Source organism: Aquarana catesbeiana, linkage group LG01 (genome assembly GCF_042186555.1).
Source record: "Aquarana catesbeiana isolate 2022-GZ linkage group LG01, ASM4218655v1, whole genome shotgun sequence".
NCBI lineage: Eukaryota > Metazoa > Chordata > Amphibia > Anura > Ranidae > Aquarana > Aquarana catesbeiana.
Window position 1 is genome coordinate 743,760,031 of NC_133324.1, and position 72,089 is coordinate 743,832,119.

Genomic DNA, 72,089 nt, shown 5'->3' on the forward strand with positions numbered 1-72,089 from the left:
CCTAATGGGGACAATAGTTAGACTGACCTGTGTGTCCCCAAGGAAAGACATTGGTAGGGTTTTACCCTCACTTCCTGTTTGGCTATGTGACACGAAGTGAAGCCAATTTTAAGAAAAGGGACACAAATTTCAACCTAAAAAAGACAAGCAGGGGTTCTAACACTCGGTTTCCCTCAAATGCCCACAATTAGAATAGGATCGTCTGGAGCTCGATTTTAGCTCCGTGCTCTAAATCAGCGGTTCTCAACCTTGTCCTCCAGTACCCCCAACAGGCAATGATTGCAGTTTTCCATTCATCTTGCACAGGTGATTTAAATCACAGTCAATGGCTTTGTATTTTGGGCAGCTATTTACGCGTCTTACGCGTTACGTCACACCCTCGTGACTTCCTCAGTCTCTGAAGAAGTCACGAGGGTGTGACATAAAGGGTAGGATGCAAGGCATAACCGGAAGCCGTTCGCCGCGAACTGGGAGTTTACTGCGAACCGGATGTGGTCACCGCAGACCGGAAGTGACGTATGAGGTGGCGAAAACATGCTGTTTCTGGTCTTTGTTTGGCTTATCCTTCATTTGTTTGATGTAAGCATAATTTTATCTTTAATAAATTGGTCTTTTGTGGTAATACACTATTGGAGGCTATTCCTTTACATGTGAATCCGGATACCGGGCTGGAGGAGATATTCACCTATTGCATCAAGAATCCATCCCCTATCCAGATTGAGTGTGGGCTTCAACACCAAGATGATTGTCCTAGGAATGGTTCAAGGCATTTGATCCATGCCCTCAAGGTAAGAGCAATGGGAGCACAATGAAGGGATATCATTTGAACCACAGTCAACACATTATTTATTTTTCATCTGCTGGTGAAGACTCTTGAAAGTTTTACACATTGGACTTTTTTATTTGAATTTTTTATTGGAACTTTATTTAGGATTTTCACTGGATACATTGGGTGTTTTGCACTATCATTTTGAACTCTTTTTTTATGAACATTCACTGTATACACCCCTTTTTTGATGTTTATAGCTTGCACATGTATTGTGTTATGTATTGATCATTCTTATTCTGTTACACATGTGAGCACATTTTTTGTAGATGAGTTTATGGGTGGAAAGTTAATATTGGTTGGTGACTTTGCTGCACACATGAAAGATTCTGTGTGTAGGGGGGATAAATATTTGTATCCTGTTAATTCTAGGAACTCAGCCATAGAAACCTTTCAGGCTTTGGTAGAGCAGGATCTTATTAAGCTTGCAGACGGAGCTACGACCGAGCCAACCGGCAGTAGAGATAATCTCACTTTATCTGAAAGAACTGCCATTGACAGTCTCAGGTCACAGACCGATATGGTAATATGGGAGGCTGACAATGGCGGCTCGGTCATGGTACTGAATGCAAGTAAATATGGAGCAGAGGCATTACATCAGCTGCAGGATCAATCCACGTATTGGGTCCTTGGCTCCAATCCCACTCCTGTGTTTAAGCAGCAATTGTCTGATTTGTTGGACACGGGCGTGGAGATAGGAGTCTTAAGTACCAAGGTTGCAGAATTTCTTATGGTTGATTTTCCCAAGGTTCCCATTTTCCATCATATGCCCAAACTACACAAGAATATTACTCCAGTACAAGGGAGACCAATAGTTGCGGGCATTGGCTCCCTTTTTGAAAAATGAGGGCAATGGATAGATCAATACCTGCAACCATTGGTTACAAGGTTACCAGGTTATATTAAAGACACCTCGTCAGTATTAACACATATTCAAGAGGTGAAATGGCAAAGCGGCTATCAGTGGCTTACATTAGATGTTAAATCACTGTATTCCTGTTTTCCCCATTTTTTTCCTCTGGCAATCAAGGCTCTCCATTACCATTTAACACAGTATACCATGTATGACATAATGTAGCTCTTAGGGAGTTCCTGGTGATGACAGTTGAATTTCTTCTTACTTGCACTTATTTTAGTTTTGTCTTCTACTTGCAGTGCAGAGGGGCCTTGATGGGAGTCGTTTTTCATCTTCCCTGGCGAACCTGTACATTGGTTAGTGGGGGGGAGAGGTTCCTCTTCTCTGCTGCCAACCCATGTGCGGATTCTATTGTATGGTCGATACATAGATGACCTGCTCATGGTTTGGGACAGCTCCTCTCTAGATTGTGCTACCTTTGTGTCCTGGGTTAACGATAATCCCCTTAATCTGGAATTCAGCTTTGACAGCCATAATGACGCTATTAACTTTTTGGATATAACATTGATGGGTGATGCTGTTCAGGGTACCGTTACAACCCATACATATCGCAAGGAGTGTGTGGGAAATTCACTACTTCTGGCTTCCAGTTGGCATCCCACACACACCAAGCAATCTATTCCAATAGGGGAGTTTACCAGGGCCAGACGGAACTGCTCTACTGAAGAAGCATTTAACAAAGAATGCAATATTATTGCCTCTAGGCTTTGGTCGCGACATTATGACAAATTAAATATTGCTAGAACAGCTTGTCTGGCCACAGAGAAAAATAGTAAATGGAAAATACCGTATTTATCGGCGTATAACACGCACCGGCGTATAACATGCACCTCAATTTAGGAGGGAATTTTAAGGAAAAAAAACTTTTAGGAGGGAAGTTGAAGGGAAAAAAACTTACATTTAAATGCCCATCATTGCAGCCTTCTCAGTGCAGCCTTGCCCCAGTCCAGCCTTGCCCAGTGCAGCCATGTCAGTGCAGCCTTGTCAGTGCAGCCATGTCAGTGCAGCCTTGCCAGTGCAGCCATGTCAGTGCAGCCTTGCCAGTGCAGCCTTGCCAGTGCAGCCATGTCAGTGCAGCCTTGCTAGTGCAGCCATGTCAGTGCAGCCATGTCAGTGCAGCCTTGCTAGTGCAGCCATGTCAGTGCAGCCATGTCAGTGCAGCCATGTCAGTGCAGCCTTCCCCAGTGTCCAGTCCAGCCTTGCCCCAGTCCAGCCTTGCCCCAGTGCAGTCTTGCTGAAGCCTGTGAGCTTCAAAATCGCCGACCGCGATTTGAAAATGGCGCCGCCGGCGCCGAAATACACAGAGCCGGTCCTCGGCTCTTCTCGGCAGCTCTCGTTTACTTTCGGTTCCACTCGGACGGTGAGCGGAGCTATCCGAAACTAGCCGAGTATACTCGGCTAGGTTCGGGCGGCGCTCGAGTGAAACCGAAAGCCGCCGAGAAGAGCCGAGGACCGGCACTGTGTATTTCGGCGCCGGCAGCGCCATTTTCAAATCGCGGTCAGCGATTTTTTAGTTATGACAGGTCAGGATCGCAGGGGATCGGCGTATAACACGCACCCGCGATTTTCCCCTGATTTTAAGGGGAAAAAAGTGCGTGTTATACGCCGATAAATAAGGTAATACTGCGCTATCTCAAAATAAAAGAAAAGTGAAAAGCTGCCACATAAACAATGTGACAAAGATAATAAACAAAACTCGTCAGGATTGGCTCTCTGCTTCCCACATTGCCCCTTTTCTCTTTTATTCTGTGATCACAATTTTTATCTCATTGATGTATGCCGGTTTTTAGAAATAAAAAAACCTACCTTTTTGACCTACACTATATGGAGGCATTTTTTCTTTTCATAATCTTTTGGATGTGAGTTCCTTTGCGGTCCAGTCCGGTCTTCCACGCCTGAATTACAGCCCTGGTGTTTCCTACATCTGAGGTTCCTTGGAGTTCTGCCGACTTGCCGATCTTGGCACCCTTGCCTTAATGACTCGTTGTTGCTGACATTCGAGTCCACCTGTTCCAGTAAGAGTAGATATACTTTCACTTTTTTTGGCTGAAGATGTACCATCTCTGATGTTCTCCATGTCGGACTGTGCCAGTGTACTCCATCCCTGATTAGCCACTATTTGGTGGTGGACCTACACAGCTTTTTTAGGACCTTTACACCCATTGGACTTTTTCACATTTCCATTTGCTTTTCATTTATGATTGATTCACATATCATTTATGTACATATAGATATATGTGTTAATTCCCCAGCTCTACATTATTTTTCACTCACAGAGAAAAATAGACTTACCCTTTTAGAGAATGCCGTGAGAGAGACAAAACCAGCAAAGCTGGTGTGGGTACCAGGGAGGAGTGTCTGGTTACATTTGTTACCGCCTTCTCTTTGAAATTTAATCAAATTAAAAATATTGTTTATTAATACTTACCCATACTCTCCACATATAATGATTTAACACCAATAATCATGACAGGTTGCACATTCTCAAGCCAAAAGAATAGGTAACATTTTATCCCCCAGTCTTTCTGAATCTAACAGACCTAATAAAACTTGGCTCAATACTGCGGGATCATACATGTGTGGTGCTACCACATGTCGTTTTTGCAGTAGGCACTCTAGGCAACACATGACAGTTGTTTCATGTGCCACTGGATGGGAATTTTCCATCTGTGACTATATTATTTGTGGCACGGACAATGTGGTCTATGCTGTCAAGTGCAATAAATGCAATAAGCAATATGTGGGGTGTAATTCTAGACCTTTAAGAACTAGTGAGTGAGTAAACATTTCCATGGGGCATCTTATAAAAGTGACAAAAACCTAATGTATCAAAACACGTGAGTATGAACACAGTGAAAATATGGCATCTTTTTCCTTTTTAGGTTTGGAAGGGGTCAAATCGTTCTCTCATGGTGGGGATATTCACCGTGCTGTTACGTGAGGTTTGGTGGATATTGAATTTTCAAACGAGAGTGTCCCAGGGATTTAATCACAGCTACGATGTCGATCTATTTCTTAAGTAGTTCTTATCCAGTCATAGTATCTGTGTATATCACATTACATATGTATTTTTAGAACATCTGTATATATATATATATATATATATATATATATATATATATATATATATTTATTTATTTATTTATATATATATATATATATATATATATATATATATAGTTATACCCTTCTCTTTTATTACATACAGTGCCTTTCAAAAGTATTCACCCCCTTGGGTTTTTACCTATTTTGTTATATTACAGCCTTTAGTTCAATGTTTTTTTAATCTGAATTATATGTGATGGATCAGAACACAATAGTCTAAGTTGGTGAAGTAAAATTAGAAAAATATATACATAAAACTATTTTTCAGAAATAAAAAACTGATAATTGGCATGTGCGTATGTATTCACCCCCTTTGTTATGAAGCCAATAAAAAGCTCTGGTGCAACCAATTAACTTCAGAAGTAAGTCACATAATTAGTGAAATGATGTCCACCTGTGTGCAATCTAAGTGTCACATGATCTGTCTTACATCTACACACCTTTCTGAAAGGCCCCAGAGTCAGCAACACCTAGGTAAGAGGCACCACTAACTAAACACTGCCATGAAGACCAAGGAACTCTCCAAATAAGTAAGGGACAATGTTGTTGAGAAGTACAAGTCAGGGTTAGGTTACGCTCCATAGAGCTGGGCTTTATGGCAGAGTGGCCAGAAGAAAGCCATTACTTTTAGCAAAAAACAAAATGGCACGTTTGGAGGTTGCGAAAAGGCATGTGGGAGACTCCCAAAATGTATGGAGGAAGGTGCTCTGGTCTGATGAGTCTAAAATTGAACTTTTTGGTCATCAAAGAAAATGCTATGTCCGGCGCAAACCCAACACATCACATCACCCAAAGAACACCATCCCCACAGTGAAACCTGGTGGTGGCAGCATCATGCTGTGAGGATGTTTTTCAGCAGTCGGGACTGGGAAACTGGTCAGAGTTGAGGGAGTTGAGGGAAAGATAGATGGTGTAAAATAAAGGGATATTCTTGAGCAAAACCTGTACCACTCTGTGTGTGATTTGAGGCTAGGACTGAGGTTCACCTTCCAGCAGGGCAATAACCCCAAACACACTGCTAAAGCAAAACTTGAGTGGTTTAAGGGGAAACATGTAAAGGTGTTGGAATGGCCTAGTCAAAGCCCAAACCACAATCCAATATAAAATCTGTTGTCTGACTTAAAGATTGCTGTTCACAAGCACAAACCATCCAACTTGAAGGAGCTGGAGCAGTTTTGCAAGGAGGAATGGGCAAAAATCCCAGTGGTAAGATATGGCAAGCTCATAGAGACTTATCCAAAATGACTTGGAGTTGTGATAGCCGCAAAAGGTGGCTCTACAAAGTATTGACTTTAGGGGGGTGAATAGTTATGCACATTTACTTTTTCTGTTATTTTGTCCTATTTGTTGTTTGCTTCACAATAAAAAAAAAAAAAATCTTCAAAGTTGTGGGCATGTTCTGTAAATTAAATGATGCAAATCCTCAAACAATCCATGTTAATTCCAGGTTGTGAGGCAACAGAACATGAAAAATGCCAAGGGGGGTGAATACTTTTGCAAGGCACTGTATGTATTGGGATACGACTATTTTGTTCTACTAGGTGTTGTACATAGGTAATACTTCCTATCCTCCTTCTGCCAGCGTCACACCTGCTGATACTTTGTGATTGATTATTGATTGTTTAATTCAATACGTTACTGATTGAAGGAGGGGCAGAACCTATCCTATTTTGATACTTTTGCATATATATATATATATATATATATATATATATATATATATATATATATATATATATAAATTTTTATCTCACATGTGTCCTGTGAACAAGGCTCATCGCCGAAATGCATCTACCACCATCCGTATACTCACTGTATGGCTTAATAAATACTTGAGGATTATGGAATTGCCAGCTTTCTTTTTCCTATGACTGCATATCCTTTTTCTTACTTGTTTAATAACTTGGGCATATTATACCTTATATTACTAACGATTTGTTACTTGTACTATATAAAAAAAAACAATAAAAAATTTGAACCTTAAAATGGGTAAGCACAGCTCGGCTGTGTTGGCCAAACCATAGACAGACTCAGGAACACTACCAGCTTATAGTCATCTTATAGTCATCTAAAATAATTTTTATTCATGCTTTAATAAGTGTAGTGGTAATGAAACTCTACAATGCTATACTACATTATAATATATATATATTATCTCCACTTCCAGCACTGACAGCGGGCTGGAGGACAGGCGAATCGGACTCCCTGAGGACCGGCTGGTGGCACATGCAGTCGGGGACTCCACTGGAAGGAGCAGAGCACTTCACCCAGAAAGAGAATGGACCCTGCCCACTGCTGGCCAGCATGAATGTCCTATGGAAGGTACTGGGTATCTCTCCCACCCCACTCTCTGACCCCTCTCTCTCTCTGACCTCGTGAGTGAGTTCCTGCACCTTTTTTCTGAGAAAAAAAGCCCTGCATATAATATTATATTATAATATATATATATATATATATATATATATATATATATATATATATATATATATATATATATATATATATATATATATAGTTAGGTCCATATATATTTGGACACAGGCACAATTTTAGTTTTTTTCAGGTATTAACCAAAACATATTCAAGCTATAGTTTTATAATGGATATGGGCTGAAAGTGCACACTCTCAGGTTTAATTTGAGAGTATGTGCATCCAAACCAGAGGAATTACAGCTCTTAAGAATAGCCACCACCCCTTTTTCAAGGGACCAAAAGTAATTGGACAATTGAATCAAAAGCTGTTTCATGGCCAGGTGTGGGCTACTCCTTTGATATTTCTTCATCAATTAAGCAGGTAAAAGTTTTGGAGTTGATGCTAAGTATGGTGTTTGCATTTGGAATCTATTGCTGTGAACCTACATAATGTGTTCAAAGGAGCTGTCCATACATGTGAAACAGGCCATTGTAAGGCTTCAAAAATGAAACAAATCCATCAGAGAGATAGCAGCAACATTACAGGATACTCTCTATGGTAAAGAAAAACCCATTCACAACATCCAGACAAGTGACATTCACAACATCCAGACAAGTGACGGACACTCTCCAGGAGGTGGATGTATCATTGTCAAAGTCTACAATCAAGAGAAGACTTCACTAGAGCAAATACAGAGAGTTCACCACAAGGTGCAAACCATTCATAAGCCTGAAGAATAGAAAAGCCAGATTAGACTTTCCTAAAAAAGCCAGATTGGTTCTGGAAAAGCATTCTTTGGACGGATGAAACTAAGATTAAACTGTACCAGAATAACGGGAAGAAAAAATTGTGGAGAGGGCTTGGAACAGCTCATGATCCAAAGCACACAACGTCATCTGTAAAACATTGTGGAAGCAGTGTGATGGCATGGGTCATCTGTGTTTTTTGATGATGCGACAAAAGATGGAAGCAGCCGGATGAATTCTGCAGTGTTTAGAGATAGATTCTGCCAAATGCAGCAAAGTTGATTAGAAGACACTTCACAATACAGATGGACAATGATCCAAAACACACTGCAAAAGCAACTCAGAAGCTTTTGAAGGAAAAGAAGTGGAATATTCTGCAATGGCCGAGTTAATCACATGATCTCAACCCAATTGAGCATGCATTTCACATGCTGAAGGCAAAACTAAAGGCACCCACAAACAATGAACAACTGAAGATAGCTACAGTTAGAGCCTGGCAAAGCATCAGAAAGGAGGAAACCCAGTCTTTGGTAAGGTCCATGGGTTGCAGACTTCAGGCAGTCATTGCCAGTAAAGGATTCTCAAAATATATATAAAAAATTAACATTTATGATTATATTCATTTGTCCAATTACATTTGAGCCCCTGAAAATGGGGGTCTGTGTATAAAAATGGTTGCAGTTCCTAACATTTGTACTTGATATTTATGTTCAACCCCTTGAATTAAAGCTGAAAGTCTGCACTTCAAATTCATTTGGATTGTTTCACTTTGCCCACACTTTATCATATTTACTAGGACAGCCCCTATTCATGTAAGTATCTCTGTACAATGGAAGATTATTATTTACCAATTGTTTCCAATATGAGAGCATAGGGGACAGAGGTTTCTTCCAATGCAGTGCAATAGCTTTTCTTGTGTAAAATAATGTTATATTAGCGAACAATCGCTTGGACACTGTGGGAAGAATAGTCTCTACTAGGCCTAGTAGACAAACAGACATTGAAACCAGTAAGGGAACTGACCTCTGAGAGCCTCTAATGGCAGGATAGAAATTAATATAAGATGAGAATACAATCTCGAGGTGGGCTTATCCAGACATTCAGACCTAAGTACTAGTTCTAAAGTGGATTGTCTAATCATTAAACTATCCTGTGGAAACTGTGCATGAAAGGTATGAAGAAGCTGGAAATATCTAAATAAGTGGGAGCTTGGGACATTAAAAGTCGAAATAGGTATAGAGAAGGTAGATAGTTTCTGATCAGGAATCACTTGAGAAAGTAGTTTAATATTATACTTGGTCCATGCAATAGGCTCTGGCACTTATAAAAATTGAGGAAGAGTAGGATTAAAGCATAAAGGAGCATTTGGAAAAAAAGCACCCTTAGGATATTGCTCACATCTAAGACCAGCCTCCTAAGTTCGAATAGTGATAAGCACTTAAGAACATAACCTTATGTTCTCTTTAAAAAGATTTGTCAGCTTTCTCAACACACCTTGTTAATATAGTTGCTAGAAGCCCACCCTTTTATAGGGTGGGCTTTTTTATAGTGAGGACCTAGCTTATCCATTTCAGATTATTGGCTCTTAGGGACCCACATGACCAGGAACAATGGTTTTGCATTATGGGTTCAGGCGCAATTTTTCAGCTATAAATTTAGAGTTTCTCTGAACCATGAAAGTGTGAAATCCACTACACTTCAAACCCAAGGTGAAACCTGAACCTTATCCCTACTGACAAATTGGCCTTTTCAGGTTTGCTAAAATTTCCCAATTACCCAATTAACATTACAGTTTTCTGTGATCCTGTTGTAGGTATCAGGTCAATTTTTTCAAATGTATTAAATTATTCTGAAAATGTAAAGTTAATCCACAAAGCTCACATAATTAAAAATACATGTCAACAGCGAAAGTTATAGTCACTCTTTTAGGTACAGGATGATTGCTCATAAACATAAGGTTGCAGACTTTTTTGTCTTGGAAGTTTTTTTTTTTTTTTTTTTTAACATTCTGCTTAAAAATTTGTGAATCAGTACTGCTTGAACCTTGAAGAAGGGGACATACCCTGAAAGCTTGTCCTGAAAAATTGTATGTTAGTGCAAGTAAAAAAAGTATCACGGACAGTACTCAATTTTCTTTGTCTCTGAAGTCAAAGAGAAAGATGGGGCAATTAAAGGCCTGCAGAAGACATTGCTTTAAATCCTTGCACTTGAGACTTCTGTAACTGTAGAATGTTTTAATGATTTGAACAGAAATATCCATAAATATCAGGGCTTGACCTGGGTTACAAGATCATAGCAGCTGCAGCAGAATCAAAAGCCAAAGTAATTAACAACAATACAACAGACAAAATCTAGAAAATGTAAAAAACAGATGCTTACATGAGAGAAGGCATTTTCACAGTTGATGAGGGTCAAAGGTTACCCATGGAAACTCTCATTATGATAAAAAGATAGACCACACATGGATAACAAGAGCTGGACTAATGATATAAAAATGAATAGGTTAATAGTTTAACCACTTCAACCCCAGAAGATTTTACTCCCTTTCTGATCAGAGCACTTTTTACAATTTGGCACTGCATTGCTTTAACTCACAATTGCACAATCACTCATGCAATGTTGTACCCAAACAAAATTTGAGTCCTTTTTTCCCCACAAATAGAGCTTTCTTTTGGTGGTATTTTATCACCTCTGTGGTTTTTATTTTTTGCGCTATAAACAAAAAAAGAGTGACAATTTTGAGAAAAACAAAACAATTTTTTTTACTTTTTGCTATAATAAATGTCCTAATTTAAAAAAAAAAATTTTTCTTCATCATTTTAGGCCAATATATATTCTTTTATATATTTTTGGTAAGAAAAAATAGTAATAAGCGTATATTGATTGGTTTGCGCAAAAGTTATAGCGTCTACAAACTATGGGAAAGATTTATGGCATTCTTATGGCATTTTTATTATTATTTTTTTTTATTTACTAGTAATGGCAGTGATCTGCAATTTTTAATGCCAATGAGACATTGCAATGGACAGATCGGAGACTTTTGACACATTTTTGGGACCATTGACATTTATACAGCGATCAGTGCTATAAATATGCACTGATTATGGTGTAAATGTCACTGGTAGGGAAGGGGTTAACACTAGGGGGCGATCAAGAGGTTTAATATGTGTCCCCTAGATGTGTTCTAATTGTATTGGGATAGGACTGACTGGGGGAGGAGACTTATCGTTGTTCCTACTTAGTAGGAACAAACGATATGTCTCCTCTCCCCTGACAGAACAGGGATTGCACCCGCCGGCCACGCGCATCGGGTCCCCTGCCTTGCAGCAGCGCGTGCGCTCTCTGGTGGCTCTTAAAGGGGAAGATGTACCCATACAGGATTTTGCCCAGCGGTGCCATTTTGCAGAAGTATATCTACGTAAGCCAGTCGGGAACCAGTTAATGTCAAATATTTTGGTACTGTTAGCTAAAATGCTAGCATAGAAAAAAAAGTCAATGCGTTAAAACCAAATCAATGTTAGGTTTGTTTTGAATTTTCCCAAGGACAAATCTGAATCAGAGACTGTACAGAGCTTAGTATGTATTTTTTTTCTGTTATCAAGTAATTATCCCACACCGTATGTTTTGGGGCTGCAAACTCTACCTTGCTAACTGACTGGGAACTGGTTGGTTGGAAATAGCTTAAGTATTAAAGCTACCTAATTAGATCCATATACACATGATTTATGACTGTTGTTAATTCCTTATAATGAATTGCTATCACTTAAAAAATACTTTATTAGCCAAATGTAGCCAACATAAAATTAAAACCATTCTAGATAACTAGGCTGCATAATTATCTTAGTAGGAAGTATCCCTTGTAGTAAAACAAAGTGAATGTTCACAATTATATGACTTAGTAATTAATTCATCATACATAAATTAGGGCAAACCATATATAACGATATAAACAGACTTTAATTGGCAGTATCAGTGCCTCCATAGTAGCAATCACTTTAAAAAGCAGAACCCGCAGTTTTAAAGGTTTTAAAGGCTGAAATCATGTGAGTAGGAGTTTAGGGATGGTCATGTTTCATGTACTTGGTGTGTTATTAACACCGCAATATATATATATATTAATGAAAAGTGCAGAGTCAGCTGCTTTGAGTGTTGATAATCTTGGTGTTAGAAGTTCATTTAACTGGGATCTATCTTTTTGCACAGAAGTAGCTTTCTGGTTGTGGTAGCAAAAGATAGGTGGGGTGGGTACTGTGGGGTTGATTTACTAAAGGCAAATAGACTGAGCAATTTGCAATGTGCAGTTGCACTCTGCAAATGCAGTTGCTCCAGAGCTTAGTAAATTAGGTAAATCTTCACTTTGCAAAGAGTACCCAACCACATGCAAAGAAAATAAAAAAAAAACAACATTTTTACTTGCACATGATTGGATGATGGAAATCAGCAGAGCGTCTGCTCATTCACTAAGATCAGGAACAGCTGCACTTGAAGAGTGCAACTTCACTTTGCAAAGTGCACTGCTTATTTGCCTTTAGTAATTTAACCCCTATATGTCCTTGGGAAGCCTCACTGCAAAGGCACAACAGCAGTAGTGGATTAATAATGGCTAGTATTCTGAGGAATCTCAGTGCAGTGAATACTTTAGGCTTCAAATAGAAAAGTTATGGACATTCAAATATTTAATTGTTTTTAACAAGCATTAAAAAAACCTTTAAAATATATCCTCACTGAACTCTTCTTAGGCTTTGTTCACACTGACCCACATTTGGATGCCCTACTTACAAAAATCCGGGTAAAGAAGTCCCTTTTTTCTAAAATCATGGAATTACATGGTGCTGTAGAACCATGCAGTTACACACACATGATATTGTGCAGAGTATTGCAATTAAGCACTGGAAGCTTCTTGTTGCAGAGAATACAGCTTTACTTTCATGGAGAAATACATTACATGCCAGCATACAGTTGTGCTCATAAGTTTACATACCCTGGAATAATTTATGATTTCTTGGCCATTTTTCAGAGAATATGAATGATAACACAAAAACATTTCTTTGATTCATGGTTAGTGTTTGGCTGAAGCCATGTATTATCACTCAACTGTGTTTACTCTTTTTAACCCCCCTGGCGGTATTCCCGAGTCTGGCTCGGGGTGGATTTTACATACCAAAAGCGGTATCCCCGAGCCAGACTCGGGCTTGCATCGCAGGATCCAGGAAGAGCATACTTACCTTGTCCCCTGGTTCCTGCGATGTCTCCCCGCTGTGATCGGCGAGCCGCTGTGTCTCGCTCGATTCACAGTGCCGAGCTCCGTTCCCTGCGAGCGTTGCGACGCACGGGGACGGAGTTCGGCGGTAAATTCAAAAGTGAAACACACAGTATAGATACAGCATACTGTAATCTTACAGATTACAGTACTGTATCAAATAACTGCACATCCCCTTTGTCCCTAGTGGTGTGCCCAGTGTCCTGCATGCAGTTTTATATATATAAAACTGTTCTTTCTGCCTGGAAACTGGAGATTGTCCATAGCAACCAAAACTGTCCCTTTACATCAAAAGTGGTTTTAGACCAGCTAGAAAAAAGCGATAATAAATTATAATCACTTGCAGAATTGAGCGATAGTGATTTGTGGGGAGATCCGTCATCAAACACTAAAAGTAATAAAAGCTAAAATTCTGGAACTGAGCAAATTTCAGTGTTTTTGATTTGATTACATTATTATATAATTTTTATTATTATTATATTATTATGTGTTTTAATTATTTATAGTTATTTATTATATTATAATTTTTTATTTCGTTTTTCAAACTTTATCATACCCGGGATGTCTACTAGACTCTTGTTTGGACAGATTTAAGTGAACTATTCCTAAAATTACAGGCCTACAATATAAAACGCCAAATTTCTGTGCAAAATAATGGTACCGCTTTCAGCACCTAAAATCTGAAATAATCATACCGCCAGGGAGGTTAAATCATAATGGCAACAGAAACTACCCAAATCACCCTGATCAAAGTTTACATACCCTGGTGATTTTGGCCTGATAATATGCACACAAGTTGGCTATTAAAGGTAACCATCCTCACTTGTGATCTGTTTGCTTGTAATTAGCGTGTGTATAAAAGGTCAATGAGTTTCTGGACTCCTGACAGACCCTTGCTTCTTTCATCCAGTGCTGCACTGACGTTTCTGGATTCTGAGTCATGGGGAAAGCAAAAGAATTGTCAAAGGATCTGCAGATAAAGGTAGTCGTACTGTATAAACCAGGAAAGGAATATAAAAAGATATCCAAGGCATTGAGAATGCCAATCAGCGGTGTTCAAACTCTAATCAAGAAGTGGAAAATGAGGGGTTCTGTTGAAACCAAACTGCGTTAGGTAGACCAACTAAAATTTCAGCCACAACTGCCAGGAAAATTGTTTGGGATGCAAAGAAAAACCCACAAATAACTTCAGGTGAAATACAGGACTCTCTGAAAACATGTGGTGTGGCTGTTTCAAGATGCACAATAAGGAGGCACTTGAAGAAAAATGGGCTGCATGGTTGAGTCGCCAGAAGAAAGCCATTGCTAAGCAAATGCCACAAAGTATCCCGATTACAATATACCAAACAGCACAGAGACAAGCCTCAAACCTTCTGGCACAAATTCATTTGGAGTGATGAGACCAAAACTGAGCTTTTTGTCCACAACCATAAACACTACATTTGGAGAGGAGTCAACAAGGCCTATGATGAAAGGTACACCATTTCTACTGTGAAACACAGAGGTTTGGGGATGTGAAAGCTACAATGGCACAGGAAATTTGGTCAAAATGGCAAGATGAACGCAGTATGTTATCAAAAAATACTTTAGGAACATTTGCATTCATCAGCCAGGAAGCTGCGCATGGGACGTACTTGGACATTCCAACATGACAATGATCCAAAACACAAGGCCAAGTCGACCTGTCATTGGCTACAGCAGATTAAAGTGAAGGTTTTGGAGTGGCCATCTCAGTCTCCTGACCTCAATATCATTGAGCCACTCTGGGGAGATCTCAAACGTGCAGTTCATGCAAGACAGCCCAAGAATTTACAGGAACTGGAGGCTTTTTGCCAAGAGGAATGGGCAGCTTTACCATCTGAGAAGATAAAGAGCCTCATCCACAAATACCACAAAAGACTTCAAGTTGTCAGTGATGTTAAAGGGGGCAATACATGATATTAGGAAATGGGGTATGAAAACTCTTGATCAGGGTTATTTGGGTAGTTTTTATTATGATTTAAAAAGAGTAAACACAGTTGATTGATAATAGATGGCTTCAGCCAAACACTAGCCAGGAGTGAAAGAAAAGTTTTTGTGTTATATTTTGTGCTATTTAACTATGTAACTATCATTCATATTCTAAGAAAAATGGCCAAGAAATCATAAAGTCTGCCCGGGGTATGTAAACTTATGAGCACAACTGTATAGCAGCTTACCGATTGCTCTGCGATACATGTCATTGCTGGGTAGCAAGTTTTCTACTTCATTGCTCTTTAGATAGCCTGGTTCCTTTGCATCTTGCGTATGGAATCGTTACAAGATTTTGAGAGATTTTCTAAGAAGATAACTTGAGAAGATAACTTCCATCTCTCTCTATTTGGATTGCCAGATAGGAGCTAATGTTCCCTGGCTTTTAATTTTCAAAATTTTCTTTCAGCTTGTGAACTATCTGATTGTAATCCCCTTCTTGTTCAAAACAAAATCATAATATCATCATCATAGGTAAGAATGTATATCCATCTGTCTTCTTGATTCCTGGAATAGAGACAGGAGTCTGCTTTACTTCTTGACGAGAATCCCTCTCTGGTAAGTACTTTGTTCACTTTCTCATTCCACATCCTTGAAAAATGTTTAAGACCGTAGATGCTCTTTTGAATTTTGCTTCATGTAGAGATCTTCCTTAATGTCTTCACATAGGAAAGCAGTTTTAACGTCTAAATTTTTGACTTGCATGCCCTTCCCGGGTGCAATGCTAAGAAACGCTCTGATGGTGGAGTGTTTTACGATGGGAGCGAATGTTTCATCGTAATCTTCATCGAATTTCTGGGAGTAACTCTTAGCAACTAGTCTGGCTTTGTATTTGTGGATATTCCCTTCTGATTCTGACTTTACTTTGAAAGTTCACTTGCTTCCTATAATTTTCCGGTTAGGAAGGAGCTCTGTGAGTGTCCAGATTTTATTTTCTTGAAGTGACTTTAATTGTTCTTCTGCTGCCTTTCTCCATTTATTGGCTTCACATTTTGGCAGTTTTTCTATGTCTTCCTAGGATGTTGGTTCAAGTATGCTGTGTGTTTTGACAGTGTATGACAGCTTTCGGGGTGGTATCCTCTTTGTAGTCCGAGTGTATCTTCTGACTTCAGGCAGTTCAGCAAGATCTGGTGGGGGACTTGATTTAGGCATTGTGAGTTCCACCTCTTGTTCTGACTCCTGCAGAGGTTCGCTTTGGTCGACCTTTTCCTCTGGTTTGTTTAGTATATTCACTTCACAGCTTTCAGGAATTGGTGTTTCTTGATGATGGGCTCTCATCAAAATAAACACTATTGCTTATTGTCACTTTGTCAGTCTTTGGGTGTAGGATTCTGTAACCCTTAGTTTGCTCAATGTAGCCTAATAGAATGCCCTTCTATGGCTCTGTTCTCCAGCTTGGATCGCTTTTCACCTGGAATATAGGCATATGCTTTACATCCAAACACTCTGATGTGCCCTATGCTAGGCTTTGATCCATGCCACATTTCGAAAGGAGCACTTAATGGCTCTTGAGGGTAGTCTAGTCTGTAGGTAGGTTGCAGTTATGACTGCTTCTCTCCAGTACTTGTAGGTTGGCAACCGACAACATGCACCTGGCCATTTCTATAAGAGTGCAATTTTTCCTTTCTGCTATACCATTTGTTCAGGAGTGTATGGTGTGGTTGTCTCATGTACTATTCCTTGTCTCTTCAGGTATGAGGCCGCTTCTCTGCTTATGTATTCATTGTCACTGCGTATTATTCCTGGTTTCCGTTGGAATTTGTTGCTAGACATGGCAACAAACTCTTGAAGTTTCTCTGATGTTTCATTCTTTTGTTTCATCAGATAAGTAGTTGTGTACCTGGAATAGTCATCAATGAAAGTCAGTAGATATCTGTTCCAGCCTGACGTGGGAGTTTTCATTGGACTGCATACGTCACTGTGCATGAGCTGCAGGGTGTGGGTGTTTTTTCTTTGAGATGCCTGTGGAAGGGGAGCATGTGTGGCTTTTTCTTCAATACAGCACTTGCATTTCATGAGCACTTTGAAAGACGCTATTGTCAAATCTTCTGATAAACCTCTCTTTATAATACCCTGTATAGTTTCTGGACTTCTGTGTCCCAGCCGCCTGTGCCATAAGTGAATACATTTGCTGTGTAGGTCATTAGAGATTATATTGGCTTACTGGTCTGTGGTAATGAGCCTGTATAAGTGATCATCCCATTTTCCTTTTTGCAAGGACTTGCTTATTATTGTGAATTGTGCATTTATTACCCTTAAACTTAACTGTGAGACCGTTGTTTGCAAGACTTTTCACTGATAGAAGGCTACCTTCTAGTTCTGGAACATTCAGTACTTTCTTTACAAGGATACTATGCTTTTTTCCTTGTGGTGTAATGCAACTCAGGAATCCCTGGCCTTTACCTTCTGATGTGATGCTTTTCCCGTTTGCTAGGAAAACTTTGTCTTTTGCGCTAAAAACAATGTTTGTGAAGAAGGTCTCATCGCTAGTCATGTGACTTGTCACTCCTGAGTCCTGGGTCTATGGACCAGCCGCGTGGCTTGCCGCTCTGTGTCACTTTAAAGGTGCCACTCCCTTATGTGTCTTCAGTTTCCTTTGTGGCTGCTTTGACTCTTTCTTTTGTGAATAGCTCTAGCTTTCACTGCTCGACTTTCCAGATAGAACAGTCCTTTTTACAGTGAAAACAGGCTCTGCTTTCCTTGTTGTGCTTTATGCCTTTGTACATATTAAGAGCTTTGTCATCATGTTGCATATTTTCTTTCCTTCTGTCATATTCATCGATTAATTTCCCTTTGACATATTCCAGTGTCAGTTCCTGCTCAGGTATCTAAAGCATTAATAAAAGCAGTATATGTCTCTGGAAGGCTGCAGAGGAGCAGGGCAACAATATGGTTATCTTTGATGTCCTCTCTGATGGCACGCAGCTGCTCTATGATCTCTAGCATAGCATTCCCGTGGTAACACATTTACTTCCTTTCTTCTAGTCTTATCTTGTATAACCTTCATAGCAAAAACAGTTTAGTGTTTAGACTTGAACGCTCATGCAGTTTCTGTAACGGAGTCCACATACCTTTGGCCATTTTCTCTGTTCTTATGTGGATAAGCTAGCCATCTTCCAATAGTAAGCTTATGGTTGCTTTTGCCTGCCTATTTTTCCTGTCCCATTCCTCTGTCTCTCCATCTGTGGGTTTGTCTGTATTCAACACTTGCCACAAATCATCCTTGCCTAGAGTCATTTCTAGTTTAAACTTCCATAGCTGGTAATTGGCATTGTTCAGCTTTGCTATTGCAGACTTCACATCTATACCACTTGCCATCTTTCAGCATCAGCTTGCATACAGTATTCACTGTGGAATTCTTTCCAGTGCCTGGATGCCTGCTGGGTGCTCTGCTGGGTATGCTGGGTGCGTTGGGGTATCCTTTCCAATGCCTGGGTGCCTGAGCCCATAACCTATTGTGCAGAGTATTGCAATTAAGCACTGGAAGCTTCTTGTTGCAGATAATACAGCTTTACCTTCATGGAGAAATACATTGCATGCCTTTTATCATAGAACAGGAAAAGAACACAAATGAGTGCATTGAGCATAGATAGACATTGCATCCTGCTTACCTAAGGCCCTGTTCATACCTGAGTGATTTTCTGCTTGAAGCTTATAGCTCTAAAACACTCAACAAGACAAATCCTATTTATTACAATGACCCTGTTCAAATATGAGCGCTTTGTCATCTGAAGCTCAAAAAAGTACATGAGCTTCTTTTTGGCAGTTTACAAGCGTGTTAAGCCCCATAGTCTTCAGTAGAAATGCCTGACTTGAGTGTTTTATGAGCATTTTTTGCTGAAACAGCAGCTCTCCATCCCCAATTTCCTCTCCCTCTCCTACCCCTAGTGCTTTCTAATGGCTAAACAAAAACACCTGAAGCTGTAAAACATTTGTAATACACTCTAAAACGCTTTAAAAAAGCTTGTAAAAAGCTGCGAAAAAGCTTTTAAAAACACACGAAAAACACCAGTTAATCGACACGCCAAATGAAGCCTTAGATATTAGAAGGCTGGCAGGCTGCCGAGTCTAGGCTGGGTGATGAAGTAGAATAAACTGAGCTCCTGAAAAGAAAGTAAAAACACTTTCTGGTGAAAATTTTTTGAAAGACCTTCTACACAGTGCTTGCAGCTACAGAGGTCAGTGAGAGTTTATTTTAATGCTTTTTTACTGCTTGATACTCAGTCAGTACTGCTTGATTCTCAATTCAGCTTTCAGATTTTTACTCTTGTGATTATGAGCAAATGGTTGCAGAGAGGGCAATCCAGACAAAAAACAAAAAAAAAAGGTACAGAATAATGACCCTTTCTGGACAAAAATTAACCCCATTCCCATATCCCCCTCCCAACGCTATCTAACCCATTCAGATGTTCTTTTTTTTTCTTCTTGCCTTGTATATCAATTTATACTCACCTGTACTTGCCATCTGCGTGCATTGCCAGTGCCTTTTCCAAATGTCTATGATGGTCCCTTTACATTGATGTCACCACAGAAGAAAGACCCCCCATCTCCTGTAAACCAAAGAGAAGAGAAATTTGTGGCCCAGAAAATCATTGGAAAATATGTATTTAGGTGCGTTAAAAGGGGCATAAAGGTAACTTTTTTTAATCTATATCAGTTATTAGTTAGAGGGGAAGGGTGAGGCAGAGGGGGGGGCAGGAGATCAGCTTTAACATTAAAATGACCCTGTGAGAACAAAGAATAAAATTCAGATATTGTTGCGCTACTATAAAAAAGAAATGAAATAACAAATATAGCAGCCAGCATCAACAATGTGGTGACAATGTGAAAAATACTAGAATAAAAATGCAGCGCTAAACATAAATATCAATATTGGCTAACACATTATAAATGTGTAACAATCAAACATGCAACGTGATGGTGTGAAAGCCATATGTAGAAAAAAAATGATTCTCATAGAATGAAATTGCAGTTCATGACCATATGAATGTCCAACTGGGTAAACATTCTAGTCATATAGATGTCCAATAATGTAAACAATATGTGTTCTAAATAAACGTGAAAATTGTCAAGGATGCCATGCAGGTCACATCCGGTACTCGGTGTCCCCAGATGAGAGGTCCTTCTACTGGGGCATATTGTCACAATATGCCCCAGTAGAAGGACCTCTAGTCCGAAACATGTCGGGTTGCGATTAGCTATTTGTTTCTGGTACCACGCTATTCTCACTGTGATCACTTTTAACTCCGATTGCTGTTATCTGGACTTTTATTCTGTTTGGTTTGCAATAAACCTGTTTTTATGGATTTAAGCACTATGTGGGGTCTTCTCCTTTTGCATGCCCCTACACTGGCTGAGTGAAAGTTACACCTTTTGGCCATACATTTGCCGGGGAGGTGTCTACATCTAGACTCAGAAGATCCGACTTCCCCAGGTAGTTTATGATCGCCACAAAGGAACCAGTGGAACCTGCCCCACACGCCTCTCCATTAAGCATCCATCTGGATCGGTTGATCCACAAGCCTGTATGACACCTAGCCATATGGCAAACATGTCCACCTGTTCCGGTAAGCGTATTTGCTCCTACTATTTTTCATCTGGGGACAACGAGTACCGGATTATTACCTCTGTGGCCTGCATGGCATCCTTGACAATTTTCACGTTTTTTTAGAACACATATTGTTTACATTATTGGACATCTATATGACTAGAATGTTTACTCAGTTGGCCATTCATATGGTCATGAACTGCAATTTCATTCTATGAGAATCACTTTTTTTCTACATATGGCTTTCACACCATCACGTTGCATGTTTGATTGTTACACATTTATAATGTGTTAGCCAATATTGATATTTATGTTTAGCGCTGCATTTTTATTCTAGTACTTTTCACATTAAAATGACCCTGCCAAATGATGACTCCATTAACTGGGACCCCCAATATGTTATTTTCCTGCATAGTCTTATTTATTTCCCTGAAGAAGCCTAGAGAATTGTGTTGCACTTATTTATTTGCACATTTGTTTTTAGTCATCTGTGTACTTTAATAGTGTGCTCCTTTGAAAATACTCATTCTAGCAATATTGGAAGTTTTCCGTTCTTACCCTTGGATATTTATTACCGTTTATTCTCTAGCAGGCTCTATTACTAGTCAGTCTGGAATTGGGTTTATTGTGATTCATTTTTTGATGTAACAATGGTTTATTATAACCATTGGTTACACAATGCAATGGAAGATTAATTTTAAGATACAGTTATCACTTGGAATTCCCGTTATGTATTTCGTGTTATAGTTGGTTGTTTTATACAATTTATTATACCTTTTCTTGTGTGTGTAACTTTAGTTTTCTACCTTTTGTCTGATTTGAGTAAGCGCTGCATATTTATATTGCTTTACTTGTTCCTGATTGGTGTGAGAACACCCTTATGTTGGCAGCTACATTTATTAACTCTTTTTAGCTTACTTATCGTTTTTGGTGTGCGCACAAGTATTCGTTATTTTTATTGGAAAATATGTATTTAGGTGCGTTAAAAGGGGCATAAAGGTAAGTTTTTTTTTAATCTATATCAGTTATTAGTTAGAGGGGAAGGATGAGGCAGAGGGGGAGCCAGGAGATCAGCTTTAACATTAAAATGACCCTGCCAGATGATGACTCCATTAACTGGGACCTCAAATATGTTATTTTCCTGCATAGTCTTATTTATTTCCCTGAGGAAGCCTAGAGAATTATGTAGAACAATCAGATAGGGTTGTACTATGCATAGGCCTTGAGCTCCTAATTCACAGCAGTCGTGATATGCTGTAATGAGCAATTTCCAGTGCCACGTTGATGTTGGAGGCAACAATAGCAGCATCACTAGATCTTGGAGAATTGTATCCTGGGGTCCTTGGACTCCAAGCAGCCATAGTTATAGATACATTATTTAATCGTTTTTTCATATTTAAGCAGTCAAAAATCTATCCATAGTATGTTACACATCTCTTTTATGAAATCTAAGCTGCAGGATCAGTAAAAGCACATTTAAAAAAAAAATGAGTTTCCCAGCCTACACAACATAGTGCCACATAGAAATCCAAGCATATTGGTCCTTTTCTACAAGTAACTACTTTTCATGTCCATTCTGTACACCAAGTCTAATTTCCAACATGCTTCTGTTACCTACATTAAAAAAAAACCTCCCAGCTCTCTGCTGTCTGCTTGGGACTCACTAGCAATATTAACTACTTCCCGCCCACCCACAGTATTTGTACTGCGGGTGGGCGGCAGCTGCAGGCCGGGTTACTTACCTGTATGCCATGGCCTTTCTTACTGGTTTGGGGCGTGCATGCACACACCCCCTGCTGACCCATGCTGTGATTGGACAGAGCACAGGTTTGGGCTCTGATTTCAGCCAATGATTTTGTGATAATGAGCAAACGGTGTGTGGCCAATCACACACAAAGTTACCAAAACACAGAACTCTGTGAATGGTGATTGCTAAACTTTCTCATAAACCAATTAATATACACTCATTGTGATTTTTTTTCCCCAAAGACAAGTACTGTAGCAGAGTACATTTTGGCCTTAATTCATGAAGAAATTAGATTTTTCAATTTTTTAATGGGATATGTTTTATAATAGAAATGATAAAATAATATATTTTTTTTAAAATGTTGTGTCTCTTATCATTTATATTGCAAAAAAAAAATAAATAATAAAAAACCCAGTGGTGTTCAAATACTACCAAAGAAAACTCTATTTGTGTGAAAAAAAATATAATAATTGAATTTGTGTACAGTGTTGTATGACCATGCAGTTGCTAGATAAAGTAGCGCAGTGCTGAATAGCAAAAAAAATGCTCTGGTCATGAAGGGGGTAAAACCTTCTGGAGGTCAAGTGGTTAAAGAAAGTATGTGCAAAAGCCAAAATGGAACACACACCGCTGTAAGGAGACACTAGGACAGATTGAGACTCCGCTCTCCACATGCACTGCTGTATTAGCTTGGTGCTGGCTGAGGAGCACCAAAACATGTGAGTTTGACTATGTTTTTTTTATTTTTTTAATAAATGAGAGTTACATACTACACCATGATGGCTATCCACATGTTTTTGTGAGCACTATATAGAGCAAGAGACACTATTGTACTTCTTGAACAGGCTGCAATTGGACCCATCATAAACGGAGTGGTTATCCTAAATGAACCAAAGGCGCATATTTTTACCGTATCTGGTGAGTGGCCATTGCAACAGGTGGTGGTGATATCACAATAAGTGGTGAATTTGGAGCACTTTATATTGAAGAAAAACGTTATTACTGCACAGGAGTGATCACTCACTGAGGACATCTAGTGTACTGTGGTGCACATGTTGGGGACATTTTTAAAAAAAAATTTCAGCAAATTTTCTTGCACTGTGCAGCACATATATATATTGGCACATTGTATGATTTTAGTTTTCAGTTATTTCTCACTTATATATATACTTATATATTTTGTTAGCACTAGCACTTTACACAGTGGTTGGTAACACTATAAGATATTTTACCTAGATACATTTTGATCAGAAATAATATATGGGAAAGATAAGTTTTTTGATATAAAGGCAAAAAAAATAAAATAAATAAATAAAAAAATAAAGAGAAAAATATCAACATACCAATATAGATGGCAAAGAAAAACACTTCATCATAGGATCAATTTAGAAATATTTTTTATTTTGCACAATTGTGGTGGTTATTATACACAAAAGTTAGCGCAATCCACTTTTTACTATAAAAGCCAAAATACCCCCAAAATCAACATCGTTTTTAGCCAATTTAGACACTAAACAATTGAAGTCAAACTCCAGTTCAAACTTTGTAAGCAGGTACAGCGACATTTTTTTTCCTTTTGAGATATAGGTTTTACATAAATAAATAAAAGCTGATCATTCTAAACACCCATGTCAGGGGTAAATGGTTTGCCTCAATCCTCTAACTGCAAGAGAGCTTTTTCTGCTGAAAAACAACAGACTTACTGGCCTCATCACCAGGTGAAAATAAAAGCCTAAAAAGAAAATGAACACAGTCACTACATCTAAGCATTGGCAAGCTACAATATAATACATGTTTGCTTTTGGGTCGGACTGACGGTTGGATTTTCCGATGGAAAATGTGTGATAGGACCTTGTTGTCGGAAATTCCGACCGTGTGTGGGCTCCATCACACATTTTCCATCGGATTTTCCGACACACAAAGTTTGAGAGCAGGATATAAAATTTTCCGACAACATAATCCGTTGTTGGAAATTCTGATCGTGTGTACACAAATCCGAGGAGCAAAGTGCCACGCATGCTCAGAATAAATAAAGAGATGAAAGCTATTGGCCACTGCCCCGTTTATAGTCCCGACGTACGTGTTTTACGTCACCGCGTTTAGAACGATCGTATTTTCCGACAACTTTGTGTGACCGTGTGTATGCAAGACAAGTTTGAGCCAACATCCGTCGGAAAAAATCCTAGGATTTTGTTGTCGGAATGTCTGAACAAAGTCCAACTGTGTGTACAGGGCATTAGAAAACAATAACTTTGCTTTGTTTAAGGCCTGGTAATTTGTACTGCAGAAGTGCTAAATATTTGTGACACTAAAGCCTATACACACACAATATGAAAATCAGAAGGGAAAATTCGTAAGACGAGCTGTCTGCGGATTTTCGGATCGGTGTTTTTCGACAGCCGATTTGACTTTTTCATCAGACAAAAGCTGGATGTGCAAGCTATAACATTGTTGTCGGATGTGAACTCAACATCTGATTTTCGAATTGTCAGTACAGAAATTGTCACACAAAAGTCGAAAGTATAAACACATATGCTCGGAATCAAGGAACAACTGGGAAAAGTTTGGTCTTGTAAACTACTGTTCGTAATCTAGAATTAACGTTTTGTGACGTGGCAATTGATGAAATGTCGAAATGCAGCGCACATTCTCTTCTTCTTGAATGGGATAATAATGAAGTTAGTGATACTGATGTAGTTATGCCAAATGTATTTTAAAAGGCATTTGTTTTGTACGATCTGAAAAATCACGAATCAACGCTCACCAAACGTTTACTGACACAAAATTAGCTCAAAGGGTGTCACTTGAGAAATGAACTTCCTCTTTATACTCTCATAGTACGTCACTGCGTTTGTGTTTGTCAAACGAAAATTTGCGGATAGTTGGTATGATAGACAAAATCCTGCACACGCGCTTTTGACAAAAATCAGACTCTTGGTCATACAACAATCAAACTGTGTGTACGAGGCCTTAGGGGGGAAGTTACTAAGACTGGAGCAACCAGAATTTTGAAGCAGCTGTGCGTGGTAATCAATCAGCTTCTGTTTTTCATTTACAAAAGCTTAAATGAACAAGCTGAAGATAGAAGCTGATTGGTTGCCATGCAGAGCTGCTCCATATTCTGATTGCTTCAGTCTTGATAAATTCCCCCCTAAGGGCTCTTTCACACGGGGCGGATCAGTGATGATCCGCCCCGTGAACACCCGCTTGCTCAGCGGGGATCGCTCCGCCGATCCCCGCTGAGCAGGAAGATGACAGGTCCATCGCTGCACACTGTGCAGCGACGGACCTGTCAGAGCGCCGCTCTCCCCTATGGGGGATCGGGTGATGACGGGCCGTAGTGTCCGTCATCACCCGATCCGATCCGAAAACGGATGGAAAAGTAGGGTTTTCCTCCATTACACTTTTCGGATCGGAGCGAGTCGGATGTCAGCGGACATGTCACCGCTGACTTCCGACGCTCCATAGGGATACATGTATGTCCGTTTTTCATCCGAAAACGGAAGGATGAAAAACAGACATACGGATCCCTCGTGTGAAAGAGGCCTTACAGTCTCACATTTTTCATTTCAGCTTAAAGCTTAAAAAAAAGATGGTGCTGCAAATTATCTCTTTCCCCAGGCCAGTGTCTTGTCCGGAGGAAGCAACTGTGGCTGTCCCCCACAAGAAGGTTGTTGAGTGACTCGTTGAAAATACACTTGTGAACTTTCTGAGCTATCCTGCTTTGGAATACCAGGATTAAGATGGCACTAACTTCTGTCTACAAGGAACCAATGCCTCATGGGTATCCAGCAAGCATAGTATGTGATGTGAAGTAGAGCGGCTCATAGAATGAAAGGTTCTCTAACAAAAGCTTAAACTATGTTACCTTTTGTTATACAAATACCCTATGGGGGTTATTTACAAAAAGCAAATCCACTTTGCACTACAAGTGCACTTGGATGTTCAGTCGCTGTAGATCTAAGGGGGACATGAAGGAAAATAAAAATAGCATTTTAGCTTGCACATGATCGGATGATAAAATTAGCAGAGCTTCCCCTCATTTTAGATCTTCCCCTCAGATCTACAGTGATTGCACTTCCAAGTGCACTTGTAGTGCAAAGTGGATTTGCCTTTCGTAAATAACCCCCAATGTCAACAATGTTGGAATATGTCAACTTAAATTGAATGCAAATTTAAAGTAAAAAAAAAAAAAAAAAAAGAATAAAAAGTTCTCTTTGAATGAATGGCAACACGCTTCCCTGCAGTAAGTAATATAAGGGATAATAATGATTTTAGCTAACTTTTTTTTTATTAATATAAGTATTTTAGCTAACTTTTTTACCTCATCATGTGTTTATTTGACAGTTTAGTGTCATGGATTAGGATAAGGTCCTCACTGAATAAATGCACATCTTTATTTCAACCAGAGTGACTGGTGCCCATGCTTTGTTGCACCTAGAGGAAAGAACCACCTCTGAGATTATTGTGTCTGGGACCCTATTACCATGAAAGTGTGCTTGGGATATTGGTAATGTAAGCTTTAACTCATCTGAAGGTCAATATATATGGAAGGGTAGTAAGTCTAAACCTATATAAATGTTTTTGCTATCAGCCATTACTTTTAACAGACATCATTATTTGGCAAATAGCTAGGTTTCTCAGCCAGGTGGGGCCACCTCTGGCAAATATTGATGAAATATCACCCAGTAGAAATATTATCAGAGAATAAGAATATTGTATACACAAGGCTGGTAGAAAAAAATACTCTTTGTTTGCTGATGAAGCATTGCCAGATATATACAATGCAACCAAAATTAGAGTCAACACAATTAACTTACTTTTAGAAACTGAAGGTGATAAGGAAATAAGGCCACATGATTGGCGTAACGCGTAAGGGGGCAGAGTCGGTGACGTCATGACGCTAAGGATAGAAGTATGCTTGTTTGTCCAGAGTTTGGACTGCATGGACATAGATCTTAAGGTGCAAATATATGTGATTTTCCTGTTGTGCACCAGTTTAGTGCACAAAACAATGTGAGTGCAAGTTTTACGTTTATTCAAGATTGTTTTTATAAATAAAGTTGTTTTAAACAGATTAATGTTATGAGGACATATTTATTTTCTTTTTTGAGTTCATACTTATTAAAATGAGAATTGTACAATAACACATACGACCCCACATTTAAAGATTAAGGTGCAATTTGACAAACTACGACTTATTGGTCAAAAAAGGAGGTGAGCAGTTGGTGTAGAAGGTGGAGGACACAAAGGTGATCACAATTTCCCATGTGAAATAGGTTAAAAGCTTGTTAAGTCAGGGTAAATGAGAAGGCTGCACTTACTTTACCCACACTCCAGCTAGCTTCTGCACTTTCCTCTTTTCTCTCTAGTGTTCCTAGCTGTGGGAGGTCCTTCAGTGTCCTAACATACAATGCAGAACTATTAGCCCTGCATTGTACACGAGGAAGGCTGGAGTGCAATCATGGCTCAGAGCACCTTAAAGGGGAAGACTCGCGGGGCCAGTCACACTACTGGATGGACCCTGCTGGAATGAGGAATAAGGTAAATATATCCTATTCATCTAACCCTATGCAAACATGAGGCATTAAAATATGCAGTGTATGTAGGGAAGTGAAAGTCTGATTACTTCTCACAGGTGGTGTTAAACATATCAAGATTAAAGCATACAAATATACAGTATAAATTACAGGTTCATACAAATTGAACCCCACTGGATTTTACATTGAACAGAGACATACAAAATGGAAAACATAATATGTACACAAGCAATGAGGGTAAACCTATGAAATGCATTGCAAAAATCTAAAAAGTTTGATGTTGCACTCAACTGCAGTACCACTGATTCACCACAAGGTGACAGCCATGTACTCAAATGCAAAGGAAGAAGTAAGCTACAACATACCGTTGTAACATACTGTAGTAATTGCTTTCCAGCCATATCAATTGTTTAAAAAATAAATGTAGCACTTGTTTGAACATAGTCAGGTAATTACATTATAAGGGGGTGGTGAGGTGACCATGCACCCTGCATTATAAGGGGGTGGTGAGGTGACCATGCACCCTGCTTGTAGAAAGTAGGCAGCAGTGATCGGTCCCCTTCACAGGAAATAGGGACCTTCTCAGAGAAAAAATACTACCTGCTCCTGAATTTTGTGGACCACAACAACACATATGAATGAAAACAAACCATATGTTCTGACAGTTCTTCAACAATTTAAATCATTTTGAATTATGTATTGTGTCCAGAGCTCAGTTTAAGGCAGAGTTCACACTTTTGCAAATTGGATGCGGAATCTCTGCATCCAATTCGCAATAGCAGGAGATTGTGACCGGCTCTCTATGGAACCGGTTCAAATATCCCCAATGCGGCTCAGGTGCCAATTTGCACAGAAGTCCTGTGCGTCTTTTGGTCCATTTCAGGTACGAATTCAGCCCAAAATGCAGTCTGAAATCGGACCTGAAACAGTGAACCAGGACTCATAGGACCCCTGCTGTGAGCCGCATCGACATTAGGTGTGAACCGAGCCTTAAACTCTTTGGAGCTTTAAGATATAAACTGGTAAATGTATGCCCTCTCCTTAAATGGTTATTTAGGATACTCTTTGTAAGGTATTTATTTAAAAGACACAAGTCCATCAAGTCCAACCTATGTGTGTGATTATATGTCAGTATTACATTGTATATCCCTGTATGTTGCGGTCGTTCAGGTGCTTATCTAATAGTTTTTTGAAACTGTCGATACTCCCCGCTGAGACCACCATCTGTGGAAGGGAATTCCGCATCTTTGCCACTCTTACAGTAAAGAACCCTCTACGAGTGGCCACGTATCTTGTTAAACTCATGTCCCCTCTCAAGCGTCTCTTCTCCAGAGAGAATAAGTTCAGTGCTCACAACCTTTCCTCATAACTAATATCCTCCAGACCCTTTATTAGCTTAGTTGCCCTTCTTTGTACTCGCTCCATTTCCAGTACATCCTTCTTGAGGACTGGTGCCCAGAACTGGACAGCATACTCCAGGTGCGGCCGGACCAGAGTCTTTAGTTAGTTAGAATATGTATTAGTTAGAATAAGTTTTGACAACATATATTCTGGCCATTGGTGGGGCCTGCTAGTGTGGTTGGGACTTTGGTAATGAGGAACATTGGGTGGAAGAAAGATCTCCTCTTCTTCCTTCAGCAGTTACACTGGGCTACCCAACCCCACACAAACCTGCATAGGATTTCACAATTTATCCGATCGTAGTTGTCAATTGTAAGCAGAAGCCAGCAGAGGAAGTCTTCTACTACTTGATTCCTCTGCATCAGATGATGTCATTTGTCAGAGCTGCAGAGGAAATCCAGTTTGAAGAAGTAGCTAAAAAATATACCTACTTCACATTTCAATGTCACTGTGAATACATCTCATGGATTGGGTACAGTTGTGAAATGTGGGATTCTGGAAGATTCCCAGGCTCCTGTTTCTCCCTTTGGAAAAGTTATTTATGTAATTCCTTATTCGGAAACATTGTAACAGGATCAGGGTTGCAGGTTGGTTGTTCACAGTGCTCCCATTCTTCCCCACCATCAACTATTACTCGAAATGCATAAGGATCAAGTGCCCATAAATATATGGTTGGTGTGTTAAGATTTGTTACAATGGAAATGGGTTTAAAAAGTCTTCACCCTTTTGCTGTGGGGATTCAAGCCTCTTTGCCTGGTGAACCAAGCTATTATTGTTCAGGTTATGGACATGCTTTTTTAAATTTCAAGATATCTGCTATCCACAAATAATAACATTCTTGCTCAGATCCCAAACTTGAAGCATGAGTTCACTCACCTCTAATACGTATTCAAAACTGTGGAAGCACATAGTTTGTAACTGTCAAGGAATTTGTTTTGCAAAATCAGATTTTCTCTGTATTGTTTTGGCTGGATTAAACATGTGGTTTCAGTTGAAGGACTACTTCGTAAGACATACGGTATGATGAAAATGAATTCTCTTTAATTGTTCTAGTTTCATTGTCTCTTACATTTTTGTTGGTCAATAGCTATTCGGTACAAAAAAACATAGTTTAGCCTTTTAATAATTGTGCCACAGTCAGTTACTCTCGTGTTAGCCAACATTTAGACTAATTAACTGAGTTGCAGGTGCATCAACACCAGATATTGAGAGAGGTGTTGCTGATTGACAATTTTGAGTGAATGTTAATTTCTCCCATCAAACTATTATTTTTGGCTAGCAGTTTACTGCTTTCTTTAGGACAGACGGACCATTAGGTTCTCATTTCTTGAAGAACTGTTTCCACAATAATAACATTTACAGGATTCTTAAGCAAACAATGGCTGAGAAAAGTATGCCTTGACTGCCTTTGCACTTTTTATATTGCTGTTTTGTATAATATGAAATGCAGTGCTAAGCCATTTGTGGAATTAAAAAAGAGTCAACGGTCCAATTTCCAGATTAATCATTGGCAAACATTCAACACATATCCAGTGATAAAAACATGTCCGAGATTTTGGACTCAAAGCCATATTTGAGGCTCAGTGCTATTAAACGGCCTTTATAAATACAGATTATATATAACAAAAGTATATAGTGTGTATTTGTTTAAGTTTTACCACTGATGTTTTTGAATGTTTTCCCATGTTTCTAATTTCCTGCAATAATATCACACTCATGTACAAGCCAAACATTTGGATTTGGTTCAGTAAAGCTGAAACAGCAGAGAGCCAACAACCTTCCCTTCAACCTGTCATTCAGTTCATTTCTATAAAGGCGTGAAAGACATAGCATGATGGACTAACTTTCTACTTCTATTAATCGTACAGACACACTTACCCACTGCAAGGTGCAAACAACTATGGCAGCTGAAAGCCTACAAGAGAGTTTGGAAGGCCAAGATATTGTTATATTGTACAGTAAGTACCTGATATACGAATGTTCAACTTGCAAACTTTCAAAGATGTGAACATGTGTTTGCATGTCCAATCGTGTAAAGCTGGGTACACACAGTCAGCTTTTTTTTTTTTTGTTCAACCCAGCAGGCTGAACAAAAACAAAAACTGACAGATCGTCATAACCAAGACAAGCAACGTTGGTGCGGCGATCTCCCCCGCTGTGCTATTGTGTTCTGGCATGGGGACTCCCCCCACCAGAACATACTGAACAGCGCTCACAGCCATTGTCTTTGTTGGATTTATGAACAAGTTGGACTTGTTGGCGAATTAAACTTGTTCGTAAGTAGGGGACCAAAATATGGCGTCAACATTGTATCACCAATAAATGTATGTGGATAAGCTTTACAAAAATACCCCTAGAAATGTAATGTTTATGCAATGGTATTATCTCTCACAAGGTTCAGTTGCAAGGGTGAAAAGTATATGGTCTGCAGCAAACTTTTCAGTTTTATCAGGTTTAGTATACATGGACATTTGCGTTTTGTTCTTGCATGCTTTGTAAAGCATTTTCTTAAGAATCTGGAGTGTATTGCTTTCAATCTAATTTGGATTACATAGAAGAGTAATGTCACACAAGAGACCAAGGGGTCAATGGAGTCTGCCTCATTTAAAAAAAAAAAATTTTGTCTGAGTATTGATCTATGGTTGTCCCAAGCGTGTTTGAATCCACTTACTTTTGACCACCTTTTCTGGAAGTCTATTCCAAGCATCAACTACTCTTTCAGTAAAAATAATACTTTCTAATATTAGCTTTGAACTTTCCTCCTGCCAGTTTGACGTCATGTCCCCGTGTTCTTAATCTTAGCTTCATATTGAAAATACTTCCCTCCTAAATCTTATTCACCCCTTTAAATGTATTTACTCCCTTGGCACCGGCCGCATGCAAATAAGGACCGCATATATGCGTGAATTGCTGCCCAAACAGCTGTGCCGAGAGCAAGTGCACTCCCGACACAGTTACTGGCACCTAACTGAAATCTCCTGATCGCTGCTTGTGATCAGGAGTTTTTGGATCACGTGACCGCAGTGACAGCCAATCATGGTGGTCACATGCTCTTATTCCCCACTCCGCCTCCTGGCATCATAAACCTCTTAAAGGGCTGGGAGGCATTCACGTGAAAAGGTTAAAGGGTTCAGTCATGCCTTCCTTTCTCTTCTTTCCTCCAGACTGTACATATTAAAACGGAGCTCCACCCAAAAGGGAAAGTTCTGCTTTAAGGACTCATTCCCCGCTTCTTTTGAAGAATGTGCATTTTGGCATTTTGACGAATGGGGTGGAGTGGGATACCCGATTTTGACAGGTACACGCTCTCACTTCCGCTCCTACCGCCTAGGCGATCGGAAGCGGAAGTTCTCCCCCCCGGCAGTCTTCTGGGACATGTGACAGGTCCCAGAAGACTGCATCCACCATTCACGATGGCCAGTGCTGTTTGCGCATGCGCAGTGAGTACCCAGCTGTGAAGCCACAAGCTGTCACAGCCGGGTGCCCATAGTTGATATGCTGGTGCTGAGGAAAGAAGACAGCGGGTGAAACTTACTGGGGTGAGCACACTACTGTATCGTGGAACAGGTGAGTGACTGTTTTTTTAAAAGTCAGCAGCTACAGTTTTTGTAGTTGCTGACTTATTTTTTTCACAGGAGACTAGAACACCTCTTTAAAGTGGTTGTAAACAAAGCACATATTTCTGTAGTGTTTACTTGTCTTTCTCCAAAGCTCTAAGTGTTGTTTCTCTCTGGTGCTTCAATCCTCTGTTATCAGCATTAATCACTTCTGAGAAGTTTTCCTGGCACATGAGATAACATGAGCTAAAATTTGTTATAGGGAAGGGGATTAGCACACAGCTTGTCTATTCAGAATACAGCTCTGCATATTCCTTCTATCCTCTGCCTATGTTGAAGGGGGTATCCCTTTTCTTCAATTAGCTCTCACACAGTGTAACTGCAGCCTCTTCTCTGCTTCTGAGAGATGCACTTTTGAAACGGTGTAGAGATGAGAAGACTGCAGTTAAACAAGTAAAACTTATGTAGGAGGATTTGTTTAATCTCTGTGTATCATCTGAGGCTATTCACTTCATTGGGTATATGTGAGGGTTTATATCCACTTTAAGTTTCTGAAGTCTTTCCTGATATTTGCTATCCCTCAGACCTTTTACTATGTATTGCAAAGTAATGGTATCTTGTTTATAAAGGCATTTTTTTTTAGTTTTTAGTTTTGGATAGAGTGGCCAGGGGTTTTAGCTACTATCAGGTTTTTTCTCATGCCAAAGAGATTGTTAGGAGATGTGCCCTCTCACTTTATCCTAGTGACCACTGTGGCCAGAACTGCAAGTGAGGAAAAAAAATCCCATTCCCTACTACACTAACCGTGCCTACTCATACCCCTGGAAATGTTCCAAATTTTGTCACGTTACAATCAAAAACGTAAGTGTATTTTATTGGGTTTTTATGTGATAGACCAGTGTTTCTCGATTCCAAGTCCTCAGGTGCACCAACAAGTCATGTTTTTAGGATTTCCCTCAGATGAAATAGCTGTGGTAATTAATAAGGCAGTGAAACTGATCAAATCACCTGTGCAAAATAATGGAAAGCCTGAAAAAATTACCTGTTGGTGCGCCTAGAGGACTGGAATTGAGAAACAGTGTGATAGACCAACACAAGTGGCACAAAATCGTGAAGTGGAAGGAAAATTATAAATGGTTTTTCAAAAATTTTCACTGATAAATATCTGAAAAGTGTGGCGTTCATTTGTATTCAACCCCCCCCCCCTCCCCCAGTCAATACTTTGTAGAACCATCTTTTGCTGCAATTACAGCTGCAAGTCATTTTACGGAATTACGCTCTGTGCCCTGTTCTTCCTCTCTTTTCTCTTTATGGTTGGGCTTATGGTTGGGCTTATTTGCCCATTCCGTTTACCTGCTTTATCCATTGTGTGAGTGTTTGCCTGAAGACCGTATCCACTTAGTGAGCCTGAATTATCCTGTAAAGCCTGTTTGACCCATCAGGTGTACACCTGTATGAGTCTATCCTTTCTAGTAAGCGACTGGTGCTTTTGGTGGTGGATCATCTATGTTACCTCTGTCACATTTTGGATGTTCACTCAGGAGTTCTGTGACTGTCACCCATTTATGTTTCACCCTTTTAGAATACATTTGGGACTTGTCTGTGTCCCCCCCCCCCTTTTTTTTTTCTATTTACACATTGGACATTAATTCTCACGGAACACGTGTCACTATTTATATTGCTTTTTTTCATAAGTCAGTTTTATTTTTGATATTGATCATTATTTGCTTAGCGCTGCACATTTTCCTTATATATTTCTGTTTATTTTACACTTTTGTGCTGGCTGCTATTGTGTAGACAGCGCGGTATATTTTGTTATTTATTGAACATCTATAGAGTGAAATTTTTGCCCATTCTTCATAGCAAAATAGCTCAAGCTCTGTCAGATTGATAGACCAACACAAAGTGGCACATAATTGTGAAATGGAAGGAAAATGATAAATGGTTTTCAACATTTATTACAAATAAATATGTGAACAGTATGGGCTGCATTTGTATTCAGTCCCCCTGAGTCAATTCTTTGTAGAATCACCTTTCACTACAACTACAGCTACAAGTCTTTTTGTGGATGTCTCTACCAGCTTTGCACATCTAGAGAGAGTGACATTTTTGACCATTCTTCTTTGTAAAATAGCTCAAGCTCTGTCAGATTGGATGAAGAGCGTCTGTGAACAGCAATTTTCAAGTCTTGCCACATGTTCTCACTTGGATTTAGGTCTGGACTTTGACTGGGCCATTCTAACACATGAATATGCTTTGATCCAAACCATTCCATTTCAGCTCTGGCTGTATGTTTAGGGTCGTTGTGCTACTGGAAGGTGAACTTCCGTCCCAGTGTCAAGTCTTTACTCTAACAGGTTTTCTTCTAAAATTGCCCTGTATTCGGCTCCATCCATCCTCCAATCAACTCTGATCAGCTTCCCTATCCCTGCTGAAGAAAAGCATCCCCAACGTGATGCTGCCACCACCATGTTTTATGGTGGGGATGGTGTGCTCAGGGCGATGTGGAGTGTTAGTTTTCCGCCACACATAGCATTTTACTTTTAGGCCAAAAGTTCAATTTAGGTCTCATCTGACCAAAGCACCTTCTTCCACATATTTTCTGTGTCCCTCAATGTGGTTTCTCGCAAACTGCAAACGGGACTTCATATGGCTTTCTTTCAACAATGGCTTTCTTCTTGCCACTCTTCCATAAAGGCCAGATTTGTGAAGTGCATGACTAATAGTTGTCCTGTGGACAGATTCTCCCACCTGAGCTGTGGATCTCTGCAGCTCCTCCAGAGTTACCATGGACCTCTTAGCTGCTTCTCTGATTAATGCTCTCCTTGCCCAGCCTGTCAGTTTAAGTGGATGGCCATGTCTTGGTAGGTGTGCAGTTGTGCCATACTCTTTCCACTTTCAGATGATGGGTTGAACAGTGCTCTGTGAGAACATTGTTTTTGTTCTTTTATTATGTAAGTGACATAAGTTGCTTTACCCCTCTGAATAGTGTGCTACAGTGATAGTCCAGTTAATCAGCAGTGAACAAAACCCCCCAAAAACTATAAATATAAATGCAACAGAAAGGTTAGTTTCAAGTGTGTATTCAGTACAGACTTTTATGAAAATATCCTTCAAGTGTGCCAACCATAGATCACCTCACTGTACATATGCAGCAAGGACCGTATGGAGGGAAAGAACAATCTACATAGGGTAATCCAGTAAAATTCAGTAGTATTTATTAAAATTATGAGGGTACTCACACAGAGAAGAACAAGAGCATACAAATCCACACTGCTGCAGCAAACGGGTGTGATGATGTCAATCTGCTAAGCTCTGCCGGATGCATTTTGTCACAAATGACATTGTCATAGGTTTGTGCATGAAACACTTTGAGTGGGGAGTCTAGTAATGGCGCTGGACAGGAGCACGCTGTAGGAGCTCCAGGTCTCCAAAACCCCCTAATGGAGTAGATTAGTACCTTCCATACCCCTGCCCGGCTTGGATCCCCGGCTTGCATGTCCTGTACGTTCGTTTGAGATCTCCCCCACTCGGAGTATGCCTCGGTGCCGATGACTGCAGCAGGTCTGAGAGAGGGTTCCCCTTCACGAGATCGGCAGTCCTCGGCCGGCTTCCTACTCACGGGGGCATCATCTGCTCTGTGCAAGGAATTCATGGCAGTACCTGGAAGGAGTGCGGCAGCACCCCCCCCCGTGGATAGACCGAGAGGAGAGAAGGGGGCTATTGGCAGAAAGGCAGCTGTGGAAGTCTGTGGATATCCGATGGACATCCGGAGCCGGAGTGTGGAGGTATGCAGAGACTCAGGGATGGCAGGAGGAGATGAAGGTACTCGGGTAGTTTCGGCAGAGTCTGGTGAGGATAGCTGAGTGAAGCCGAGGGAGCCGAGAGAAGCCGAGATGAGTCGAGTGAAGCCTGAAGTGAGGCCCTCCCAGGATTTCCGGAATCAGAGCGGCAAAACGGACGAGAGAGTCCTGGGGACAGAGCTGTAAGGCCCCCACTTGTCAGCTAAAGGTTTGGAAAGGGGGAGAGAGGAAGGAGGGGAGAGGTGAAGGAGGGGAAGAAGGAGAAGAGAAGAAGAGGTGATAGAAGAAGGGAAGAGTGGTGAGTGTTTTTTGTTCCCTATATGCTTGGAAGTGCTTGGAAGTGTTCTTTTTACACATTAGCCCATAAACTGACCAGTAAGTGCCTGATCAGTAGGTAATGAGTGAGAGACTAGAGAAAGAAGAAAAAAAGAAAAGAGACATTTTTCTTTTTTTTTTTTACACTGGTTACATATACAGTGTAGAGGAGATCTGCATGGGGGAATGGGCCAACATACCAGCAACAGTGTGTGATAACCTTGTGAAGACTTACAGAAAACGTTTGACCTCTGTAATTGCCAACAAAGGATATATAACAAAGTATTGAGATGAACTTTTGATATTGACCAAATACTTATTTTGCAAATAAATTTGCAAATAAATTCTTTCAAAAATCAGACAATGTGATTGTCTGGATTTGTTTCCACATTTTGTCTCTCATAGTTGAGGTATAACTATGATAACAATTACAGGCCTCTCTCATCTTTTTAAGTGGGAGAACTTGCACAATTGGTGGCTGACTAAATACTTTTTTGCCCCACTGTATGTCATAAATTACTTCGACATGCGAATGAGGTGCATAACGGGTAACATAAAGTAAATACGGTGCACCTCTACGAATGGACAGTACTCCATGCCAGGAGTATTTAGGTCTCCATGAAAGTATGGGTCTGGACATATAAATGAACTAAACGAGAGGAAATAAAAAAAACATAACAGACCCACAGGAGAAGGTGTGGGTCCATAAAGACCATTAGCAGAGAACAGACGGCAAAGACAGCAACTTTTCTCCCCCCCCTTTTTTTTTTCCCCCTCTCCAGTTAATTCCTTAACTCCTTGAATACCTTGAATCCTTGGAGACTAGACATTGTTCCATTTCTACCTAAAAGTAGTATTGCTACACCTTCGCATTTCTTTTTTTTTTTTTTTTTCCCGGGGGGTTTTCTTCTCTCTTTCATATCGCTTTCATATTGTGGAGGTAGTAGGTAACAGAGGGGAAACATGAGGGGGAAATCAGGAAGGGGGGGAGCGGTGGCAAAATCACCCCGGCAGAGTTTGAGCCCCGGTCCCGGTTCTATGAGCAAATATGTGATCCAAGGGGGGAGTGGAGACAAACAAACAACAGAAAAACATCAAAGTACCAAGGGGTGTCAAAATGAAACAAAGGAAAAAAGAAAAGAAGGGGCAAAATAAAACATTATTAGAAATAAGTACACTATCTGAACCTATAATGGAACATTACTGTGAATATGAGCTGGTGACAGAGAGAGACGAGGAACAACAGATAAAGGCTCAATTACCAACAAAATCAGACATGGCAACCATGTTCGCGGCTTTAGAGAACTCTCTGAAAACAGAGATGGCAATAATTCATAAGGACTTGGGTTACCTACTCACAAGTGAAAAAAAGTGGATTGCCACACAAATACAATAAAAGATCTAAAAGGGGAAATACAAGCTTTAAAGATAGAGCAGGCATACAGATTGGAAGGTCAAGAAAACAGAAACAAAAGAAAAAACTGAGAATAAGGGGTCTCCCTGAAACAACGCAGAAATAGTAAGGAAAATAGTTAACCCAATACTTGGTAAAGAAGAAACAAACCCAATAAAAATCGAAAGAGCCCATAGATTAAGAAGACCGAAGGGAATACAGACAGAGACACTAAGGGACATAATTGTAAGGTTTGATAATTGAGAAGAAAAAAAACAAACATGGGGAAATTTGAGGGGAAAATACCCAATTAAGTATGAGGAAAAGATACTGCAAATATTTCCGGACCTTCTCTATAAACATTCAGGAGAAGGAGGACATTAAAACCTCTACTGAAAGTGTTGCAAGACCACTAAGTTCAATATAACTGGGGTTTCCCTGCATGTCTGATAGGTAGGAAAAATGGACGTACTGTAAAACTCAGGTTTATTGAGGAAACAAAGGATTTCTGCAAAAATCTGGAGACGGAGAGAAAGAGAGAAACATGAATAATACAACGTTTTTGACATACAACGTTAGAGGTCTAAATTCCCCAGAAAAAAGATACACGGTATTACGTGAATTGGAAAGAAATGCTGCAGAAATAATATTTTTACAAGAGACACATATTGCCAAGGACTCAAATATTAAGCTATACTCAAGGATTATCCCAGTATGATACTATGGAGACTCTCCAAGTAGAAGGGCAAAAGGTGTAGCAATAGGTTTTTGGGAAAAAGGTCAGTTTTGTAGTAGAGGAGAGAGAAGTAGACCCTGAATGTCGCTTTCTGTTTTTGAGAGGGACCTTACAGGGTAAGAAATACACACTTGCAAATGTATACTGTCCCAACAAATATACCCAAAAAATACTTGATAGGAATTTTAAACGATTTGATGGAATTCAAACAGGGCTACTTAATAATGGCCGGAGATTTTAAATTCTCCATGGACCATAAACTGGACAGTACGTCTGGTGCACAGGATAAAGAAAATAAACAATTAAGAATGATAAAAAAAATATATGAACAACAACTAGTCGATGTTTGGAGAATTCAACATCCAAGCACAAAAAATTATACATATCATTCGGCAGTGCACGACACGTACTTCAGGTTGGATTATATATTAGTAGAGCATAGATCCCTGGAGGTAGTAATAGATACCTCAATTGGAATAACAACGATATCAGACCACACCCCTGTAATAATGAAGATGAAACTGAAAGGTGAAGTACTGGGGAAAGGACCAGGAAGATTAAATGATTTAATAGATTTAATAGAAGACATGGAGGTAGAAAAGACAGTAATAAAAGAAATCGAGACGCCAGAATTAACAAAAGCAACTATATGGGAAGCAAAAAAAAAAAGGAGAGAGAAAATAATATGGAAAAAATTGTAAAAGAAATATACAAACTAGAACAAAGGCACAAAAAGCAAGCGGAAGTCGTAATCCATCAGGCTTTAATTACAAAAAGAGATCAACTAAAAGATCTGATGGAACAGGAAACAAGAAAGGAGTTTAATAGAGTGATAAAGGAGATATATAAATGGGGAAATAAACCTGGGAAACACCTTGCAAAAATCCAAAGAAATAAGAAGTCTTTAAATGATATAGAAAAGTTAAAAAACGAGAGCGGAGAAATGGTGTATAAAACAACTGATATTGCAAAGGCCTTTCAAACATACTATAGTGCATTGTATTCGATCAGAAACTAAGAGACACAAAAGGAAAAATAAACAAGAACAACAAAAATACAAGAATATCTAACAGATGCCAAACTACCAAAAATTCGAGCAGAATGATTGATAGAGCTAGAAGAACCAATCACACAGGATGAAATTAAAAAGGCATTGAAAGAAACACCTATAGGAAAAAAAATGTCAAAACCAATTAATTCCAAAAATGTGCGATTACTTGAACAAAATAGGGTAAAACGAAGAAATAAAACGAGAGTCATTACTAGCCCATATTACAATAATACCCAAAGTGGGAAAGGACAAAACTATCTGTTCTAATTACAGGCCCATAGCGTTACTGAACGCCGATACAAAGATTTATGCAAAAATTCTGGCGTTGAGATTAAAAAAATCGATGCCAGAGTGGGTGGACCAAACAGGGTTTGCACCTGGCAGAAAGGGCGGGGACATTAGTATAAAAACAATGTTAATGCTGCGAAAGGGAAAAAACAGGGGATCCCCAGTACTACTCCTGTGAATTGACACCGAAAAAGCATTTGACAGGGTAGACTGGGGATTAATGACGAACACGCTTCAACACCTAGGACTAGGACCTAAAATTATGCGCTGGATTAAAAATCTATACAGGTACTTCCGGTTCCGGCGCCGCATGGAGTAGCTGCACTCTCTCACAGCTCCCGCTCTGAGGACACCTAAACCTGCTTAAAAATCCGTCCCAGAAGCCAGACACCTCAATCGGCCACCTCGGGCTCCTGTACCCGCTCTATGGACCGTTTTGTGGAGGTCCGCGGCTCCCGCTCCAACACGGCCCTGACGCCGCCGCCCCAGCCGCAAATCGAGGCCCCGGCTTCGGCCTACACGGAGGCCTACACAGGCGCGCACCAGCAGCAGCAACAACAACACACAGCGGAGATGGAAGTAAGTGGAAGCACAGCTCCACACACATCCTTTCAGACATCCTCTGCCCAGCCACCCTCCCAGGCTTCCTCTCCTCCAGCACCCTCTCCTCAGGCCTTCTCCATGCCAGCTACTTCCCCACAGCTCGCCGGGGATCACAAAACCGAGCGCATAGCACAAGCAGTGGCAGCACTTCTGTCCCCCATGATATCTGCTTTAGTAGAAAAGGCTGTAAATGCGGGGATGAAACAGATAAAGGCCCAGCTAGGAGAACATAACACTAGGCTAAACAAGCTAGAGCACCGCCTATCAAGCATGGAGGAAGAGATGTACCAAGCCCAAGCCACGGAACAAGCACAAGACAAATTGAACCAATATATAATTCAAAAACTTGACGACTTGGAAAATAGATCCAGAAGGAGCAACCTGCGATTCGTGGGGATTCCGGAATCCCTCCAAGCACCTGCCCTAATGGACTTTTGCTCCCAACGCATACCCGAGGCGCTAGGCCTAACAGGCCCCTGCACAGTGGAACGCGCTCACAGGATAGGGTCATATAATGAAGAACGCAAGAATCCTCGACCCATCATAGCCAAATACCTACATTATTCCGACAAGGCTCTCATTCTTCAAAAATTTAGACAATCTCGCTCGCTACAAATTGACGGAGTGAGAGTCCTGATTTTTGCTGACTACTCCATCGAAGTTTCAAAGAAACGCAAGGCCTTCCAACAGATATGCGCTGAACTCTTTAAGCAACAGATCAAGTTCACCCTAGCCTTCCCTGCCACCCTACGCCTCAAGACACCCAACGGGGACCAGCTCTCCTTCCAGGAACCCTCAGAAGCAGAAGCTTACCTGCGATCTTTATCCCCCAATACTCAACAACACACCCCGTCGAAAGGTACTTTAATCAATCGCTCCCTGGATCAACGAAGTCCGCGAAAAGACTCCCCCAAGCGATTTAGATCCTCGATTCCGGACCAGCACCGTTCTACGCACCGCTGAACCAAAACCGGAAACCCACCTCCTTCGGTCCCAAAATTTTGGACAGTAAAATTCTCTCTGTCCTCCCTCAGATTCCAAGCACCATCTGTACCTCATCTACACGTAATGTACAATATTTTGCATATACATATGTTTTGCCTTTCTATTGTAATTTTTTTTATTACAGGTCAATTCCCAGCAAGTTATTCCTTTCGTAAATGGCAATGATCTTCTTTTTTTCCTTACATCCTCCTGGCCTCACTGTGTGCGGACAACTTAACTCCCTCCCCCCCTCCCCTCCTATGTGACCCCTTGATGCCCACATAAACGCTTATCTCATGATTAAAGGCTCTCTGGGGCTATACCATCACCGTCCTGAGATGGGAGCTGACCCGCACAGTGACTCCATGCGGAAAAAAGCGAAGTTTTCATGTTCGTATGTTTTACTGGTGACACTCTTCCCTATGATGTTTCCCTTACAGGTTAATTCCCTTTCCCCCCCCCCCTCTCTTTCACACGGCCCTAACCAAATCAAATCCACTCTCGTACTTATACACCTCCCACATAACAACCTCAGACATCCAAACACAACTGACGTACTATCACACCTTCCATATAATACTAAAACACACTTAATAATACACATCCCTTCTCAACCCCCCTAATATGAAAATACTTTCCTGGAATGTAAAGGGTCTCAGATCCCCCCAAAAGAGATTGAAAATCCTTAGGCATCTCAAGCGGCTCAAAGCCGATATAGCACTTCTTCAGGAATCACATTTACCGGCCTCAGACTTTCATCGCATGAAGAAACTCTGGGTTGGCACTGTTCTGGGCTCAGAGGCAACAGGACGCAAAGCTGGCGTTCTTGTACTCATACACAAGAACCTCCCGTGCACAGTCTTGTCCGCAAAAAACGACGACCAGGGCCGTCTACTCACGGTACACATCAAAATAGGCTCCAAAGAACTAGCTATAACAAATGTTTATGCCCCCAATAATCCAAGCAAACAATTTTACACTGAACTATCCAGTTGGCTTCTAAAAATCACACATCTCCCCCATCTGATCGGAGGAGATTTCAATGACACCCTCCATCAGATAGATGACAGGTCTTCACAAAAAAAACAAAAAAAGGACGCTAACCCACTACCCCCTTCCCTCCTGGCCAGCACCATGGAATCCATCCATCTCCAGGATCTATGGCGCCTTTCCCATCCGACAGACAGGGAATTCACCTTCTACTCTAATCCACACAAAACATTCACCAGAATAGACTACTTCTTTGGCTCTGACAACCTTCTACCCTACCTCCAAAACTCCACCATCCACGACATCACCATTTCAGATCATGCCCCTATAGAGTTGACACTAGATAATCTAGACCTACCTCCTCACCCCAATATATGGCGGTTCCCATCTTTTCTACACAACAACACTGACTTCCAAAATTACATCTCCGACGCTTGGGCTGAATACTCCTCAAACAACGCCCCACACATACACGACCCCAACCTATTTTGGGATGCTGGTAAAGCTTTTCTGAGGGGTCGTATAATTTCCTATGCAACCTCATTCAAACGCAACACCTTAACTAAGTACAAAGAGGCCAGCTCTCGTCTACACCGGGCACAACGAGATATGTACACCAAAGACTCCCCAACAACACGCTCTGAATGGCAGATAGCAAAAAGGGAATTTGACATTTGGGTAAACAATCTAGAAAACACCAAGAAGGCCTACTTAGATGCCTCTTTCCATAAATTTGGGAATAAAGCAGGAAAACTCCTATCCAGACTTTGCAAAGGTCCATTCCGCCCAACCCATATTACATCCCTACGTGATAAAGCGGGTACCCTCCACGCCACCCCACTCTCAATTAACAAAGTCATGCAAAAATTTTACTCCACTCTTTATGCCCCAGACCCGATAGATCCACAAACAGCATGCGCTTTTCTAGAAAAAATAACCCTTCCCAAAATCTCCCCAACACAACTAGAAACCCTAAACGCACCTATCACTCTCCCCGAAATATCGGCAACAATCCGCAACTTAACCCTGTCTAAAGCCCCAGGCCCAGATGGCCTCACCAGTGAATTCTACAAGACCCTACAACCCCTATTAGAACCTACTCTCCTCCAACTATATCAACATATATGGTCAGGGGGCTCATACCTCCACTCGGGGAACCAAGCCATCATAAAACTACTGGCAAAAAAGGGTAAAGACCCCCAAGAACCAGGATCATACAGGCCCATATCACTTCTCAACCTAGATGTTAAAATCCTCTCAAAAATCGTTGCCACCAGACTAGCAGACATCATGCCTTCCCTAATTCACCCTGCACAGTCAGGCTTTATCAAAGGACGTACAGCCACCCTTAACATCCGTAAAGTTATGCTGGCCCTAGAACACGCCCTACATCACCCAAACACGGATCATGCCATCATCACGCTAGACGCGGAAAAAGCCTTCGATAACGTCAGTGGTTATCCATGACAATGAAGGCAATAGGTTTCTCTGGCCCCTTCCACCACCTTATTACCACCATGTACACAGCTCCGACAGCAAGACTAGTGGCGGCAGGTCTCCTGTCAGAAGAATTTCGCCTCCATAAGGGCACACGCCAGGGCTGCCCCCTATCACCACTCCTCTTCAATATAGCACTAGAACCACTTTCCAGATATTTAACATCAGTAGCCCCCTTACATGGATTAAAGATAGGCCCTCACGACTTACGCACCTCACTTTTTGCAGATGACGTCCTTATATTTTCAGCCAACCCCTCATCTGATATGCTAACCATAAAAAACGTATTCGATGAATTTCGCTTGTGCTCGGGCCTCCGTATTAATTACACCAAAAGCGAAATTCTTCCCATCGGTTCCCACTCCGCACCTAAATGGACCCATCAATCAATTTTCCCTGTTGCAAAATCCCACATTACATACCTAGGAATAAAAATAGGAAAACTCCCTTCTTCGCTATATCACCTCAATTACCCTCCTTTGGTGTCAAAAATAACTCAGGAATTAAATACCTGGATGGATCTCCCCCTTTCGCTTCTGGGAAGATGTCATTTAATAAAAATGGTCAGTTTTGCAAGACTACTCTACCCCATGCAAACCATCCCGCTACTTCTCCATCATAAAGATGTGATCTCACTCAATAACGCTATATCTAAATTCTTATGGCAGAACAAACGACCACGTATAGCTTTAAAAAAACTCTATCTTCCCAGACGCGAAGGGGGCATCAGCCTCCCGCATATCAGAATGTATAACCTTGCATGTCTGCTAAGAACAAGTCTAGACTGGATAACCCAGTCCTCTCGATACTCAAACCTTTCTTTGGAATCCCACATGGCCCATCCCTACTCACTTGTAGCCCTCTTACACTGTAGATGGAAGTCAGTCCCCTCTCCCCACCAACATAATCTCCTATTAAGGGACACAGCAGTAGCTTGGAGAGAATCACGGAAAATACTAAAGGTATCCCCTTTTCTGTCGATACACCTCCCGATTCAAGGAAATCCGGCATTTCCGCCGAGTCTAGAGCATAAATCATTCAAAACATGGGAACAGAAAGGCCTAACTAAATTTTCTCATCTCTGCAACATCCAGGCGGGTCAACCACTACCCTTCGCACACATCGCGAAAACTTTCTCCCTACCCTCCATCCACAACTTCTTCTATGGGCAATGTATCAGTTTCTTAAGGGAAGCGTGTAATCAAGACATCAAAAGGTTCCAAACAAATGTCATGGACCAAATGATAATGAGTAACACATACAAAATCTCGGACATATACAAACCACTCCTCAACAAATCCTCTCTACCTCTCTCGTCATCATCTATCAAAAACTGGAATAAAGACTTCCCTGATCCAAACCTAGTAGAGAAAATCCTACAAGGACTTAACGCAGTCCAAAAGATAACACCAAACGAAATATGGAGAGAAACGCAACTGAAAATAGCCCACAGGGCACATATGCCTTTCTTGTCTTCTAAAACGGACAAAAACAAAGCCATCTGCCCACTCTGTAAACACCAGAAACCATCCTTAGCCCATCGCTTCTGGCACTGCTCCTACATATCTACTTTCTGGGACCAAGTTATAGCCTACATATTTAAAGTGACTCTAACTAAACTGCCCAAGGATCCTCTGCTTCTTATCTTCGGCTACTGGGACCCAATCCTACTGCCATGGTCCAAAACGGCTCTCACAACGATCGGCTCTACAAAGAACCCAAAGGATACCACATCACACAAAGGGTGGTCCTTGACTTGCCTATTAACTGCAAGAAGAACCATCCTGAAAAACTGGATTACACCTGTAAGCCCTAATATCTCTCAAGTCAAACGGGACCTCATGCAACTTCTACTCAAAGACCGCCTAAACACGGACTTCAAACAAAAAAACTCCTCAGATCACTTCTACTCCAAATGGCAAGCCTTTATGCATGCATCTCTTTCAAAAGAAGAAATATCAAACGTCAGCTCATCTTCCTTTTCCTACCATGATTCCTTCCCCCCCGATGCCATCTCAAGACCACAATCGGAATCTCATTCCAATCCTCGACACCAGCCAACTTAACGCCAGTGCCAATTTCAACGTCAGTGGGTTTGCATGAACAAATATAAATAGCCATATACCTCAAATAGAAACAAATATTAATGCTGGACAATTTTTTGAACGACATTATATCCTACCATAATAATTCTCTCAATCTATATAGGGCTCCCCCCCCCCCCCATATACCCCCCCATCCCCCCCCCCCTCCTGCTTTCGTTATTTTTCTCTTAGAATTATCTTCTTAGTGTTTCTTTCAAGTTCTAAAATGCAATGTATTCAGGGTTACTAACAGATCCATCCAGGTTTCCACTATTTGTTACCATTTATTGCATTGTTATGATCTGGTAAACATGCCACGCAGTAACCTGCATGGGTTCATACTCTGGAAATCCTCTCTTATTGTAAAAACCAAGTTGTAAACAAATAATTCTTCTATTATTTGCTTTTGTTTATGCTACAAAACAAGAATGTACACAAGACTGCTTTATTATTGTATTCTCTGAAAATCAAATAAAATCTTTTTGAAAAAAAAAAAAAAAAAAATCTATACAGATGCCCTACGGCGATAGTGAAGGTTAATGGAAATATGTCGCCACCTTTTGAAATGTTCAACAGAACAAGTCAGGGGTGCCCACTCTCGCCACTCCTGTATTTATTGTTGTTGGAACCATTCCTTGCAACTTTGCGGAATAATAGGAAACAAATAGGAGGGGCGAGGGTGGAAAAAGATGAGCATAAGGTGGTGGCATACTCAGATGATATCTTAATGTATGTAACCAAACCAAGGGTGATACTGCCAAACATAATTAGTGAAAAAAACAAATATGGGGAACTCTCAAATTTTAAGATTGATCCCATAAAAACAGAAATACTAAGTATAGGGGTAGAAAAAAAGAAGAACTTGCATTACAAAGGGAATTCCCATTCATGTGGGTGGGAAGAGAACTATCATACCTAGAAATTAAGCTGACATCCACAGTGGAGAAGTTATACTTGGCTAATTATATCCCATTATTGAATTATTGAATGAGATCAAAATGGAATTAAAGAAGGTCTCTTTGAGACCTCTATCCTGGATGGGAAGGATAAATATGTTAAAAATGGCGATCCTTCCAAAAATAATATATAAATTCCAAATGTTACCAATAGCAATACCACAACGTTTTTTTAGAACAATAAAAACAATGATGTTAAAATATATATGGCAAAATGAAAAGCCGAGAGTAAAATTTGCCTTAATCACTAGAAAAAAAAAAAGGAGGTTTAGCAGCACTGGACATAAATAGATACTACAAGGCAGTTATTATTTCACGAATGGTAGAACGGGTAAATGAAAAAAGCGAGAAAAAATGGATTAGGCTTGAAAACACTTTAAGTAGGACATTTCTGCACAAAAACATATGGGTACCACGGAAGTATAGAATATTAGACTTAGAAGCACACGACCTAACTAGAAACTTATTTAAAATATGGGATTCAATTCATCGACAGAGAAAATGGATATACAATTCACCACTAATTGCACTCACAGGAACAAATTTTTTTATCCCTGGGAAGGAGACACTTTTTGGCGGAATGCACAAATAAAGGATATCACTTAACATGGGAAGATAAGAAAAATACAGGATTTAAAGGAAACAAATGGGTGGAAGATCAGTGAGTGGGAATACAATACAATACAATTAAAACATTTGGTAAATACACTACCTCAACCAATTAGAGTTGGAAAGAATCTAAATCCACTAGAAAAACTTTGTCGTACACAAACTTCATTAAAACATGGGATATCACAAGTATACAGAATTTTGACAGACCTAGAAGGACAAAGGTTTCCCTTACCGTATATACTCAAGTATATGTTGAGATTTTCAGCCCTTTTTTTGGGGCTGAAAGTGCCCCTCTCGACTTATACTTGAGTCACCACCATCTGCCTACATGATCAGCGTGTCATGCAAGCAGGCGGCGGCCAATTACTGTTCAAAAGCCGCTCCTCCTCCTTGTCTGTGATAGGCAGTCAGTGTACAGCCTATCACGGACATTCTCTCATCCTCGTCCGTGGTATGAGGATGAGAGAATGTCCGTGATAGGCTGACCGCTGACTGCTGGGAAATGGAATTTTCTGCTTATCATGGACGAGGAGGAGGCGCAGCTTTAGAACAGTGAATGGCCGCTGAATAGTAATAGCACATGCTGATCGCTGCAGAGCGGCACACGGAGGCATGCCCAGGACACAGGTAGGATGCACACAGACACATGCACACATACACAGGACACATACACAGGTACACATACACAGGACACATACACAGGTACACATACACAGGACACATGCACATATACACAGGACACAGGTACAGGACACATGCACATATACACATGACACATGCACATATACACAGGACACATGACACATGCACATATACACATGACACATGCACATATACACAGGACACATGACACATGCACATATACACATGACACATGCACATATACACAGGACACATGACGCATGCACATATACACAGGACACATGCACATATACACAGGACACATGACACATGCACATATGCACAGGACACAGGGAGGTATACAGCTGAAGATGGGCATTGTTGACCCTATTTTTCCACTTACAGTATGTAACGGAACGTCCCACACTCCACTTGAGTGCTTCTGTCAGTATACCACTTCCTCCCAGTCTGGATACAGACATCCGATATTCCAACCGCTCATAAGCACAAAACAAGGCAACACTTGTTTCACTGCTAACATGGACTATATTTTTATTAGAACCAGAATACAGTCTTATATACAGTAGAAGATGAGGTTCCCCCCTCCTGCTCATATTACTCTAACAATACACCTGCAACCTAATTAACCTAATTAACATGAGCTAGTTTACTAAATCATTTACCCAGACCAGATGACTCAGAGACATGACCTGTAGGACACAGACTTGTGGGCACCGAGCTTCCCACAGTAGTATAAACACAATAGCAGGAGCTAATTACAATTAACAATACAAACAACAATCTCCCCCCTCCTCAGCCTAGTCATCAACAACTATAGTAGGAGTAAGCTGTTCGTCTCCTAGCCAGTCCTGGAGGCTAATGTTATCAGCTCACTCAATTAACAGGTTGAGTTCAGAATCAAACAAACCAATAATAGTCTCTACATACATCCTGGGAGATATTGTGGACAAATATTACTGTCCCATTTTAAGTAGTCCAAGATATATTTTCTCACTCACCCTGTGCCAGGATAGCACAGGGTGACTTAGACATAAGAGGTGTATGGGGAGTTGAAACAAGGGCATCCCCTCCTTTCCAAGGGATTCTGAGTTCCACAGGCCCTCCCATCACACAGTAGCTGCTGCATTTCTCACCCTCGTCTTATACTCGGGTCAATAAGTTTTTCCCATTTTTTTGTGGTAAACTAGGGCCTCGACTTATACTCGGATTGACCTATACTCTAGTATATACGGTATATAGGGAAATGGGAAAAAGAAATAGGCACAAAACTAGATGAACAACAAATAGAGAGAAGGATAGGGGCAGTATATAATTACGCAACGGACATAAATACAATAGAAATGAACTACAAGTTTTTGGTAAGATGGTACATAACACCAGACAAAACCCATAAATACCAGCAGGATAACCCCCCACATTGTTGGAGGGAATGTAAACTGATTAGTGCAATGACACACATCTGGTGGGATTGCCCAAAAATAAAAGAATACTGGCAGGAGATCCAGGACTACATAGGAGAGATAACTGGTGAAAAGATAATAAACAACTTACAGGAAAACTTTGACTCCAATATCGTTAAGCGCCACAAAAGGGCTGATACCAAAGAAGTGGTTATGTGTAGGAAAACCAGATATAAAGGAGTGGTTTGAAAGAATAGAATACATCAGTAAAATGGAATACTTATGCAGCAGAGATACAGAGCAAGCTGAAAAATACAACAGTATCTGGGGAAGTTGGATAGATTTCAAGGCTTCAGAGAAATACTTGGAAAAGATGATGGAGGGCAGCAGGGCTTGAAATAGGAATGATAGGAGATGGCAAACCATATAGGGAATGGGGAGTGGGGGGGGGGGGGGGGGAGAAATGGATAGGGAAAGTATAGTATTTTGTAAATTAGACACAGCTGGCTATGGTGTTTTTCTTTTGTTTTTTGTTTTTTTATTAAATTTTGTCTACTTGTAAATGGAAGAAATTAAATACAGTTTTGGAGGAGTACCACAATAATGTGAAACTGAGATGGAGATGGTAAATGAACGTAGAGCTGAATAAGTCTCTTGATAGAGTTCTCTGAAGTGGTAAAAAAAAAAACACTTTCAGTGGAGCTTAGCAGGCTGATGTTATCATGCCCACGGCATACAGTGGCATGGATTTTTATGCTCTTGTTCTCTGTTTGTGAGTACCTTCACATATATATTCATATATTCATACACAGTATATACACATCAAAATCCCTAGCCAAAAAATCAGTTCAAAACGGCATATCCACATATACCTTTACATGAAATGATCTGTCTTTTGCAAAACACGCACTAATGAAGGTATATCAAATCACCAATACCGGCAAAGGGCAGTTCACAGAAAACCCCAGTACAAGCACAGCTTTCCAAACTTTAGAAAGATTTCTTTCTAATGAGTTAGACCAGACACATGAACATGACCAGACACATTAACATTAAAAGCAGTTTTATTAATCTTATAATTTTCTCCCACAGAATTCCTCTCAGGTGCATGACTAGTTCCCCAGAGCTGCTCTTCTGAGCCCCTCTATTGGTCGCAGACATCATCAAGTACAATGCAGAACCAGCAGTCCTGCACTGTACTTAAAGACTCTGAGGACCCAGGCACAGCTTGGAGCATTAGAGAGAAGATGGGAGCGCTGGCTGCCAGAGGAGTGAGGGAAAAGGCAGATACAGTGGAACCTTGGTTTACAAGTATAATCCATTCCAGGAGAATACTTGTAATCCAAAGCACTCGTATATCAAAGCGAGTTTCCCCTTAGAAGTCATTGGAAATGAAGATAATTAGTTCCACACTGACTTCTATTGCATGCATTACCGCATGTGGCCGGGGGGGGGGGGGGGCACCGGAGAGACTTGGAAATACTCGGAGACCGCTCAGGTGCACTCGGAGACCTTCGAAAGGCTCGGAAACACTTAGGAATGGAGTATTTCCGAATGTTTCCGAGTATTTCTGAGTGTTTCTGATTTCCGAGCGGCTCCGAACAGCTCAGAGTGTCACCGGAGCCCCCGCACCTCTGGCCGAACGCGGTACTGCACACCGCAGAGGCTTGAATCCACTCGCAAACCAAGTCAGGATTTAAAAAAAATAATAGCTCGTATTGTGAAACGCTTGTTAACCCCATTATTCACAATCCAAGGTTCCACTGTGGGTACGTTTCCCTTAGACTACCCTCCTTTGCAATACAAAGCATGTATTTCCAGTCTTTTGATGTGTAAGAAGACATTGATCAACTATCACCAAACAGAAGGGGGAGCAGGAATACATACTATGGACACAAAAATAAACACGCTGCTGCGGCAGCACAGTGATCGAACGACACTTTGTCTGAAATGGTTGCTGTTTATGTATTTTTGAATCCCTAGCTAGCACACCCTAGAGATGCGATTCTAAAGTGTTTTGCCCTTGGTAAATACAGTATATCCAAATGCATCTCATAGCTCTGAAAGGATGTTGCATTTTTTGCTTGAGTCTGATACTCATGTACGGTAAACTTCGGGTTGGATATATCAGCCATTCTTGCACAGGGCAGAAGGAACATAATAAAATGTGGGGAACCTACAGGAAATTCATCAACTGTAATTCATGACATGCCACATATAGACTTAAACAAATGTTGGGCGCTTCTGGTTAAACAAGTTTTGCTGATTTATATCTGCATCTATCATCTGTTATGTAAATGTGAGTCTAGCGTTTGTCACTGCACACTGTCTAATAAAGCCCATTGGTAAAATAATCATATGGCCAATTAGTTATAATTACTCCTTCTGTAGAGATATAGCCTTTGTAGTGTTATTTTTCCTTTACTAGGTGACCATGACACCAACATTTACTGACAATTACTAGACGGCAACTTCATTTTACTTGGCTAGTTATGGTGCAGTGCTTGATTGCAGACATAATACTGAGATTAATTAATCTTCAGATGATTTGACAAGGCAATACTGCGGATAGCTGCTATCTCCCAACCTCCTAATAATTTTGGCTTGTTCACAATTGAAGCATTTATCCCAACTTTTTTCCAGACAATAGACATATTGTAACTGTCTTCAGAGATAAGTGTGTCTGTGTATTTTTTTTGTCTAACAAATTGTATCAATTAAGTATATAATAAATATGGAAAGCCGTGTAACAGCATCATCCTTACTGCTGCCAAACCAGATATGGTTTCACTTTGATAAAGCATGCTCTCAAAATGAGAAGCTTCCCTTGTACGAAGGGCATGCCTAAATTATGTGGTTGGGAAATTTTAGATCTGGTGTGCAGATACATACAGTATCTCACAAAAGTGAGTACACCTCTCACATTTTTGTAAATATTTAATTATGTCTTTTCATGTGACAACACTGAAGAAATGACACTTTGCTACAATGTAAAGTAGTAAGTGTACGGCTTGTATAACAGTGTAAATTTGCTGTCCCCTCAAAAAAACTAAACACACAGCCATTAATGTCTAAACCGCTGGCAACAAAAGTGAGTACACCCTTAAGTGAAAATGTACAAATTGCGCCCAAAGTGTCAATATTTTGTGTGGCCACCATTATTTTAAAGCACTGCCCTAACCCTCTTGGGCCTGGAGTTCTCCAGAGCTTCACATATTGCCACTGGAGTCCTCTTCCACTCCTCCATGATGACATCACAGAGCTGGTGGATGTTAGAGACCTTGCCCTCCTCCACCTTCTGTTTGAGAATGCCCCACAGATGCTCAATAGGGTTTAGGTCTGGAGACATGCTTAGCCAGTCCATCACCTTTACCCTCAGCTTCTTTAGCAAGGCAGTGGTCATCTTAGAGGTGTGTTTGGGGTCGTTATTATGTTGGAATACTGCCCTGTGGCCCAGTCTCCAAAGGGAGGGGATCATGCTCTGCTTCAGTATGTCACAGTACATGTTGGCATTCATGGTCCCCTCAATGAACTGTAGCTCCCCAGTCCCGGCAGCACTCATGCAGCCCCAGACCATGACACTCCCACCACCATGCTTGACTGTAGGCAAGACACACTTGTCTTTGTACTCCTCACCTGGTTGCTGCCACACACGCTTGACACCATCTGAACCAAATAAGTTTATCTTGGTCTCATCAGACCAGAGGACATGGTTCCAGTAATCCATGTCCTTAGTCTGCTTGTCTTCAGCAAACTGCTTGCAGGCTTTCTTGTGCATCATCTTTAGAAGAGGCTTCCTTCTGGGACGACAGCCATGCAGACCAATTTGATGCAGTGTGCAGCGTATGCTCTGAGCACTGACAGGCTGACCCCCCATCCCTTCAACCTCTGCAGCAATGCTGACAGAACTCATACTTCTATTTCCCAAAGACAACCTCTGGATATGACACTGAGCACGTGCACCCACCCTTTTTGGTGGACCATGGTGAGGCCTATTCTGAGTGGAACCTGTCCTGTTAAACCGCTGTATGGTCTTGGCCACCGTGCTGCAACTCAGTTTCAGGGTCATAGCAATCTTTTTATAGCCTAGGCCATCTTTATGTAAAACAACAATTCTTTTTTTCAGATCCTCAGAGAGTTCTTTGCCATGATGCTATGGTAAACTTCCAGTGACCAGTAGGAGAGAGTGAGAGCGATAACACCAAATTTAACACACCTGCTCCCCATTCACACCTGAGACCTTGTAACACTAAAGATTCCCATGACACTGGGGAGGTAAAATGGGTAATTGGGCCCAATTTGGACATTTTCACTTAGGGGTGTACTCACTTTTGTTGCTAGCAGTTTAGACATTAATGGCTGTGTTTTGAGTTATTTTGAGGGGACAGCACATTTACACTGTTATACAAGCTGTACACTCACTACTTTACATTGTAGCAAAGTGTTATTTCTTTAGTGTTGTCACATGAAAAGATATAATAAAATATTTACAAAAATGTGAGGGGTGTACTCACTTTTGTGAGATACTGTATGTTGATTAGGGATGAGCTTTAAGTTCGAGTCGAACTCATGTTCGACTAGAACATTGGCTGTTTGCCAGTTCGCTGAACAGCGAACAATTTGGGGTGTTCGCGGCAAATTCGAAAGCCGTGGAACACCCTTCAAAAGTCTATGGGAGAAATCAAAAGTGCTAATTTTGAAGGCTTATATGCATGGTATTGTCATAAAAAGTGTTTGGGGACCTGGGTCCTGCCCCAGGGGACATGTATCAATGCAAAAAAAAAGTTTTTTTGGGAGCAGTGATTTTATTAATGCTTAAAGTGAAACAATAAAAGTGTAATATTCCTTTAAATTTCGTACCTGGGGGGGTGTCTATATTATGCCTGTAAAGGGGCGCAAAAAGTAATTTAAAACTACTCATAATAAATTGTTGGTCCAGTAATACACATAAAAGTTCATTGATAAAAACGGCATGGGATTTCCCCACAGGGGAACCCCGAACCAAAATTTTTTTAAAAAATGGCGTGGGTGTCCCCCTAAATTCCATACCAGACCCTTCAGGTCTAGTATGGATTTTAAGGGGAACCCCGTCCAAAAAAAAAAAAAAATTCCGTGGGGTCCCCTCAAAAATCCATACCAGACCCTTATCCGAGCACGCAACCTGGCAGGCCGCAGGAAAAGTGGGGGGATGAGAGAGCGCCCCCCCTCCTGAACCGTACCAGGCCACATGCCCTCAACATTGGGAGGGTGCTTTGGGGTAGCGGCCCCCCAAAGCACCTTGTCCCCATGTTGATGAGGACAAGGGCCTCATCCCCACAACCCTTGGCCGGTGGTTGTGGGGGGTCTGTGGGCGGGGGGCTTATCGGAATCTGGAACCCCTCTTTAACAAGGGGACCCCCAGATCCCGCCCCCTCGTGTGAAATGGTAATGGGGTACAAAAATACCCCTACCATTTCACAAAAAAAGTGTCAAAAATGTTAAAAATGACAAGAGACAGTTTTTTGACAATTCCTTTATTTAAAGTCTTTTTCTTTCCATCTTTTTTGGGTCTTCTTCCTTCCTTCCTTCTTCTGTGCGTCAGAGGGGGCAGGGTCACTGGGTGGCCCCGCCCTCGGTTATTTAAGAAGTGTCAGAAGAAGAGAAGCGTCACACAGCGGGAGCCTCCCATGGATGTGGAGCAGCCCAAGAACGAAGCGGGGAAGAAGACGCCGTGGAGGAAGATGCCGAACGAGAACACCGGAGCAAGAAGCAGAGGATCGGAGGAAGAACCAGAGGAAGAAGAAGATGGAGGAAGAAACTGAAGGAAGAAGGAAGGAAGGAAGGAAGAAGACCAAAATAAGATGGAAAGAAGAAGACTTTGAATAAAAGAATTTTCAAAAACTGTCTCTTGCCATTTTTAACATTTTTGACACTTTTTTGTGAAAGGGTAGGGGTACTTCTGTACCCCATTACCATTTCACACAGGGGGGGAGGGATCTGGGGTACCCTTGTTAAAGGGGGATTCCAGATTCCGATAAGCCCCCCACCTGTAGACCCCCATAACCACCGGCCAAGGGTTGTGGGGATGGGGCTCTTGTCCTTGTCAACATGTGGACAAGGTGCTTTGGGGGGGCGCTACCCCAAAGCACCCTCCCAATGTTGAAGGCATGTGGCCTGGTACGGTTCAGGGGGGGCACTCTCTCGTCCCCCCTCTTTTCCTGCGGCCTGTATGTTATGGATTTTGAGGGGGACCCCCACGCCATTTTTTAAAAACATTTTGGCGCGGGGTTCCCCTTAATATCCATACCAGACCCGAAGGGCCTGGTATGGAATTTAGGGAGACCCCCACGCCATTTTTAAAAAAATTTTGGTTCGAGGTTCCCCTGTGGGGAAATCCCATGCCGTTTTTATCAATGAACTTTTATGTGTATTGTTGGACCGACAATTCATTAATAGCTGCGAGTAGTTTTAAATGACTTTTTTTCCTTTGAAATGTCATTTTGCTGTTAGACTGTTCTAAACACAGGAAACATGCACCCATTTACAGACATACTATAGACACCCCCCAGGTATGAAATTTAAAGGAATATTACACTTTTATTGTTTCACGTTAAGCATTATTAAAATCACTGCTCCCGAAAAAATGGCCGTTTTTAAAACTTTTTTTGCATTGATACATGTCCCCTGGGGCAGGACCCAGGTCCCCAAACACTTTTTATGACAATAACTTGCTTATAAGCCTTTAAAATTAGCACTTTTGATTATTCATGTTCGAGTAAAAAAGGGCCCAAAAAACATCCCTGGGAATTACAGACCAGTTAGCCTAACATCAATAGTATGTAAAATCTTGGAGGGGATGATAAGGGACTATATACAAGATTTTAGTAAGAAGAACGATATCTTTAGCAGTAATCAGCATGGATTCATGAAGAATCGTTCTTGCCAAACCAATCTATTAACCTTCTATGAGGAGGTGAGTTGCCATCTAGATAAAGGAAGGCCCGTAGATGTGGTGTATCTGGATTTTGCAAAAGCATTTGACACAGTTCAGTTCCCCATAAACGTTTACTGTACAAAATAGGGTCCGTTGGCATGGACCATAGGGTGAGTACCTGGATTGAAAACTGGCTACAAGGGCGTGTTCAGAGGGTGGTGATAAATGGGGAGTACTCAGAATGGTCAGGGGTGGGTAGTGGGGTTCCCCAGGGTTCTGTGCTGGGACCAATCCTATTTAATTTGTTTATAAATGATCTGGAGGATGGGATAAACAGTTCAATCTCTGTATTTGCAGACGATACTAAGCTAAGCAGGGCAATAACTTCTCCGCAGGATGTGGAAACCTTGCAAAAAGACCTGAACAAATTAATGGGGTGGGCGACTACATGGCAAATGAGGTTCAATGTAGAAAAATGTAAAATAATGCATTTGGGTGGCAAAAATATGAATGCAATCTATACACTGGGGGGAGAACCTCTGGGGGAATCTAGGATGGAAAAGGACCTGGGGGTCCTAGTAGATGATAGGCTCAGCAATGGCATGCAATGCCAAGCTGCTGCTAATAAGGCAAACAGAATATTGGCATGTATTAAAAGGGGGATCAACTTCAGAGATAAAACGATAATTCTCCCGCTCTACAAGACTCTGGTCCGGCCGCACCTGGAGTATGCTGTCCAGTTCTGGGCACCAGTCCTCAGGAAGGATGTACTGGAAATGGAGCGAGTACAAAGAAGGGCAACAAAGCTAATAAAGGGTCTGGAGGATCTTAGTTATGAGGAAAGGTTGCGAGCGTTGAACTTATTCTCTCTGGAGAAGAGACGCTTGAGAGGGGATATGATTTCAATTTACAAATACTGTACTGGTGACCCCACAATAGGGATAAAACTTTTTCGCAGAAGAGAGTTTAATAAGACTCGGGGCCACTCATTACAATTAGAAGAAAAGAGGTTTAACCTTAAACTACGTAGAGGGTTCTTTACTGTAAGAGCGGTAAGGATGTGGAATTCCCTTCCACAGGCGGTGGTCTCTGCGGGGAGCATTGATAGCTTCAAGAAACTATTAGATAATCACCTGAATGACCGCAACATACAGGGATATGTAAGGTAATACTGACACATAATCACACACATAGGTTGGACTTGATGGACGTGTGTCTTTTTTCAACCTCACCTACTATGTAACTATGTAACTATGTAACTATGAGTCCCATAGACTTTAACGGTGTTCGCGTGTTCGAACAAATTTTTTGCCTGTTTGCATTTTCTGGTGCAAACCGAACGGGGGGTGTTCGGCTCATCCCTAATGTTGATGGACTATGTCCTTCCTTTTGGGACCAAAGGTTCTTTGGTGGGGGAAGTGTGTAGCAGGCATGTTGTCATGGACCAATGAAAGACTATTTTCATGCAATTTCTCCTTTTGGCCACAAGATGGAGATAGGGAGATGCTGACTTGTCCTTCCAGAAAGTTCAGACAAAGAGGACACTGGGAAAAAGGGGAGTTTCAGGAAGAGCTGAGGAGGCTGAGGTGTTTTCAGAGGTAGAGAGAGAGCCTAGGAGCCCAGGAAAATAAAGGCTCTGACATGACAGTGCAGAGACAGTGAGGAGAGAACGAATGAACAGAAAAGTCGGTGTTACTACCCATACACCACATAGATAGCAGAGCTCCCAGGTGCTTCACAGTCGCTGGCTAAGTAGAGTAATGTAGAAAAAATGATCCGCACTCCGGTTGTTGCTCTTAAAATTTCTTAATTTTATTGAATAGCCACAGTGAACAAACGCAGATTAAGTCAGTTGATGCGTTTCAGCCTATAAGGCCTTAGTCATAACCACCAGTGAGGAGAGAACAACTGTGCCCAAGATTGTCAGCCAGAGAAAGACAGAGCCTGAGTTGGCAGAAATCCACAGCCATTTGAGGAATCTCCTAAGTCTGCAGTGAGTTATTGGGGCCAGTGTGGAGAGAGAACAAGGTGCCATTGTGGAGAGACTGAGACACTCCCAGGATTCTGTCTTTGCCATGCTGCCTGCCAGAGTCACCCTAAGCAACTTAAGCGAGTTGACGCCTGATCAGAGGGGCAAATAAATCAGTGTTACCAGGACTGGTGAGTGGGCCTTGCGGCCAATACTTGCTACCACTACTAGGGAATAAAATCAGGCCTGCAGGCCTTACTGACGGCCACAACGCGCGCCAACGAGCTCCAATGAAACTTAGGACTAAGGACTGCCCCTAGTTGTAACTACCTTGAAGCTCTATCTACTGGCCAGTTTAAAGGAGATACTATACCTCTGTCAATTCGTTTGAGTGCACTCAAAATCTAGTGTGCATTTATAAGTACCCTTGTTGCATTTAAAGTTTATATGCATTGTTTATTGCTAACCTGCTTGTTGAGTGTTTGGTTTAACTGTTACTTGCGCTATAATAGTCAATCAATAGATTAACCGTTATTATCACTTAACAGGTGTGTGTGTGTATTTATTGCCATATCCCACAGCCAGGTTAAAGGTATTTCTCACTTGTGTTGTAAATTGTGCTTGCAGTAATTTTATTCAACCAGGTGTACCAGGGGGGCTGAGTTTGTTCTTGGAGTCGAGGCACAGAATATAGAACCCAAAATTTAACCAGCGGCTCCTTCGAGGGTGGCGCTAGACATACACACACAGAATCTTAATTTGGGAAATGTAAAACTGTAAGTAGATGTGTGTCCTTTGTAACACAGCAACAAAGTAACTAATAGCAAGTTAACTGCAGTAGCAGTGCAGATTCTTCAATTATCTTTGCTCCTGAAACTGTAAAAAAAAACTTTCTTGTGGGAATCAGTATATTTCATCATTGACTAGCCCTTCTTCAATCAGGTTCCATCTTCCTTTCCTGTGCTGGAAGTTGTCTATGACAATGATGCTGATACATCCCAATGCAGAGACCATGTTCCTATTCTCAACAGGACCTCCTAGTGATGGTTGGAAGTAACTTTATAAATAGAAAAGTAAGATAGAAGCTGACCAAAAAGCATGCAGCGTGCTGTGTCTGAAAAATGCTGATCCTTGCAAAAAAAACGCGTACCCTTTCATTTGCTTATGCGTCATGGTGTACTGCATTAAAAAAATGTCAGGTTTGTTTTTAAGTGAGGTAAGGTGTGCTACCAGCCCATTTAAAAATAAATGGCTGCTCCATTGCAGAGCAGGTTAATGCACAGTAACAAAATATATTACTGAAAGTACTTTATTGCAACACATAACCTAAAAAGGACCCTTAAATCTGAACTCACATTATCAGTTAGATAGAATAGATGTCTTCAGTCTTTTGGGTAAATAACACCCAGCATCCACCAACCTGGAAGACCAATGAAAGACACTGAATAAAGTTGTCATGGCCTCTCTCCCTGAACGTGGTGTACTACACTTACAGTTGATAAATACGACAGGAAATAGCAGCGCAGGTCACAATATAACAAGTGTAAAACACAATGCAAAATGTCAGATAGTCCTTTCGAGCAAATTCCAGCTCTTTGTGAGAAGGTACAGTCTATTTGCAGGGCAGCCTTGTATGGGGAGGTGAAGCCACTCCAATATACGTAAAAGAGAAGAAAACAACAATAGGCACCTCAGTAAAACTGTAATATTTAATGGCAATAAGCACTAAAAACACTCACATGTAATGATGTGTAAATCCGGCACAGGGGGTCACAGTAAAAGCCATAGTTAGTCTCTGCATTCAGGGATGGGAGAGAGCCTGATTCCTCTGTACTGTTGGCTGGGTATTGTCCTCTGTACTGTCAGCTTGGTTTCCTTCAGCGGACTTCTGGGATTCGATGTGATTCGATGTATACCAGAACGAGGTTTGCAACTCAGCCGAGTAGTCAGATGGAGGGCTGGAGTGCAGAGTCACGATATAGGCTGTTCTGCCGTAAAGCTACCACCTACAACCCCTAGTGCAAGGATTACAATCTTACATTCGGGATGGAACTCACCTGTTGGATTTATTAAAGCCATACAGATGGGAAAATGAATACACCTGGATATCTCTAGATGTTAATTCATTGTATACCTCTATTCCCCATACCTTCGGACTAATAGCACTGAGTCACTTTTTGTCTGAAGACCCTTATATGAGCAATAAACAAGCTTCTTTCATCCTGGACTGTGCAAGGTACTGTTTGACACACAATTATTTCTTGTTTGATGATCAGTATTACTTGCAGGTCCAGGGAACTGCCGTAAAGCTTCTTTTTTCTTTTTTTAACGCGTTTCCGAGCATGCGCTGTGGGGCACGCTCCTTCATCAAGCTAAACAGAATGGGTCGTATGCAGCCTATTTAAGTGCTTACTTAGCACTGCCTCCTAGTGGTTAGAGCTGATATTGCAGACCTTAGTAATACAACAGGAATGCATCTACAGCATCTAAATCAAGGGGATAAAAAGGGGGAATAGTAGTGTGTATATATTTTTGCTGCACCATAGCTTGTACCATATAATAGTTACTTGCCTTAAATGATGGATTCATAAACATATAAGTTACAAAAAATATACATTGATATATATGATGTAAAGGATAAGAGTAAGTATAAAAAGATATATGTATATATAATATATAATTACACCCACCCATGTACACACGATATGATATCTAATTGAATATTTTGGGGGATCATAACAACTACATCAAGTAAATTATTATTAACTCTAGAGCTAAAATACATTAGTAAATACACTATTAAATACATTATTATCGGACTACGGTATTTATATGGAAGAAATACTAAATCTACTGGGGCATACGTATGCCCCAGTAGATGATCCATTGATCGAAACGCGTCAGGCGCTTTCAGCATCCTCCTTGTTGCCTATTTTTGTTTTTATATCTTGTGATCACATTTTTTATTGTAACCAGGCTTTTTAGCAATAAAAAACCCACAGTGCTTATCTACACTATGTGGAGCCTGTCTATTTTTTATCCACATACCATCTGAGAGAAAATCCAGCTTCCACTTCAGTCTCATGCGTGATGCACCGCCTCTTCTGATCCGTGCCTTGGCTATCCTTTGTGAGGACCTACCTGGCGGCCCTGGGAGATCCATGCAGAGTTTGATCCAGAAGGTTTCCAGAGTCGTGATGTCCACTTCCAGGCCTTGAGAGGCAATCTGCTCGAGTGATTCCCTGTCGCTGACAAGGGAGTCCAATGTATCTGGTAAGAGTTTCTTACACACCATTTCTACCAAGATTTATGCAGTTGTTGGATACAGTTCCCCTGGAAGATTTAAAGATCTACCTGTGTTTGAACATTTGCCGTTGTACACATTCACTCACCTTTCCCAGTGGGACACTCTTTACATATTTTTTTTTGCCACTCACTCATTGGACCTTACTCTTTTATATCGAGAGACTTATGAGTTATTTTGTTGATGTGGACACTATTCATTAAGTATTATTATTTAGCTTTTTCCCTGACTGGGGACTCTTCTCACAGTTTATGCGCTACATTTCTCTTCACAGTATCTTTTTTGTTGTTGTCACTTTGTATGTAGCTGCTCCTTTTTTATTTTCAGTTTTTCACAGCGCAGTGTATATATTTAATTAATTTTGCACCGGTAAGGTGGATAAGTCTGGCAGCAGCATTCATGATAGACTGAAGAGGGGATAGCCTATGGAGAGGTAAGCCAATGAAAAGGGAGTTGCAATAGTCAAGGCGAGAGATAACAAGGGAGTGAATGAGGAGCTTGGTGGTTTCATTTGTTAAAAAAAAGCGAATTTTAGAGATGTTACGTTGGTGAATTCTACAAACTTTTCACAACGATTGGATTTGAGGCTGAAATGACAAGTCAGAGTCTAGGATTACACCTAGTACCCTGGCGTGAGGGGAGGGACTGATGGTTGCATTGTTGATTTTGATGGAAAAGTCAAGGAGGGGGGCACGGGCGGGGGGGAATATTAATAGCTCAGTTTTAGAGAGATTTAGTTTAAGGAAGTGGTGCGACATAAGTGCTGATATGTCAGTTAGTAAGTTAGTAATGCGAGAGGAGACTGAAGGAGTGAGGTGAGGAGTAGACAGATAGATTTGGGTGTCATCAGCGTATAAGTGGTATTGGAAGCCGTGGGCAGTTGTTAAGTGACCAAGGGAGGAGGTGTAGATAGAGAAGAGAAGGGGTCCAAAAACCGAGCCTTGGGGGACCCCCACAGAAAGGGGCAATGGAGAGGAGGAGACAGAGTTGTAGGTGACACTGAAGGAGTGCTGTGATAAATAGTCAGAGAACCAGGATAGAGCAGAATCTCGGAGGCCAAGGGAATGTAGTTTATTGAGAAGGAGCGGGTGGTCAACAGTATCAAAGGCCACAGAGAGGTCAAGTAGTAGGAGTATGGAATACTGGCTGTTGGTTTTAGCAGTTAGTAAATCGTTAGTGAGTTTTAGTAAGGCAGTTTCCGTGGAGTGCTGCGAGCGAAAGCCAGACTGTAAGGGGTCAAGAAGGTTATTTTCATTGAGGTAGGAGCTAAGACGGTTGTAGACTAAGCATTCTAGAAGTTTAGAGGTGAATGGGAGCAATGAGATGGGTCTTAAGTTGTTCAGGTTGGTAGGGTCCAGTGAGCACTTTTTAAGAATGGGAGTGATCTGCGCATGTTTTAGAGGGGAGGGGAAAATGCCACTAGAGAGGGAGAGATTGAAGATGTGGGTGAGGGAGCATAGGATAGAAGAAGAGGGTGACCGTAGTAGTTGTGAGGGAACAGGATCCAAGGGACAATTGGTTAGGTGGGCATCCGAGAAAATTTTTGTAACCTCTTCCGTAGTAGCCAATTCAAAAGAGGAGAGTGTTGAATGTGCTGCTAGGCAAGGTATGTTGGGTGGGGAAGACGTACACACAGTGGAGATGTCCTCACGAATTGCATCGATCTTGTCTTTGAAGTGATTGGCAATCTCTTGGGCAGTGAGTGAGTTAGTGGGTAGAGGGGGTGGTGGACGAAGCAGAGTGTTAAAGGTTGAGAAGAGCCGACGGGGACTGGATGACAAGGAATTAATAAGAGAGACAAAGTAGGCTTGTTTGGCAGCATGGAGGCATGAATTGTATTTTAGAAGGGCAGATTTATATAGGGTGAAGTCTTGCAGGCATTTGGTTTTACGCCACAGTCGTTCAAGAGCACGGCAATGTCTCTTGAGATTTCTAGTGTTGTCAGTTTGCCAGGGTTGTAACGGTCTGGGCCTGATTCTGCGTGTGGTTAGAGGAGCAAGTGCATCTAGTGATGATGAGAGTGAACTGTTGTAGACAGAGGTGGCCAGGTCAGGACAGGACAGGGGAGAGATTATGTCATATAGGTGGTCAGTAGCAGAATAGAGAAGAGAAGGGTTAAAGTGGCGAAGGTTTCTACAAGTAATTGTTTGCTGCTTGGAGGGTTGGGTGGTTGGAGGCAAGGATACAGTGAAAGTAATGAGGTTGTGATCAGATAGAGGAAAGGGGGTGTTGGTGAGGTTGCCAGGGTTGCAGAGATGGGAGAATACAAGGTCAAGGGTATTACCATTGGAGTGAGTGGAAGTATGTGTCCATTGGGTTAGGTCAAAAGATGAGGTTAAGTCGAGAAGTTTAGCTGTAGTTGGGCTGTTAACATTGACAGGAATGTTAAAGTCACCAAGAATATTGGTGGGTGTTTCAGAGGAGAGAAAGTAGGGTAGCCAGGCAGCAAAGTCATCAAGAAAGCGCGATACCGATCCAGGAGGCCTATAAATTGCTGCAATCCTCAGAGAAATGGGAGAAAACAGACGAATACAGTGCATCTCGAAAGAAGAGAGCGATAGAGAGGGAGGGACAGGAAGGACTTGGAAGGTGCTTTGTGGGGACAGAAGGAAGCCAACTCCACCTCCTTTCTGTCTGTTGGGTCTGGAGGAGTGAGTCCAATGGAGACCACCATGGGAGAGGGCAGCAGGAGAAGCTGAGTCAAAATTTTGAAGCCAGGTTTCTGTTATGGCGAGTATGTTCAAGCCATAGGAGATGAAGAGGTCATGTACAGATGTTAGCTTGTTACAGATGGAGTGGGCGTTCTAAAGGGCACATGAGATTGGTGGGCTGCTTTGAGGAAGCAGGGGGATAGAAATTTAACTGAGTGGATTGTGGTGGTTGCCAGAGGGGGAGGGATATTGGATATGTGGCTTGCATTTGGAAAATGGTGGACCAGGATTAGGAGAAATGTCACCTGAGACTAGGAGAAGGAGGAGGGTGAGGAAGGCAAGGTGGGAGTGGGATGTGCATGAGCGCACGTGTCTAGTGGCCCTGGTGTTTATGTCAGCATGTGGGTGCAGCAACTGTAGGAGATGGTGGGTGCCATAGTAGGGAGAGGGTAGGAGTGAGGGTGATATGTGCATGCTGCAGGGAAGAGAGGAGGGGTAGAGTAAAGATAATTTGAGGATAGAAGACACCAATGTGAGAAGGAAGAGAATAAGGAGCATGTTAGTGGATAGAGTGTGGGAAACTAATCTAATATAAAATAAATGTCAAAGCTGGTTTGCTTGTCGTCTTGCAGAGTGGAGCAGAGCTCTTGTTGTTCATGCAGCTTTAGTTATCCTGCTTTGGTGAAACTGCGCATCACTCGTGAAAGAGCCATGATGTCTGCGCCTTGCCCCTGTCTGTGCCACCCCATAAGCTGCCATAAATTTATAGAGAGACTAAGCTGGAATGCATTTCTCAGTTGGTCATTATTGGGTCTGATGTGAGACACCTGAATATAGGGAGGAGATGGCCAGTGCCAAACCAGATACAGACACAGCCTAGGGTCGTAAAGCTAATTACCTCTCTTGATCACTCAAGCCACATGGAGTTGAGAATCAATCACCAGTAATATTGCTATTGCAGTGTGTTTGTTATAGAGCTAGCAGTAAATATGGAAGTTTAAAGATATGGCAGTAGGAGACAATTACCAAAAATATTAACAGCAAACTCAGCAAAGTCAGTTCAGTAGGGATGTGCAGTTGGATAGGAGACAATTACCAAAAATATTAACAGCAGACTCAGCAAAGTCAGTTCAGTAGAGATGTGCAGTTGGATAGGAGACAATTACCAAAAATATTAACAGCAGACTCAGCAAAGTCAGTTCAGTAGGGATGTGCAGTTGGATAGGAGACAATTACCAAAAATATTAACAGCAGACTCAGCAAAGTCAGTTCAGTAGGGATGTGCAGTTGGATAGGAGACAATTACCAAAAATATTAACAGCAGACTCAGCAAAGTCAGTTCAGTAGGGATGTGCAGTTGGATAGGAGACAATTATCAAAAATATTAACAGCAGACTCAGCAAAGTCAGTTCAGTAGGGATGTGCAGTTGGATAGGAGACAATTACCAAAAATATTAACAGCAGACTCAGCAAAGTCAGTTCAGTAGGGATGTGCAGTTGGATAGGAGACAATTACCAAAAATATTAACAGCAGACTCAGCAAAGTCAGTTCAGTAGGGATGTGCAGTTGGATAGGAGACAATTACCAAAAATATTAACAGTAGACTCAGCAAAGTCAGTTCAGTAGGAATGTGCAGTTGGATAGGAGACAATTACCTGTAAAAGAGCAGAGAAGACATGATCAGAATTGATAACTGCGTCGGTGAAACTGCGTATCACTCGTGACAGAGCCACTCAGGACAGAGCCATGATGTCTATGGCTTTTACTGTGACCCCCTGTGCCGGATTTACACATCATTACATGTGAGTGTTTTTAGTGCTTATTGCCATTAAATATTACAGTTTTACTAAGGCGCCTGTTGTTGTTTTCTTCTCTTTTACTACACTTACAGTGGTGCTGCTGTCATCACATCAGCACCAATCCCTGCATCTTACAGGACTGCCCACTGCCAAGAGAAGACCGAAGAGGAAGAGGACTCAGCTTGCTACATGACTCGCGAGGAGACTTAAAAAAAAGTACATTAAAAAAAAAGTATAAATACAGCTGGTGGGGCCTCAAGAGGGTAAGGGGGACACTGGAATTGGGGAACATGGAGCCCAGTGTCAGACTTTTAAGTTGGATAGAATGATCAAGGATTAGCTCCTCTGTCAGGTTTTAATTCTGTTCCTCTTTTTTGACACATAAGGTGAGGCAAATCTCTCAAGGGAAGGTACAGGAGATAATAGGAAATTTCCCCAGTGGGGACACACGACGTGAGAAGAAATGTTCACACTAGGGATACAGAAAGCAAGAAAAGCCTGACAGTGCTTCTAACCATTCCCAACTTTGCTTAAATACTGTAGGTCTTTAAGGCAGGGCAAAAGGGGCAGCTGCCCTGGGCCCTGTCATTGTTGTGGGGCCCAAAGCAGCTGCCTCATACTTGCCAACTATCCCAGTTTAAATTCCATTGTCCCTTGAAGTTTTAGTCCCTTGCTGTGTCTCAATATCTCAGTGCGAAGTGCTACTACTAATGATGCCCAGCTCTGCCCTATTGTTGTGTACAGGTGACTCACCTGCAGACGCTGTGTTTACATGTAAATAACCGGCATTCATGTGTAAATAGTAGCAGCATTCATATGTAAATAGCTGCATCAGGCGGCATATATATGTAAATAAAGGCAGCATTCATATGTATATCATGCCCCTGCAGTGAGGAGACTATGTGCTGTAAGCTCTAGCAACCAATCAGTGAGCAGTATTACTGTACAGTAATCTCTAGCAACCAAACAACAAGCAGAAGTCATGTGCTGTAACATCTAGCAACTAATAAGTGAACCATAATGTGTGCTGTAACCTCTAGCAACCAGTCAGTAAGTGGTAATGATACACTGTAACCTCTGGCAACCAATCACTGCCTGATGCCTGATCTGTAAACTGATTTTAAATCTAGCTGCTATTTATTGTATTTCTCAGAGCAGGTGGAGAATGAAATTGTATGTGAACTACAGTGCCTTGTAAAAATATTCATACCCCTTGAAATGTTTCACATTTTGTCACGTTACAACCAAAAACGTAAATGTATTTTATTGGGATTGTGTGTGATAGATCAACACAAAGTGGGACATAATTGTGAAGTGGAAGGAAAATGATAAATGGTTTTCAAAATGTTTTACAAATAAATTTGTGAAATGTGGGGCGTGCATTTGTATTCAGCCCCCCTGAGTCAATACTTTGTAGAACCACCTTTTGCTGCAATTACAGCTGCAATTCTTTTTGGGTATGTCACTACCAGCTTTGCACATTTCGAGAGTGAAATTTTTGCCGATTCTTCTCTGCAAAATAGATCCAGTTCTGTCAGATTGGATGGAGAGCGTCTGTGAACAGCAATTTTCAAGTTTTGCCACATAAAATCCCAATAAAATACATCTAAGTTTTTGGTTGTGACCAGACAAAATGTGGAAAACTTCAAGGGATGTGAATACTTTTTCAAGGCACTGTAAATAAGGTTTTAGCTGGAGCTAAAAAAAATACATAATCATAATTAATTTTATTTTTCCCTAAAGTTGGCTATACCTGTATATCATCTTACTATCAGCAGAGGAAGTATGTGCTTGAGGTTCTGATATGACCACTTCAGTTGTCCCCTTCAGAATAAATCACACATGCCAAATTCCTATATTTGCGAGATCTTTACAGTCGCAATGCCCTTGCTTCTTGTGTATCAAAGAAGTAACGGTAATATACTTTAACACAAATTCTTGAAATGGCAAATTCTTGAGAAAACTACTGGTTCATTCTCATTTTCAAAAACACACTCTGAACAGAATCAAAGACTTTCAGGATGGGCAGTAACTTAAAAGCTGTGCCCCATGAATAAAGGGAAAAGGGGGAAACAGTTTCTAATCCCCCCTTCCCTTATGGGACAGCGGCAGCAAGGTTTCAAGTATCCCCTTAGTTTAGACAGGGGTCTGATAATGTTGATATTGATATATATATATATATATATATATATATATATATATATATATATATATCCTTAGATGGCTTGTTTATCGAGAAACTAAACTAAGGAACGCCTGTGACGACACAGACTACTGATAAGGATTCAAAGGTCGCTCAAATAGGCTTTCGTACCAAAACCAGTCTGAACTGACCAGATACTGCTGAAAACCCTTTTTTGCCAGTCACATGATGTATACACCTATTTAACTGTCCCCTTGCTGTTAAGAAGATATGAATGCTGACTGGACTAAACTATAAGGTCACACCTGCAACACGTCTAGACCTTATGCATATTCATAAGTATATATTGTTAAACTTGATGTTTGTAAGTCAAAGACACTTCCTTCTCCTTTCAGCCCAGTAGAGCTGTGTGCTATGTCTCTCCACTGCAGTCTATGAATAAAGCACCTAGAATTCTGTTACAAAGATTTGGATCTACTATCTCATCTGAATGTCTTTTTTGGAGACTCCCTAACCTGATTTAACAGAATGGTGCCTGCGACTCAGATACAGTCCGGTGGGCTCCCAGCCAGAGAGACACGAAACTCACGTTGAGCAGACAAGTGTCCATGGTAAGAAACTGTTATTCTTACTTATTCTGCTCTCTGTGGCGAGTAATTCGTCGGTGTCTGGGGTCCATTGGCTGAAGGAGTCTTATGCTGTTGATGAGAAGGTGAGATTAAGGTAAAATTGAATGTAAACTAGAGTAATGTTGATGTTACACAGTTTGACCCAAATAACTCCTTTACTTCACCTGTTACAGGAATAATAGAGCTGATAATAATTATCAATGTTGATGTTTTGTTTCTATGCTTGGGGTGTCAATACATTTATGAGACTTGTTAGAAGGTCTGACCAGAGGACTGTAGTAGTGAGCCTGTGCGGCGAGTAGTGCCTACGTGGCAAGAGTACAGGCCTGTGTGGCCAAGTTTAAAAAAAGGTGCCAGTTGACGTCTACTGTGTGTGGCCCAGGAGAAATTTTGGGTGACGACCCATAAATTTTGTAAGTAGAGACTCGAGAGTGAGGACTCTAGATTGGGAGTATGACGATCCCATGGACCTTTCAAGCAGGGAGAGGTAGAAATGGCACAAGTAAATTAAGTCCTATGACAGACGTGACAGACAGGTATAAACAGTGGTTAAGTGAATGACACCAAGATTATTATAGGCTGGATCAAAACAGACCAGATCCATACCATAATTTTTATGGCAAATTGACAGAGTTGGATGAGAGGGTTAATGTGTACAATATTGGATTTTTGAAAGGATGAAACATGATGAAACTTTAACTAGTTATGAGCCTGTCAAAGTTTTTCTAATGCATATCACTGATGGGTCTAGCAAATGAGAACTAGACCAGACAATGCAAGTGTTATCTAAATATTTAAGAAATGTTTGAGAAGCAGAAGGATAATGCTATGTATGGATGATTGTAAAACACAGAGATGAGAAGCCTGCTAGTTTTTTGGCGTTTCTTCACCCCTTCCCCTCGTTTGTATTTCTGTCTAAGAAAGGAGTAAGGTGCCCCTCCCCTTCACATTTCTATATAACATTGTATATTTGTAGAAGAAAAAAATCAGAAGGTTATTGATGATTTAAAGAAATAGATAAGAAATATGAAAGTGAATTGAACTAGAAACAAAGTGGACAGAAGGTTGCAGAATTATTGAGTGGCCCTCGCAGAACAAATCAGGTGGCTTGATGGATGTGAGACAAGAAAAGGCTGAGGATGTTTTTGATTACTTTAAATGTGTCCAGTCCGTGGATGTGACTGATTGTACTAACTTTACTGTCATAATAAGGAAACAAGGTTTGAATAGGCTTTTCTAAGAGAAGTGTGCAGTAGCATTGAAGCCCGGAGAGAGGAGAGAAAAAAGAAGACAACAGACTTAATGCTTTTATAGCCTAAGATGAGGTTCAAGAAGATAATGTGTTTTTCAAAGAGAAACCAGGAAATGTTCAAATTATAATAAAACTGGGCATCTTGCCAAGGGGCGCAGATACCAAATGTGCAGTGTACACATTGTGATAGAATACCAGAATTGCAGTTGAGGAATAAAAGATTTAGTTTAGATTTAGTGGGAAAGATGAGGAGAAAACGTTTATGCTCATCTGCTGGCAGAGACCAGCAACAGGAAGAAAAAGATGGTGACGAAGGCAAAGATGGGACTGGTGCCAGTATAGCATTAAGTTCAACTGAGAGGTGTCCAATTTGTCTGAACAGTCTTTCCCTGGAGGTTGGCTTTCCAGAAGATTGTTGTCACGTTTTCTGTATATCCTGTATTCTTAAATGGTGTGAAACCTCCTCATCCATACTGTGACACATCACTGATCGCTGCTCCCGATAAGAGGGAGCAGACGATCAGTGTTGTGTCACTAGGCAGAACAGGGAAATGCCTTGTTTACAAAGGCATCCCCCCGTTCTGCCGTTCTAAGACCCCACCGGCGGATTGCACGCCCCTGCTAGGGGGCAGGTTCAAAGCAACGTATGCATACATTGCTTTGCCTGACCGTACCATTATGCCGAGGCAGTCGGCAAGCGGTTAAAGACAGGCTAGCTAAATTAATGCAGGAAAAGGGAACATGGGTCAGTAAAGAAACAATGCCCAGAACTGTTGCCTGTGGTTCTTTACAATATCAGGATTACCCCTACTCATAGGTCAGAGAACTTGAGCCCTTATGAGATTTTGTTTGGGGGCCCACCTAAGACAGGGTTGTATTTTCCACATTAGACTGCTGTAATGTATAATGATTTTCGTTTTTTATGTCTAATACAAGCAAATAACTGCGATGCACAAGCTTGTTTTTGATTCAATTCCAGATCAAGTAAATGGAACAAATGATTTA